General features: G+C 39.2%; 1 protein-coding gene and 1 long non-coding RNA gene across 2 annotated transcripts; one reads left to right on the forward strand and one right to left on the reverse strand.

Annotated features, from left to right (window-relative positions):
* Window positions 1-16,347: 16,347 nt before the first annotated feature.
* Window positions 16,348-46,819, forward strand: LOC149122746 (uncharacterized). Its single transcript, XR_016219163.1, has 3 exons — window positions 16,348-16,589; window positions 38,834-38,916; window positions 46,775-46,819. It is a non-coding gene; the product is annotated as an uncharacterized LOC149122746 (long non-coding RNA).
* Window positions 46,820-53,422: 6,603 nt separating this feature from the next.
* LOC149122747 (uncharacterized) lies at window positions 53,423-60,233 on the reverse strand. The gene is made up of 3 exons (XM_089311264.1): window positions 59,970-60,233; window positions 57,708-59,305; window positions 53,423-53,618 (listed from the first exon to the last, which is right to left on the reverse strand). Exons 1-3 carry the CDS (start codon window positions 60,015-60,017, stop codon window positions 53,423-53,425), a joined length of 1,842 nt encoding a protein of 613 aa, XP_089167390.1. The 5' UTR covers window positions 60,018-60,233.
* Between the last annotated feature and the right edge of the window lie 11,856 nt (window positions 60,234-72,089).

Raw genomic sequence — 72,089 nt, forward strand, 5'->3', positions numbered from 1 at the left:
TAGTAACAATGAAAACAGGCAAAGTGCTGGTCCACCAGGAAATGTGAAAGTGTTCTCTGAAGACTCATGAATACACAAAGAAATATAAATTAAAATAATAAAGTTATAAGATACTGTAAGAAAAATGTAATGAATGTGTCAGAATGTGTCTGATATAACTTAAAGCAATAATCATGGTAAAGTCACTGTTGTGGACACCTTTATCAATAAAAATAAAAGATTTGGGGGCCAGCGTTGTGGCATGGGGGGTTAAGCCAGGGCCCGAGATGCCAGCATACCATATGTGCACCTGTTCATGTTCCAGCTGCTCTACTTCTGACCCAGCTCTCTGCCAATGCACCTAGTAAAACAGTGGAGAATGGCCCAAGTGCTTTGGCCTCTGCTACCCACACAAGACCTGGATGAAGTTCCTGGCTCTTGGCTTTGGCCTGGCTCAGCCCTGGCTGTTGCAGCCATTTGGGGAGTGAACCAGAAGATGGAATATCCTCCCTCTCTCTCTGTATCATCAATTTTCAAGTAAAATAAATCAATATTATCTAAAAAAATAAAAAAAAATTGAAAAAGATTTCTTTATTTACTTGAAAGTCAGAGTTACACAGACAGAGCAGGAGAGGCAGAGAGAGGGAGAGGTCTTCTATCCACTGGTTCACTCCCCAGTTGGCCGCAATGGCCGGATCTGTGCCAATTCGAAGCCAGGAGCCAGGTGTTTTTTCTGGATCATCCACATGGGTGCAGGGACTCAAGGACTTGGGCCATCTTCTACTGCTTTCCCAGGCCATAGCAGAGCGCTGGATCTGAAGTGGAGCAGCCAGGACTGGAACCGGCACCCATTTGAGATGCCGGCATTGAAGGCGGTGGCTTTACCTGTTATGCCACAGTACTGGCCCCAAAAGATTTTAAATAAGTTAAATTCATACCTTAACAAAGAAAAAAAATCACAAAAGAAAGCACAAAAAGGAAAGAATTAATGGAAACCATTAATTAACTTCATCAAAAAAAAAAAAAAAACATACCAAATAAGCAACTGGGAGAAACAGAAAAAGATAAATTGCCAAGAGGCCATTTTGCAAATTTCAATGCAAGTAAGTTTGAAAAGTAATAAAGTGGAATAAAACAAACATGCACGATTAGACAGGAGTATACTAAAAACATTCATAGGATGCAAACTAGGAGATGTATTGAAAGAAATTTATAGCATTAAAAAACCTAGTTCTTTATTTTTTGTTTATTTGAAAAAGAGAGGCACAGATGGCAAGACATCTTCCACCCACTGGCTCACTCCCCAAATGCCCACAACAGCTGAGCTGGACCAGGTCAAAGCCTGGGAACTTAATCCATGTCTTGTACATGAGTGGCAGGGATCCAAATATTTGAACCATCATATGCTGTCTCCCAGGAAGCTGGAGTTGGAAATGGAGCCAGGAATCAAATTCATATACTCTAATACAGAACACAAGTGTTCCAACCTGTGTCTTAAGTGCTGTGCCAAATGCCTGCCCTAAAAACAGAACTTCTATGTCCCAGCCTTTACTCATCTCAGGTACAAATTTTCATGTGACCACAGAACCCAACCCCATGAACAATTTAGATTTACAGTTCTTCGAAGAATGACAATACTTATGTCTAGACTAATTTTTCCTGTTGCTGAAACAGAGTAATGAGGAAATAATTCTTCCATAAATAAATGGCTTTGGGGTAGGTGTTGGTCCTAGTGGTTAAAATGCCTGTATCCTGTAGCAGGGTGCCTGGGTTCAACTCCTGGCCCTGGTCCTGACTCCACCTTTCTGTGCATACAAATCTTGGGAGGCAGCAGTGATGGCTCAAGTAATTGGATTCCTACCACCCATCTGGGTGATCTGGATTTTAGACCACTAAAAAATGTTGCCATAGCTTTGTCCTGAGTCCACACCTAGGCAACAGGAAACACAGATATTTTATATCTTAAATGTCTAGAGGAGAGGATATTTCTGCCTCAAAGGTGTCATTGGATGCCAGTACGTTAGGAAGAAGAGTCAGAAGCTGGATGGTAATTTGTGTGAAAATAAAATTCTACCATAGGGAAAATCTGTGTACTAAAAGTCAAGGCATCTCTGGATGTGAAGGAAAGTGGGGGAAGAAGATCCTATGGTTCTGGACTAAGCCTGCTGGAGCCCCAACATATGATTGCTACATTGAGGATTGACCTGCATAACAAGGGGCCCCTGGAATCACAGAAAGCAAACCAGCAGGGCCAGGGGTGCTGAAGGAATGAAAAAGAATGCTTCATGACACAGAAGACGGTCAAGGGTGCAGGAGGCTGCCGGGAGATCAACTAAGACAACCCAGTGTTGGAACAAAAGTCCCTTGAAGTTTCATCCCTTATTTTACAAACCATAATCCCACTTGAGTACTCAGTTGTAACTAGAATACTTGCCTATTCCTTGGAACCAGCTCTGTAAGCACAATGTCACCTCTGCAAAGGACCAGGGGAGCTTCTTCGAGGCATAAAGACAGCTGCTCTTGCCAGGCTGTGCCTAGAGCTAAAGAGCACACACATAAGTGCCTACTCTTTGCAAACTGACATACAAACCAAGTATTTTCTGTATAAATTGCTGCATGAATGCCAGGTGTCAAAAACCATGCCCAGTTGCTCCAGTAAAGTTGTCACAATGAACACAGCAGCATTTATAATTGAAACTACTTATAGTTGAAACTATTTATAATTGAACTCTGTCGCAATTTCTCTACAATTCCTCTAGCAATGTCACAGACCACATTCAGCGGGGGTTGTGATCAGAATCACCCATCCTTCCTTTTCCAAGTCATCAGTAGAGGCATTCATCCTTCAGGAGTGAGGATTTGCTTTAGGTTTATTCAGGCAGTTTCCCCTGGGTTTGTCCAACCACAAAAGCTCTCACTCCCCATAGGGAGAGCCACAATGGTGTCAGTTACTGAGGTGTCTATTTCAATCATATGTTTAGGAGATATTAGGTGGGAGACCACAAGTGTATCTATAGACTCACTGAGTCAGTCTACAGAGACCTCAGATCTCCAGATGCCCCCATTTTAAGCAGCAGAATTGGAGGGTGGAGTTTTGCGTGTCCAGTAAACGCTAACTCAGAGTCCAGGGTCTTGAAGACATTACACTAAATACAACAAACAGACACCAAGGGACACCAAGGACAAAAAGGGACAAATGCCGTTTGATTCCAGTTCTGTGAGGCACCTAGAGTAGGCAAATTTATAGAGACAGAAAGAGTGGCAGTTGCCAGGGACTTAAAGAGGAAGAATGGAGAATAACTGTTTAAAAAGTGAAGAGTTTTGGTTTGGAAAATAGTTGTGGAACTGGATAGTGGTGATAACTAAATACTATTGTGAAAGTACATTTAAAAATTTATATTTGAAAGGCAGAGTTACAGTTAAGAAGAGAGAGAGAGAGAGAGAGAGAGAGAGAGAGAGAGAGACATAGAATCTTCCATCTGCTGGTTCATTCTGCAAATGGTTGCAACAGCTGGGGATGGTCCCAGCTGAAACCAGGAACATGGAATTCCATTCTGGTCTCCCTAGAAGGTGGCAGGGGCCCGAGTACTTGGTCCACCTTCCGCAGCTTTCTCAAGCATAATAGTTGAGAAGTGTATTGGAAGTGGAGCAGCCAGGACACAAATCGGCACTCATGGAGGGGTAGGTGGTAACTTAACCTACTACACCACGATGCTGGCCCCGGGAAAGTACTTGATGTGACATAACTCTACACTCCACACTTTGGTAGCACATATATTAAAAATGTTAAATAGATGAAGCATAGATGTCCATCTATCTCATTCTTATGGATCCTTTGACCAATTAGTCACCTCTAAATATTCTGGGATTCAATACACTCTGATTACTACTTAAGTCAATACTGCCAATGAAAGTCATTTGCTCACCTGGTGCGTTTCCCAGGGCTCCATAATCCTCTGTGAAATCTCTGCACATCTCAACAAAAGCAACCTCCACTCTTCCCAGGCCCCAGAGACAGTTGAGGATGTTGGTGTCTCTCTCACCGATGCACCTCTTGGTGTCTCAGTGAAGGGATATCCTCAATGCAGGTGCAGGACAACATGGAAAGCCCCTTCCATGCCTGTACTTGAGATTCCTTCCTCTGCACTATCCCAGAGACTTCCTAGCAACTTTGCCTTACTGATCCTTGACCACCAGTATTGTCCAACCAAGAAAGCAATTGAAAATTCTTTCTGAAAATCTGAACCACATGCATTTACCCCAGGTTCTTTGGTAGCCTCAGGCCAAGCCTTTACTTATGTCTCCTTTGCCAATCTCTGCAGAAAACAAGAATAAAGGGGAAACTGCTGAGGACTTTTGTGCCTTGTACAAGAAAACATTTCATTAACTTGCAATTTCAGAGGAAGCTCTGAATTCTGAAGGAATTGACACATCCTGTCACTATGCCTCATGGAAGACAAGAACATGGAGTACCCAGAAGGCGGAAGACTGTCATAAGGTTTATTTTTATTACATCTAACTACTCTGGTATGAGTAAGCCCAATGGCCTAGTAATATGACCTGCACCAGCTGAGATCATTACAACCATCTCATCAGATTTGCTGGGAATGTGGACACCAGGAATATGTAGAGCTTGGAATTCCAACTTAACTTAAGGAAGGACTTACTTCTTAAGGACTTACACTTAAGGACCTACACTTAACATATTTCTTAAGGCCTATTATTTCTTTCTTTTTATTTGTTTGCCAGGTAAGGTTATAGACAGTGTGAGAGAGAGAGAGACAAGAGAAAGGTCTTCCTTACATTGGTTCACCTCCCCCAAATGGTTGACATGGCCGGCTCTGTGTTGATCTGAAGCCAGGAGCCAGGTGCTTCTTCCTGGTCTCCCATGCGGGTGCAGGGGCCCAAGCACCTGGGCCATCCTCCACAGCCCTCCTGGATCACAGCAGAGAGCTGGACTGGAAGAGGAGCAACCGGAAATAGAACCTGGTGCCCATATGGGATGCTGCAGCCACAGGCAGAGGATTAACCAAGTGAGCCACACGCCGGCCCCACCTAGTTTTCAATAGGCAGAGCTTAACCAAGGGCTTTTTCAAATTGGGAAGTTCAATAAGATAATTACTCTCTTTGGCCATAATTAATAGCTATGGATTATTAATCTGTAACTTAATAAAGGAAAAATACTAAATGAAGACTTTTCAGTAAGAATAATCACTATGAAAACAGATTGAAGATAGTTTTTTTCCCTGGTTTTGGAAGTGTTTTTTTTTAAATTTCACATTTGTGTTGCTCACATCGGACCCCAGGCAGGTGGGGAGGCACAGCAGTGAGTCACAGTGTGAAGTGGACTCTGCCTATCTTCTGCCTTCGCTGAGGGTTTCCAGGCTGATAAAGCACCTGAAAACTTTGTCTTTGATCCTCAGATAGGATTCAGTTGAGTCAAAATGTGGTAAAGGAAGATATCCATATGGGATGCTGGCGCTGTAGGCTGGAGCCACGGCACCAGCCCCAGGCCTATTATTTCTTACCACTCCATCTTCATTACGTATAAACTTTATCCATGGTGTTAGCCATTACTTGTATCACACTTTGAAAATTACCAAAGGTAATATTGTAAAGCACATGGGCCAGATAATAATATACTATCAATGGGAGAAAGCCAAGAAGGAGAGAAACTGAGAGAGAGACTGAGAGAGAGAGACTGAAAGAGAGAGCAAAAGAAGACAGGCCAAATAAAAATGAGTTTAGATACAAACAAAAACTAGACCATAAATCATCTTTCTTTCAAGCAGAGGAAAAACCAATAGATATTTTATCTATTAACTACTACGGTTCCACTCTTCTGCTAGTGAATAAGAGATGTATTTGGAAATCTCGATTGGGTGTGAGTAAACTTCATTGACTTCCTGGATATGAATCAGCATTATAATAAATGTAGGTTTTTTTCTCATCCCACACTTAATAATTCTGTTATTTTTAGTTCATTTTTACTTAATTTCACAGATAAAATTAATATCAAAGATACATATATAGGAAAAATTACACCAATACTGAATGCATAGATCATTGTAGTTTCTCAAAATGAGCATAAGCATAACAGTACACCCAGATGAATAAACAGGTTTGCAGCATCTTGGAGGCCTCCCTTCAACCCTGTTCATGATCACTAACTATACCCTTAACTAAGGTATCCAGTTAGGAACTACAGAACAATCAAGAAGCTTTGCGTGCCTTTTAACTTTTTCCATACAATGTCATAGGGGATGCACTTATTTTGTACCTGGTTTTTCTGCTCAACATTTAATTTTTTTTCTTGATTTTTTTTAAACTTTTTTAAGGTGAACAAATTTCATGTATTTCATATGTATAGATTTAGGAGCCTAGTAATACTTCCCACCCTACCCTCCCTCCTACCCACACTCCCACTCTCATTCCTCCTTCCATTCCCATTCTTTCCTTTAATATTCACAATGCTCTATTCTCAGTTTATTTTATACTCATCAAATTAACACTACTCTAAGTAAGGAATTCAATAGAAAGAAGAAGCAGAAGAAAAAAACACTGTTCCTCAACAGTAGAGACAATTGCTGTAAACAATCATCAAATCCCAAAATGTCAATTTCACTCATATATATTACTTTTTTTTTTGGTACTATGTTAGGTACCACAAATCAGGGGAAACATATGGTATTTGTCTTTTGGGGACTGGCTTATTTCACTTACTATAATGGTTCCAGTTGCATCCATTTTGTTGCAAAAGACAGAATTTTATTCTTTTTATGTCAGTGTGTGATAGTGTGTGTATATGTGTGTGTATATGTGTGTGTGTGTGTGTGTGTGTAGATATCACAATTCCTTTATCCAGTCATCAGCTGATGGAAATCTGGGTTGATTACATATTTTAGCTATGTGAATTTGTATAAATAAGCTGCAATAAACATGGAGGTACAGATAATTTTTTCAAGTGCTTATTCCATTTCCTTTGGGTAAATTCCTAGGAGTGGGATTGCTGAGTCATATGGTACATCTATTTTCAGCTTTCTGAAAAGTATCTCTATAATGTCATCCACAATGGCTGTAGTAGTTTGCATTACAACAGTGCTTTAGAGTACCTTTCCCCCAACATCCTCATCAACATTTATTGTTTGTTCATTTATGTATGAGAGCCATTGTACCTTGAGTGAAGTGAATCCTCATTTTGGCTTTGATTTGCACTTTCCCAATAATTGGTGATCCTGGGCATTTTTTATATGTCTGCTGGCCATCTGAATTCCCTCTTTAGAAAAATACCTGGGGCCAGAGCTGTGGGATGGTAGGCTAAGCCTCTGTGTGCAGTGCCAGCATACTATGTGGGTGCCAGTTCGTGTCCTGCCTGCTCCTCTTCAGGTCCAGCTTTCTGCTTATGGCCTGGCTAAGCGGTGGAAGATGGTCCTGGTGCTTGGCCACTTGCATCCACTGGGAGATCTGGAGGAAGCTCCTGGCTCCTGGCTTAGGATAAGCTCAGCTCTGGCCATTGCAGCCATTTGGGAAGTGAACCAGTGGATGGGAGATCTTTCTGTCTCTCTCTCTCTTTGTCTGTAACTCTGCCTCACAAATAAATCTTTAATAAAAAATGCTTATTCAAGTCCTTTGCCCATTTCTTACTGGATTTATTTTTGTTGTGGTGGTGGTGGTGAAGTTTTTTCAGTTCTTTATAGATTCTGGATATTAACCCTTATCATATGAGTAATTCGCAAATATATTTCCCATTCTGTTGGCTGCCAATTCACTTTGCTGAGTGTTTCCTTTGCAGTTCAGAAGCTTCTTAGCTTGATGTAGTCCCATTTGCTTATTTTAGCTTTGATTGCCTGTGCTTCTGGGGTCTTTTCTAAGAAGGCTTTGCCTCTGCCAATGTCTTTTCTCTCTGATAAAATCTGGTTACATGTGTGCACAAGATCTGCTATAGCCTCTATTGGCGTCAAAATGGTGCCTTCTCCCTGCCAGTTGCCAAGTACCCTTGTGGAGGTGGGGAAGAAAAAATGTGCTTTTGTTTTGATGGATTAAGTGTATACCCTGCCCCCAGCCAGGGCTTCAGGCTCGACTCAAAGACAGTGTGTTCTTCAAAGTTTTCCCTCAGGCTTGCACTAGCTGTTGTGGACATTTGGAGAATGAAACAGTAGACAGATCTCTACCTGTGTGTCCGCTTTTCATATAAAAATTTTAAAAAATACTGTCTTTGACTACTACCTATATTCTTAAATTCCAAATGCCTACTCTTGCTTTTTATTTATTATAATTTATTACTCCTATTGTTTACATACTTATCTTAAAACTGAGGTAAAAATAACTATAGCACTTCACTTAGGTAAGAAAAAAAACAGACTGGGAAATAAAATGGTCTCTATCTGCATTTAAGTAAAAAAATTGGCTTAAGAAACTAATGCTAACTGTATTCACTCCAGCTGCTGAAAACCAGTGTGTGTGTGTGTGTGTGGGAGAGAAAGAGTCATTGAACACACAGCTACAATAAAATAATCTTACTCCCAGATGAAACAATGCTGATTAAATACTTTATGAATAGAAATTTCTCTCCTATGCAATTTGGTATGTGTGTAGAATTATGGGAAAAACACTGGACTGTACATTTTACAGGCTGTTCTGGCACTATCTGTATTGATGGTCTTGTCTAAAAGATAATTGGAGGACCATTGACAAGGTCTATATTGGCAAGTATTTGTACGTTCATAGTTTCGTCCTTCTAGTAATAAAATCCCACTGTTCTGATGCTTTAATTTCATTCATCACTTTCCATTGGGGAGAAGGATATTATCTAGGCAATAGTTAATATTAACTGAAAAATCATTTCTGTACAGCTTCACTGTTGTCAATTATTAACATGAAGCCATGATGGGACTTCTATATTTGAGCTGCTTATCAATGTCTTTTTCCTTGAATGTCTGTTAATATCTTCCTTTACCACACTTTGACTCAACTGAATCCTATCTAAGGATCAAAGACAAAGTTTTCAGGTGCTTTATCAGCCTGGAAACCCTCAGTGAAGGCAGAAGATAGGCAGAGTCCACTTCACACTGTGACTCACTGCTGTGCCTCCCCACCTGCCTGGGGTCCGATGTGAGCAACACAAATGTGAAATTTAAAAAAAAAAACACTTCCAAAACCAGGGAAAAAAACTATCTTCAATCTGTTTTCATAGTGATTATTCTTACTGAAAAGTCTTCATTTAGTATTTTTCCTTTATTAAGTTACAGATTAATAATCCATAGCTATTAATTATGGCCAAAGAGAGTAATTATCTTATTGAACTTCCCAATTTGAAAAAGCCCTTGGTTAAGCCCTGCCTATTGAAAACTAGGTGGGGCCGGCGCGTGGCTCACTTGGTTAATCCTCTGCCTGTGTTAATCCTCTGCCTGTGGCTGCAGCATCCCATATGGGCACCAGGTTCTATTTCCGGTTGCTCCTCTTCCAGTCCAGCTCTCTGCTGTGACCCAGGAGGGCAGTGGAGGATGGCCCAGGTGCTTGGGCTCCTGGCTTCAGATCAGCGCAGAGCCGTCCGTGTCAGCCATTTGGGGGGTGAACCAATGGAAGGAAGACTTTTCTCTCTGTCTCGCTCTCTCACTATCTATATCTACCTGTCAAATAAAGTTAAAAAAAATAAAAAGAAAACTAGGTGAGCTGCACACTAACAATTTTGAGGCATCTGCTGAATGTGGACAGTGGGTGGCCCTGCAGTCATATGTAAAGCTGTTTTTTTTTTTTTTTTGCAAATTCTAAAATATATATGTAATGATGTATTGGAGGAGATTGCCATTTTAAAGAGAAAGTTCAGCAATAAACCATTTTGTTATGTGAATACCCAGTTCCTAGTGGTTTTTGTGTTGAATTTTTGATTTAAAAAATAATTTATTTTTATTTTACTTCAAAAAGGGAGAGGGGAGAGGGGAGAGGGGTGAGGGGAGAGGGAGAGGGAGAGCAACAATGAATTTTCTGTTTGTTCAGTCCCTAAATGCCTGTAACAGCCAATGGAAGGTACAGGTTGAAGCCAGTATCCAGAAACTCAATCCAGGCCCCCCCCCCCCCATAGATGGCAGAGAGCAAATTACTTGACCCATCATGTGCCATCTCTCAGGATGTGTATTAACAGAAAGCTGGATCAGAAGTTGTACTGAGACCTGAACCAGGCACTCTGATATGGGATGGGCACATCCTAAGCAGCATCTTAATCTCTGAGTGAAACTCCTCCCTTTTAAGTTTTAATTTTTAAAGTATCAGATTTTGGCCAGCCCCGTGGCTCACTTGGCTAATCCTCTGCCTACAGTGCCGGTATTCCGGGTTCTAGTCCCGGTTGGGGTGCCGGATTCTGTCCCGGTTGCTCCTCTTCCAGGCCAGCTCTCTGCTGTGGCCTGGGAAGGCAGTGGAGGCCGGCTCAAGTGCTTGGGCCCTGCACCCATATGGGAGACCAGAAGGAAACACCTGGCTCCTGGATTCAGATTGGCGCAGTGCGCCAGCCGCAGTGGCCATTTGGGGGGTGAACCAACGGAAAAGGAAGACCTTTCTCTGTCTCTCTCTCTCACCATCTCTATCTGTCAAAAAAAAAAGTATCAGATTTCTTTCAATCAGGGCACATCTATAAATGTTATAAAAATCATTTTGAGAACAGCCAGAAAAGGAAAACAAAAGAAAATCAGAAGCAACATGTGGCCAGTGCTGCAGCTCACTAGGCTAATCTTCCACCTACGGCACCGGTACTCTGGGTTCTAGTCACGGTCGGGGCGTCGGTTCTGTTCCAGTTACTCCTCTTCCAATCCAGCTCTCTGCTGTGGCCTGGGAAGGCAGTGGAGGATGGTCCAAGTGCTTGGGCCCTGCATCTGCATGGGAGACCAGGAGGAAGCACCTGGTTCCTGGCTTCGGATTGGTGCAGCACACCGGCTGTAGTGACCATTTGGGGGGTGAACCAATGGAAAAGGAAGACCTTTCTCTCTGTCTCTCTCTCTCTCACTGTCTAACTGCCTGTCAAAAAAATAAAAATAAAAAAGAAGCAACATGTACAATACAATAAACCTAAGACCATCTCTGTGCAATTTCTGTACTCGGGTAGGCTCTTCAGTAGATACCGAAGAGGAACAAGTGGGTGATGGGTGTGAAGGCAGAGGTTTCTATGACATTTGACAGGGGTAGGGCACAGGTACAGCTGGGTCAGGGTGTGGTAGCAAATAAGAAAAGGATTTCATATAGTTCTTGAGCAGCTTTAATATGTTTAATCTTTAGGGATCTGGCGTTTAGGCTTAGTAATTAACATGCCATGTGACATATGGAGTGCATGCAGCCAATGTCTGTCTGGCTCCTGACTCAACCTCTACTAATATAAATGCCAGGAGGCCTTGGTGACGGCTCAAATGACTGGATTCCTCTCTCCTAGAATTGAACTCACTCTCTCTCCCTCTCTCTGTCTCTCTCTAACAAAAATAAATGTAAACTTGAATAATGACCATGAAAAGATTGTTTTTAAAGAATGTATACAAGTCTTTGAAACATGCACTGGATTTTTTTCTCTAGGTATCTGTGGGCTTTGATTCTCTTCATCTACCAGCTCCAAGTTTTCAGTGCTAACTTGTTACCAGTGTCTGAATATTAAAATATCTTGGACACCACCTTGTGGTTCGGTTGTCCTCCTGTGGATAAAAATGCTGAGGCAGTTCATTCGCTCACTAAATCTTGCGTAATTACAGCCTGAGTCATTTATGGTTACAAGCAACATGGCATGTTAAAGGTCTCATGTCATCACAGGAAAGTTTGTGACTGCATTTAGTTTGTACAAACTGGATACTTTTAGTCCAATCATTTGCAAGTACAATAAACTCAGGATAATATGATTAAATACTTCCTCCCTGGTTCTTTCAACCTTTCTATTGACTTTGCTAACATTTTGGCATGGTTGCCTTGGTGAGGAGACACAGCACAAACTAGACTGTACTGTTTGAGTCAAATTTTACCAGCCACTGTCCTTGGATACTGAGAATGAAAGATGAAAAGCCACAGCCTGCAAAACTTATGCCTACACAAAACCTGTACATGGATGCTTACAGCAGCTTTTTTTCACAACTATCTGTCCTTGGAAACATTAGGATATCATTACGTGAATGAATAAATAATGTGCAATATGTTTGGATAATAGGGTATTATTACAGCATTTACTGGACTCTATCTGCAGCCAGAGGTACTGACTGCCTTCGGATTTCACCTGTCACATCGTCTGGCTTCAGCCTATAGATTACATATGACATTGTATGTTTGTTTCTTTGATTTTGAAAAGTCTGGAGATGTTTTAGAGGTCTCTTAATGTCATGTTGGGAGGAAGTAGAACCAATTCCTAAGAACTGGAGGAGGAAGGCCAGAAAAGAAGCTCCAAAAGCCTGGGTGCCCTGTGGATGAGACAGGGGCAAGGGCTGGGAAAACCAGGCTCCACTGGAGAAGGAGGAGCAGTCAACAGTACTCTGCAGTAGTTGCAAGGCCGCGGGTTCTCACTGCTCTGCTCCCTAGATCCACTTCAAAATATCCCCTTGGCTGCTATGCGTCTTCTCTCACCTAGATGTGTCTTCATATTTGTTTCTCTTTCTTCTTGAAAACCAGAGGGGTAGGTGAAGTCTTTGCACACATACACCTGACTAAGCTGACAAAATTCAGCTAATGTTTGGAAGCAAGGAGAAAGACAATCAGAATTCTACCCACAAAGTGACCCACTTCATCTGTGTGACCAAGGAAGCAGAGAGAATGGGCTTTTTGAACAATCATCCCAAGGGCCCGTGAATCTCAGAGCACTGAGTGTTTTCTAGGCAGCTTTGGGTATCAGTGCACACAGCATTTCATCATGGGCTCTCACCAGGCTCAGTGGAGCTAGTTCATGGACAGGAGCCAGAGCGCCAGGCATAGGAAGATCTGTCGGGAAAGGTGGCATCCTCAATTGTGCTGTGTTCTGTTTTGGTGGAAAGAGGAATAAAGTGGTATCCAATGCTAGTTAAGCCAAACATAGGAGATTTTCATCCAAGATGGTCTGAAACATTGCGCTGTGGCATGGTTGAAGTCTCCAGGTCTCCACTCATAGGCTGGTCAGCTCACAAAGATTTGCTCTTCTTCACACATGGAAGAGGCAAATTCACTGCTAAAGAGGAAAATGAACTGCTCATTCTCCTCAGAGGGTGGGGAGCAGAATGCTGGTGAGGATGTTTTTCAGCTACAGTACCAGAAAACCCCGAATCATAGCAGTGCATGCCCACTGAGCACCTGCTGTTAACCAGGCACTGTTCTAGACATCTGGGGACCATGGATGAACAATAATGAATAAGCAGTTTATATTATGTGTGTGGGGGGGGGGATGCGGGTAAGACAATGAGTAAAAAACAGAACAGAAGAAAGGGAGAGAGGAGAGGAGAGGACAATAGAGGAGAGGGGAGGGGAGGGGAGCAGAGAGGAGGGGAAAGGAGGGGAGGGGAGGAGGGAGGAAAGAAGGGAGAAAGGGAAGGCAAGGAGGGAGGGCGTGGATTGATGAGCAGGTGAGGAGGGCTGGTGATGCTGAGCTGGCTGCAGTGTGCCAGTGTGTGCAGTCCACGCAGCCACCAGGTGGTGCTGTTTGCCCTTGTCGTGTGCTTCTCTGCCTCCTGAAGAGCGAACAGCAACTTGCTCAAATAATAGAAAATAAATCATATGCACTCTCTCTCTCTCTTAATAGCTAGAAAATACCACTTCTTGAAATTCATTAAATGTTCAGCCTTTTAATTTGTGATTATCAAGGCTTAAAAGGCTAGGAACTTGAGATTTTAAAAGCAGGACCTGGAGCCAAATGTCTGTCTGTCTGTCTGTCTTTCTTTCTTTCTGACAGGCAGAGTGGACAGTGAGAGAGAGAGACAGAGAGAAAGGTCTTCCTTTGCCGTTGGTTCACCCTCCAATGGCTGCCGCGGCCGGCGCGCTACAGACGGCGCACCACGCTGATCCGATGGCAGGAGCCAGGTGCTTTTCCTGGTCTCCCATGGGGTGCAGGGCCCAAGCACTTGGGCCATCCTCCACTGCACTCCCTGGCCACAGCAGAGAGCTGGCCTGGAAGAGGGGCAACCGGGACAGAATCTGGCGCCCCGACCGGGACTAGAACCCCGTGTGCCGGCGCCGCAAGGCGGAGGATTAGCCTAGTGAGCCGCAGCGCCGGCCCAAATGTCTTCTTTCTTGATGCAGCAGTGATTGCAATGACACAAAAAAACCACTAGAGGGCACGATTATCAAAAATTAGGGTTGATGAAGCACTTTACATTCCTGGCGAAGCCCTCCACATTGCCTGTCTGCTCGACAATTCCCCACTCTTAACTCTTCTTTCTCTTACCAGAAACCATGGTCTGAACATCATAGTAAGGAAGTTTGAAAAAAATCCTATTGACGGAGCTTCTACACGACTAGACTTTACTCTTTAAATAAGGCACACTCGTGTAGCTAAAGGAAAGACTGTCAAGCGGTTCCGAGTGTAGGATGCTAAGAAGTGTGACAAGTAAAATTAATCCATGGATTTGAGTGGGGACCTTTTGTCATAAAAGGCATTACAGTGAGGTAGCAAAACTAGAAATTAACCTGAGGATTAACAGACTGCATCGGGGGCTCCTTTCTCATTTTGCAGTTTGTGTCATAGGTATGTAGAATGTTGTCACTTGTAGGAAAGTCACCCTAAAGTCATATGTACTGATGGCCTAATGTCATCACCAGTTTATTCTCAAATGGCTCAGGGGGAGACATTCTTTGTACTAGAACTTGGGACTTTAACATTGTTTCCAAAATATTAGTAAAAAAAAAAAATCCAGAAAGCATAGGCAAGCACTATTTGTCTATGAGGAAAGATTTACTTATATCAATGTAAAATTATGTAATTTTGACATCACTGTAACAATGGTAATACATCCAAACACAGACAATGGCCACAGTACCAATAAACCACAATGATGTCTGTCAGAATAGTAGATGATGCTAAAAATTTGAAAATACAACCGCATGGGAACCTGGAAGAAGCTCCTGGCTCCTGGCTTTGAATTGGTGCAGCTCCGGCCATTGCAGCCATCTGGGGAGTGAACTAGTGGATGAAAGATCTTGCTCTCTCTGGCTCTCCTCTCTCTGTGTAACTGTGACTTTCAAATAAATAAATAAATATTTATGAAAAATACCAAACAACAATAAAAAGACCCATATACACCAATTTATTTAGTCTGAAAGTGAAAAATGTCTATGGACTCTTGTTTTTTCTAAAGACTTATTTTATTTATTTGAAAGCGTTACAGAGAGAGAGAATGAGAGAGAGAGAGAGAGAGAGAGGTCTTCCATCCACTGATTCACTCCCCAGATGGTTGCAACAGCCAGAGCTGCACTGATCTGAAGCCAGGAATCAGGAGTTTCTTCCGGGTCTCCCACATGGGTGCAGGAACCCAAGGACTTGGGCCGTCTTCTACTGCTTTCCCAGGCCACAGCAGAGAGCTGGAATTGAAGTGAAGCAGCCAGGACTCGAACCAGTGCCCATATGGGATGCCCACACTGCAGGCAGATGCTTTATCTGCTGTCCTACAGCACCAGCCCCTGTCTATGGCCTCTTAAAAAATTATGTGAAGCATAGTTTATGGACAGATGGATCAATTTCCTTGATGAAAAAGAGCCACATGCTGAAAGTGGAAATGCTTTATCAGTAGTTTACTGTAGGGATCAGCAACCCCAGGGCAGCTGTGGTGGTGGTGGGGAGACAGGGTGAAGGGGCTTGGGCCCTGGGCATGGTCCCTTGCCCTGGCTCTCTGCGGCATGATTATGTGCAGGGTGTAAGTTGGGGGAGTGTTTCAGTGCTGGTGGCCAGCCCAGCGGGTCCTTGAGCCGCGAAGGCAAGACAGAGAGGCCGGCTGAGTCGTAGTCACCCCTCAGTTCCATTTGGGCTGTAGGCAGCCTCTGACGGGGGGACCACCTGTGTCCTGTGCCCTCGGAAAAGTCGGTGTCAGCAAGCAGAAGTGCAGAAGCCACCGTGTGAAGCCACGATGAAATAAAATGAAAAGCGAGTTTAGAAACAAAAGTTGCCTTTTGAGAAACTTGAAATCAAGGTGCTCACGGGATCTAAATGCAGAAGGTAAAATGTGCACCGGCTAAGTGATCTTGGGTATCATAGTTTGTTTTCAGCGCCACATCAAAGGCGAGACCTCTGCCAAAGATTAATCAATTGCACTTTATGAATGTGAAAAATTATGCTTTGTGATCTCATCGAATTGGGGGTGCGAGCTGGGGTTGCCAGGTGTCAAGAGCCCAGCCAGGTGTCAAGATGAGAATGAGGTTAGGTGGGACGAAGGGGGTGGAGCTTCGGGCTGAGGGGCGAGGCCCCGGGGCGGGGGCCCGTGGCACCACCCTTTGTGACGTCAGGATGTCAGTGCTTGCCAGGGCATAAGGCGGGGCTGTGTTCCAGCGCAGGTGGTCGGTGTTGTGATCCCGGGGCTGTGAAGGTGGGAGCGCTGGGCCCATTTGTAGGTGACCTCTCGAGGAACCTCCTCAGCCCAGGGTGCGACCTCGCCTGCCCCTCGTCGTGGGACCACCTGTCTTTGGAGCCCACGGAAATGGTGAGTGTCAGCGAGGGGAGGTACAGACGCTGCGTGGTGGCCCCCCACACTGCGCCCACGGGCGCCCCTGGTTGAAGTGGGGCAGGCATAGGTTGATCTGGCATGGGCTCCCACTATGCCCTTTGAGCCATCGTGCATGGTTTTAAATCACTGTGAATGTGTAGGCAGGTGCGTATTACACTTGTCTGGTTTTCATTTTCGGGGTCCTGCACTTAGAGAACTCTCTTCGTTGTGTATCTTCACAAAACACCAGAGGAATTCAAAATCGTGTGTGGTTAAAATAAGAATTTATTCAACTACATAGGCTCGATGCTAGTTAGCCTTTGGTTTCTACAGGCTGGCAACACACAATTCGTTTCACCTGGTTTTTTGTTTTAGTTCCATGGTAGTATTTTATTAACTCGTTGCTCTCATAGTTTGGAGTGGGTTGGCACTTTTGATGTCTCGTTCTTAGGGATTTTAGTTCAGACTTCAAAAATGGGCGCCAGTTGAAGGCCTGGCTGCTCCATGTCCAATCCAGCTCCCTGCTAATGTGCTGGGAAAGCAGGTGGAGATGGCCCAGTGCTTAGACCTCTGCACCAATGTGGGTGACCCCATGAGGCTCCTGGCTCCTGGCTTCTGCCTGGCCCAGCCCTGGCTGTAGCTGCCATTTGGGGGGTGAATCCACAGATGGAGGCTCTCTCTTTTTCTCTCTCTTTCTCTCCCTCTCTCTCTCTCTCCCTCCCTACCACCCTCCCTCCCTATCTCTCTCTTTCCTTCTCACTCTCCCCTTCTGTGATTCTGACATTCAAAAAAATAAGCCTTTAAAAAATGACTTCTCTCTTGGGACTCTGTCGTGAAGTTCTTTGTGTGTTTTGAATCTCACCAAGGCTTAATGTAGAATATGTTTTGTGTTGCAAACATCCTTTCCTTGAAAAGGGAAAGTTATTTTTAGAGACTGTTATTGACCAGAGGGGAATCTTTAAACCTCTTGTCCTTGAAAAACTTGTTGAGAGAGCGGAAATACGAGGGCAGATTTGAAATGTAATGTCTTGTTATTGGAGGGTGTGTGATTACCTAGAGATGAAGCTTTCTTGCTATGGGTGTCTCTGTAGCCTCAGGCTGTTCTAGAAAATAGAACATGTTATGTAGATTTGATATAATCTACAGTAGGATCATCGTCATATAGTCTCAGTATTTTTTTATTAACAGATACAGGAATTTTATGAGTAGTTTTAAGAGAATTTAAAAAAAAATTTTAAAAGGAATATTCCCTTTTAGCACTCTTCATAAACCCATTTTAAACAAATATGAAGGACAAAGCCTAAAATACAAAGTACGTGATATTTGTTAGTCCTTAAAGCTCATAGACTTTAAAACATTTTGTTTCTCTCATCAAATGAAATTTTGTACACCATTTGTCATTTGTTAGTCCTTTCTACCAGAGATCACAAGACCCATTTCATCAGATAGCCACATTTAATAAAAACAATCCCACATTATATTGAGCCATGTGAAAATTTGGGCTGGATTCTTTTGACTTCTTTCTGTTTTTTCTTAATCATAAATATGCATATTTTAAAACATAGGACTGTACATCATAAAAAAGAATTTGGTGATTCCTTTAGGCACGTTATTTCTATTTTAAAACTTGCAGATTTACTGACATGCTTTTGAAGGAAAATTATTTTTCAAGTGGTGGTGAGGGAGGGAAAATAAAACAGAGTGGAGTTCCACAGTCGTCACCCATTAAAGTTACCTGCACATATATCACAGATTTCATTTATTTTACTATTGTTATTAGTGTGAATCTGGTCAGCTAAAGCAGCATGCTTTTCTGCTGTCTAAGAACCATTGGTAGAGCAGTCTAACTTCTGGGTTTGAATGAACTTGAATTTTCCAGAGTGGAATCTGAATATTGACATTGTACTGTTACATCACTGTTCAGGAACCATGTATTGAAGTGCCCACAACTTTCACCATAAGCTTAATTGAACCTTAATTCTTACACCCAATAGCATTTCTAATCTGTTTAGGCTTGACACCTCACACTTTCACTTTAATGTTCTATTTCTATCAAGGAACTTACTTTTTTTTAAAAAAAGGTTCACAGGGCATTATAGCAACAGCCATGTCTTTTCGGACTCTTACAATTTCATTTTTCTCTGCAGAGGACTGCCTTTGATTGCCAAAAAGCTAAATTTCAGTGAGAAACTGTTCTCTTAGGTTTGTAATGTTCATTAAATGGTATGGGAGTAATGAAACTTTATTCAGATTATAAAAATTATGTACTTCTCATGAGTAAAACTTTCAACATTTTTAGTTATACTTCATTGTTTGAAGAATAGGAGGCATCTTCCAAAAGCTCCTGGGAAAAGAGTCATTATGCAAAGACTGCATGGATTTCAAATTTTGTACTTTAAATAAACATCTTTTAATTTGTCCACAGACATTTTGAAGTACATTTAAAAAAAAGATTGATACATTCATTTTAAAGTAAGAATTATGGGGGGTGGGGGGACAGAGATCTTCCATCTGCTGATTTACTGCCCAGGTGGTCCCAATGGCCAGGGCTGGGGCAGTCTGAAGCCAGAAGCCAGGAGCTTCATCCATGTCTCTCCATGAGGGTTGCAGGAGCCCAAGCACTTGGGCCATCTTCCACTGCTTTTCCTAGGTCATTAGCAGAGAGCTAAAATATGAACTCTGGCCCATATGTGATTCTAGCACTTTACCCACTATCCACAACACTGACCCCTAGAGGTACATCTTGTGTTATTTATATGTGACTTAGTATTATATAATATCATGAAATCAGTGAGTTTTTGGCAGTCAGCCTGGTAGTTTTCAACAATTAAGAATTATTTGGAATAACTCATGATTTTCTCTCTTGTATTTATTCTTTTCATTTTCATACTGTGAAGATGAGCAAAAAATGCCAACAAACTTTCAGAGTACTGCTTCATAGAGTTCTTCCTAGTGTAATTTATTTTTGACATAACTTTTAAGTTTACATTACAATAAAAGTTTTCTTGGCTCCACTAAATCAAGAATTCAACAAACTGGAAGTAAAAAGATCATAGTTGTTCAGGAAAATAACCAAAAGTTATAAGCAAACAAAAATGTTCAAATTGGCTCAGATAAATTTGAGATCACAAAATTGTTAAAACTATAGGAGTATATAATTCCTACCAATTTGTTTGAGAATGATTTCGAACAAAGTTTAACAAAATACTATTTGCAACAAAACACAACAGAACACACAGGCATTTATTTATTTTTTTAAATTTAGCCCCCACATCTAAGTGAGGTACATGCAGTACTTGCTTTTGTGTGTTAGTTTATTTCACCTAACATGTCCCCCAGTTCCAGCCATTTTGCTGCAAATAGTAGAATTTCATTTTTTAAAAAGATTTATTTATTTATTTGAAAGTTGGAGTTACACAGAGAGAGGAGAGGCAGAGAGAGAGAGAGAGAGAGAGAGAGAGAGAGAGGCAGAGAGAGAGAGAGAGAGGGAGAGGGAGAGAGAGAGAGAGGACGTCCAATGGTTTACTCCCCAGATGGCCACAATGGCCGAAGCTGTGCTGATCTGAAGCCAGGAGCCAGGAGCTTCTTCCAGGTCTCCAACACGGGTGTAGTTGCCCAAGGACCTGAGCCATCTTCTACTGCTTTCCCAGGCCATAACAGAGAGCTGGATTGGAAGTGCAGCAGGCGCTACTACAACCGGTACCCATATGGGATGCCGATGCTTTAGGCCAGGGCATTAACCTGCTTTGCCACAGCACCATCCCCAGAATTTCATTTTTTAATAGCTGAATTAAATTCTGTTGTATGTAATGCATTCTCTTTATCCATTGATATTATAATGGGCAACTGTTGATTCTACACTGTGGTTATTGTGAATAGTGTTGCTATAAACATGGTGGAGCAGTTTTTTCTTTAACACAATGTGTTCATGTCTTTTGGGTATAAATCCAGCAGGGGGATTCCTGGATTATATGGCAAAGTCTATTTCTATACTTTTAAATAGTCTCCATGCTGTTTTTGACAGTGGCTGCATTAATTTACCTCCCCACCAACAGTCTATCAGAGTTCCCCTTTCTCTACACCTTTATTACTATTGGTTGCTGCCTTTTGGATGAAAGCCGTTCTGACTGGGGTGAGGAGATACATCATTGTGGATTAATTTACATTACCCTTATGGCTAGTAATAGCATTTTTCCATATATTTGTTGGCCATTTGTACTTCTTCTTTTGAGAATGGTATTCATGTAGTTTCCTGTTTCTTAACTGGATTGTTTTGCTGTTGAGTTTCTTGAGTTGCTTATATATTCTGGATATTAATCCTTATAAGTTGCACAGTTTGCAAATATTTTCTCCCTTCTGTTGATTGCCCCTTTGTTAACTGTTTCCTTTGTTGTGTAGAAGCTTCTTAGCTTGATGTAATCCCATTTGTCTTTCTTTTTGTTTGTTTGTTTTGTTGCCTGTGCTTCTGGGGTCTTATTCCAGAAGTCTGCCGAGGTCAGTGTCTAGCAATATTTTCCCCATGCGTTCCTGTAGCAATTTGATGGTTCTCTCTCTCTCTCCCCCTCTCCCTTTATCTCTCTCTCTCTCTCACACACACTCACACAATTGGTTAACAATTAGGTTAATATACCCAACTAAAGAGATGAACTTATATGACCCAATATTTACTGCCAGAACTGGTTAAAGTAGCTGTAACATTGGAAAAATCACTTAATTTTCCAAAGCTGTTTGTTTAAAATGATTTTCTGTTTCAGTAAAATGATAATAAAGCCTGGTTTTCCTTATGCAGATTTTAAAGTAAATGAAAAGCCCATGAATGGAAATAAAACTTAAGAATATGTTCCTAAATAGCTTATATAAAGAAGTTAGAAAAATTTATTGCTCTATTTTTCCCTACTTCTTCCTGTGAATTTAATTTGCTCTTCTTTTTTTCTTATTATAGAACTTTAGATTATGTATTTTACGTATTCTTTCTAGTTTATGCATTCATTGCCACAAGTTTTCTTTGGGTAATGCTTTTACTGCAACCCACAAATTCTGATAAGTTGTATTCTGATTTTTGTTTTGTATAAAATATTTGGAATTTTCTCTTGAGATTTATTCTTTGACTCATGGTTATGCAGAAGTGTGTTGTTTAAACTCCAAATACTTTGGAATCTTTCAGATAATCTTTTTATTATTCATTTCAATAATATCTCCATTATGATACGAGAGCATACGTTGTAGGATTTTTGTTCTTTGAATTTGTTGAAGTATGTTTTATGCCTGAGAGTGTGGAATACTTTGGTGGATAGTCCATTTTAACTTGTCCACCTGAACTTGAGAAAAATATGTATTCTTCTGTTGTCAGTAAAGAAATCAATAGGTGTTTAATGTGTCCAGTTGATGGTGTTGCTGAATTTGACTGTGTATTTATTGTTTGGAACTCTTTGTTTCTGATGGAAGTATGTTGAAGTCACCAATGAGAAAGATGGATTCATGAATTCCTCCTTTCCATTCTTGTAACTTTACCCACTATTTTTATGTTCTCTTTAAGAACTACTAAGCATTCTTAGAGAATTGATCTTACTGTTAATTTAATGCCCTTTTTTTTTATCACTGAGAACTTTCCCTTCTCTGTGGTCTGCATGGTCTGAAATTAATATATCTACTTCCACTTTCTTCTGATTACTGTTAGCATGGCTTATTCTCTATCTGCTTAATTTTTACACATATGTCTTTATATCTAAATGAGTTCCCTAAGGACAGTATAAGGCTATAGGTGGGTTTTGCTTCATGATCCACTCTGACAATGAAGTGATTTCTGTGAATTTATCATTAAGGTTAATAGTTCCATTTTTTGTAAAATCATAAAATTTGTCATATTCATGCGCATACCTTTATGGTACATATCTTTAATCGCATATAACTTTTTAAATCATAATCCGTCACCTGGAATTAACATATAGAACACACAGAATAAAAATTTAATCACATTTCTCTCCTTTAGCTGCATATTTCAACAATGCAAAGTGATACTCATTGCTTTCTTACATCAAATTCTCAAGGAAGAAGGAAAGCAAAAATAATAGGGAGAGGGAAGGAGAGGGAGATTGGGAGGGAAGAAGGGAACATCAATATATACTTAGAAATGTATATATGAGCATACTGAATCTCTTTGTATTAATATTACATTAAAATAAAAACCTGAAGTGTCTGAAAAAAGCACATTTTCAAGCAAAATCTAATTTACTTTGTTTTGAAAACAGACACATTCAGATGCCATTCAATACTAAAAAAATTTCAGGGATATAGATTACTGTTAGCAATTTAACATCCCTTTTAGTAATTCTTTCTTTGTTTGCTCACTGCCCATCAGATATGACATAGTGTATTAGATTAGGAACTGGAAAGAATGCTGTTGATAAGACAGAGTTCCATGCCCATAGAGTTTCCTGCATAATTTACATATATCTATATTTTAGTGACTACAGAAAACACAATGTGTTAAAAATGAATACTTATTAGAGTATTTAATAGAGAATAGGAATTATTCAGCTTGCCACTCCCTTTGTCTCTGCATTTTGTTTTTACTTCATTCTTCATTTTCCCTAATACTAATAAAAACCATAACAATCATAACATATGTACCATTTTGAATACATTAAATTTTGCATTATACTAATTTCTTCCTTTATCCAAATTATTACACTTATTAATATTACAAATTAAAAGTCCCACAGGTGTATATTCTTTGCTACCTTCAAATATAATATTTTTGTCAGATTCTAAAATCTTGCAGCAAGAAGAAGAATAAAGATCTCTTCTTTAGTGCAAATTCCCTCCTGTTATTGTTTTTTAGCATACATCCCCAGTCCTTGATTTTAAATGTGCCTTTAAGACTTCATTAGCTGGATTGAGATGACCATATTTTAGAAAACCACAATGAAACATTTCTATTAAAATATTTGGCCAGCTTTTTTCAATACAAATGCCATGATTGGTTCTTTAAGAAAAATGCAGTAAAAAGAAAGGGAGAAATTTCAAACTCTTAAAGGAATTAAGTTGAAAGGATTTACTGAAGAATTCCATATGGAGGCGATAAAAATTTCTATTTAGGAGCAGAGATTAACCACATTGGTGATCAGCACAGTGCATGGTGAATAGTGACTAATATCCTTTTATATATTCATCCTCAGAAAATAAATTGAGGCAACATTTTTACCAAGGTCATAAGTACTTACAAATCAGCAGTAATATATTGAACATTTCTGTTCAGACCATCTAGGACCTTCATGTCACCTGGAGGCAACGTGAATTCAAATATCTATTAGAGAAATAGAAAAAGTTTATTATTTTCATTTGTCAATTCTGGAAAATCACAGTAAGTTATATCAAATAGTGCAAAGAGAATACTTAAAATATCTGAAAAGTTTCCAAACATTTTGAGATATCAAACAGAAGATTCAAGTCATCTGTAAATACTGGAGGAAAGGCCAGCGCCATGGCTCACTTGGCTAATTCTCCACCTGCGGTGCTGGCACCCTGGGTTCTAGTCCCAGTTGGGGCGCCGGTCTTGTTCCGGTTGCTCCTCTTCCACTCCAGCTCTCTGCTGTGGCTCGGGAGTGCATTGGAGGATGTCCCAGGTCCTTGGGCCCTGCACCAGCATGGGAGACCAGAGGAAGCACCTGGCTCCTGGCTTTGGAGTGCGCCAGCCTCAGCGTGCCGGCCATAGTGGCTATTTGGGGGTGAACCAATGGAAGGAAGACCTTTCTGTCTCTCTCTCTCACTGTCTAACTCTGCCTGTCAAAAAAAAATACTGGATGAAAAATAAATACACATATACAGCCAACTCTTTTGACATGAGTGACAAAAACATACATTGGAAAAAAGATAGCCTTTTCAATAATGGTACCAGCAAAACTGGACATATACATGTGGAGGAATAGAATTAGATACCTACCTCTCATATATCCCCAAAACCAACTCAAGATGGATCAAATACTTAAATGTAAGACCTAAAGCTATCTAATTGCATCAAAGAGATACCTGCTCCACCATATTTATAGCTGCACTATGCACAATAGCCAGTAGCCAAGACATGGAATTAACCAAGGTGCTCATCATCAGATAAACGGATAAACAAAATGTGGTAAATATATTCAATGGAATACTACTCAGCATTAAAAAAGGATGAAATTTTGTCATTTGGAGAAAAATGGATAGAACTAAAGGACATCATGTTGAATGAAATATGTCAGACACAGAAAAATGAATGCCACATGTTCTCCTATATGTGTGGGAGCTAAATTTTCTTTAAAAATTCTGAACACAGAGTGTTAATTGCTAGAAACCAGAAGAAGTAGGAGGGATGAAAGGAGCTTGGATTAAAGAATAGGGAAAGCTAGATGTGATTCATTAATTGTGATAAATGTACCAGAATGAGATGTCAATAGGGGAAATGGGTGAGAGGCATATGAGAACTCATTGTATTACTACCTAACGATTTTTACTTGGGAGATATTTTAAAAATGCATTACTAGATGTAATTTATTCAAATTATGCAACACTGCAGATAAAAGGAAATCTCAAAACCATCTAGAGAACAAAAAAGGCTGACATTATTTAAAAATGATAGGGCCATGTACTTACAAGACAGAAGAATCTAAAGGTAAACTTTGAAATATATTAAATAATTTAGTAAAGTTAGTTGATACAGTTGAATTTTGTTATCCCATCAATGAAGAATTAGAATAAGAAAAAGTCCTTTCAACTGAACTTCAGACAAGAATTTCCCATATATAATGTTACTGTATTAAAAGGGCACAGGAACTTGTTTAAAGTGGATCTCACTGTCTGTATTAGAGGCACCCTAAACATCAAAGTGATGATTAAAATTTGCTAATGTAAGGGCTCCTTATATGAATAAATAGTAATACCCCAAAATAATGATACAGAGAAAGAATTTAGAAGTCTCCAATGCAATAATTGATGAACTCAGATAATAAGTTTTCATTGTATAATTCTTTGAACTTTCCTGTACATTTGAAAATTCTCAAAACAGAAGGGAAACTATCAAAGGACTATCAAAATTATATTCTTTCTGGTTAAACCTGACAAAATACAGGCAAATGCCTTAATGGAAAAAATTATCTAATTTATTTAAATATACTAAAAAGACCACCTAAATTACTGGAACTTTGCATACAGTAAACCTCAGCATTGTGAAGAAGTCAGTCCTCAGGATACCCATTGTGCACAGCAGTGAGAAGGCCCTTAGGACACCCACACCTCCTATCAGAAACTTGCAGTTCTTGTTTCAGCGGTAATTCAAATTCCAACTTCCTGCTAATTCACAACCTGGAAGGTAGTAAGTGATAGCCCAGTTATTTGTGTCTCTGTCAGTCACATGGAGATCAGGACTGAGTTCTAGGCTGCTGGCTTGGGCTGTCCCAGCTCAGGCCATCATGGGCATTTGTGAAGGTAATCAGTGGTTAGAAGATATTCTCTCTCTCTCTCTCTCTCTCTCTCTCATTCTCTCCCTCCCTCCCTTCTTCCCTTCCTCCCCTCTCCCCTCTTCCCTCTCTCTGCTTTTCAAGTATAAAATAAAGTTGACAATTCAACAAAAAAAATTTTAAAAACCACTTATCTCGGGATACACAGCAGACTCTTAGAACAGCAGATGTGGTAAACAGCACTCTGGCCTCAGAATCAGCCCTTAAGGCATTCGGATCTGGCTGAAGAGCCCATGAGAGTATTTTAGGCATGGAAAGCCAAGACACTCTGGAAAAAAAAAAAAACCTAAATGAAAGATCTCTGTGAGTGAGATCCCAGTGGAAAGAACAGGTCATCAAAGGAGGAGGTACCTTTCTCTGAAGGGAGGAGAGAACTTCCACTTTGACTATGACCCTGTCTGAATAAGATTGAAGTCGGCAAACTCAAAAGGCTTCCATAGCCTTGGCAACTCATGACAAGAGCCTAGGGAGATTACTGACGCCATAAACAAGAGTGTCAAATTGTTGTCAGCAACAGGAGTCACTGTGTACTTACTCCTCATGTGGGATCTGTACTTAATGTGTTGTCCAATGTGAAGTAATGCTATAACTAGTACTCAAGCAGTATTTTACACTTTGTGTTTCTGTGTGGGTGCAAACTGATGAAATCTTTACTTAATATATACTAAATCAATCTTCTGTATATAAAGATAATTGACAATGATACTTAATGTGAATGGAATGGGAGAGGGAGCGGGAGATGGGAGGGAAGTTATTGGGGGGGAAGCCATTGTAATTCATAAACTGTACTTTGGAAAATTATATTTACTAAATAAAAGTTAAAAAATTAATTAATTAATTAATACTTAAGTGTACACACTCACAAATATCTTGTACAATTAGTTTCAAACCGAACTAATTGTACTTAGAAGCTTGACAGGAAGTGTTCTATAAATAAGTAAGTTTGTAAAATACAGCATATACATTATCTCCCTGACAGATTATCTTAAAACACAATAGCACTGAAATTATGTCAATTATGATTTAAAGGAACATAGTTGGGTTTTTACTTAAGTGATTGTACAAATTATTTGAGTTTGCTTATTGCTTATTTTTACATAAGTCATACATTCTTGAAAATATTATAAGAAATAGAAAATCTAACATGTTATAGGTGAGATTGAAACTACCTAATATATTTTAAATATTCCAGCAAAATGTATTCTATAATGCTAATATTAAAATGCAAATAATATGAATAAAAACTCATTTATTCAATATAGCAGGAATTACCATACACAAATCACCATAAACATATTAATAGTAATTTTTAAATCTCATTTATGTAAATGACAGAGCACCAGAATGAGGTGGAGAGAGAGGGAGAGGGTAAGAGAGAGATCTTCCATATGCTGCTTCACTCCCTAAATGGCTATAATTGCTGGAGTTGAACTAGGCCAAAGCCAGGATCCAGGAACTGCAAGAGTCTTCCACATGGATGGCAGGGGCCTAAGCACCTGCTGCCTTCTCATGCACGATAGTAGGAAACTGAATCAGAACCAGAGCAGGTGGGATGTGAGCTATCACTTACTTCTTGTAATACCAAGTTAAGAAATTAATTCTCAGAATTCCTATCACTTCTACTAGGATCAGCAGAATATGTTCTTTTTCAAAAAATAAATTTTCTTGTGTGTACTTGATGCTTACAAATAATATTAAGGGTTACTTATTGACAGTAAAATGGTTGCTATGGTGAAGCAGTTTAGGATACCTATCATCTTACATAATTACTTTTTTTGTGATAAAAGCAGGTAAAATTTACCTATTAAACAATAATCCCAATATAATACAATTTTATTTATTATAGTCCTTATGTTGTATGCACATTTGATCTCTAAACTTGTTCACACTACTGTCTACTGTTGTGCATCCTTCGATGCAAATCTTCATTTCCTCTCCTCTTACCCCCACCCATGGTGATGACTGATACCTTCTCCATCACTGCGTATTTGTGTGTGTGTGTATATGTATACAGATATATATATATATATGCATTTGTGTATGTATATACACACATGTAAGTTATCATGTAATATTTGTCTTTCCACGTCTAACTTACTTCACTTGGCATAATATCCTTCAGGTCCATGTGATCACACACACATGCACACACACACCCAACCGACAATGTTATTCAGCTCTAAAAATGATGAAATGCATTTTTCTTGACATCCAGTATAGACTTCTAGTACACAAATTACAGTCTTTATATTAGGAAACTCTATCATAACAACTTTTTCACATTGTTTCTCAAAACCATATCTTGTTCTTTATACCTTCTTTGTGTGTCACCTATATAAATTTATATGTGTATATAGTTTGCAGATATCTTCTTCTATTATGTAAAATGTCTTGCCACTCCATTGATTGTCCCTTTGTTGAACAGAGTATTTTTATTAGGAATTAGGCTGTCTTGTCTATTTTTGTTTTTGTTACCTGTATTTTGGGTGTCATGTAAAAAAATTGCCAATGACAATATGGCTTCTCCTTATTTTCTTCTAAGAGTTTTGCAGTTTGAGTTGTTTTGTTTAAGATTTGATTCTATTGTAAATTTTATTTTTGTGTACAATTCTAGTTTTTTTCAACATAATAATATACGGTATTCCCAGTCTGCTTTGTTGAAGGGATTAGGACTATCTCATCCACATTGTACATTCATGTTACACTTGTCAAACATTGGTTAGTTGTGTATACATGGATTCATTTTGGGGCTATCACATTCTATTATTTTGTTCACTTTTCATTACGACTATTGTACTAATTTAATTGCTATTGCTTTGAAATATGTTTTGAAATCAGAATGTGTGATGAATCTAGCTTTGTATTTCCTACTCAAGACTGTTCTGGTTGGTTTTTGTCTTTTTTAGTTCCATATAAGTTTTAAAATTGTTTTTTCTGTCTCAAAAAAAAAAAAAACCACAATAGCAACAAATATCAGTATTCCAAGTAAAATACGGCAAACAACTTACAAAGACATTATTCTAGAAATGTCATAAAAATAGCTGACAGTTGTGTTTGTGTGTGTATACATATATATATATGTGTGTGTGTGTGTATGTGTATATATATGCATATATATTATATATATATAAAGGTGCTCAGTATCACTAGTTAAGAAAATTCAAATCAAAAATACAATAAGATCACAATGGCCAAGATATGGAATCAACCAAGGAATCCATTGAAAAGGAATGGATAAAGAAAATCTGATATATACATACAATAGAATATTATTCAGCCACAAACAAGAATGGGACCCTGCCATTTGCAACAAAATAGGCAGAACTAGAGGATGTCATTCTAACTGAAGTAAATTAGACAGAGAAAGACAAATAGTGAATGTTCTCTCTTATATATGGAATCTGAAAAAGTCAGTCTGAACACAGAATAATAATTACCAGAGGCTGATAAAAGTGGGCAGAGCAAGTAGAGGCAGGCTGGATAATAAATATCACATCACAATTAGAAAGAATCAATTCCTATAGCTACATGCAGTAGAGTGACTAAAATTCACACAAACACACACAGGAAAAAACTATTATGGATTTTCTGAGAAATTAGAAGGGAGGCTCCAGTTACAAAACAATGTGAAGGAGAGGGTAACATTTACTATTGCAATTTAATCAGAACACAACTTATACTTTTAATGAAATATCATAGTGTACCCCACAAATTATGCAAACATTGGCTTTTTAAAAAAGATTTATTTATTTTTTTGAAAGTCAGAGTTACTCAGAGAGAGGGAGGTCTTCCATCCGCTGGTTCACCCCCCAGAAAGCCACAACGGCTGGAGCTGCACTGATCCGAAGCCAAGAGCCAGGAGCCAGAAGCCTCCTCCGGTCTTCCACATGGGTGCAGGGGCCCAAGGACTTGGGCCATCTTCTACTGCTTTCTTAGGTCATAGTAGAGAGCTGGGTAGGAAAAGCAGCAGCCGGGACTAGAACCAGCACCCATATGTGATGCCAGCGCTTTAGGCCAGGGCGTTAACCCACTGCACCACAGTGCCGGCCCCGCAAACATTGTTGATAAAAAATGTTATGATTTTAAAAAGTAAATGCTAACTAAACTGATTTGTTCTTTACATATTAAACACATTAATTTACTACACTGCACCCTATAGATACATACAATTTAAATAGCAATTAAAAAATAAAAAGTATTTAAAAAGATCATGTAATGTACCACATGATAATAATCAGAAAAAAAATCACACTCCTATTTAGATTAGAAATAAATGTACTATACCACAATTGATATAGTTAGCTTAAATTTGAAAACACTCTATAAACACTGTTTAAATAAGAAAAAATACATGCACCTTACACTATTCAGATGGATATTATGTAAGTAGTCAAAAGAAAACAAGCATTGACAGGGATATGGAGAAATCTTGACACTTGAAAATGGTTGGCATGGAAAACTGTATCCCAAGTGCTCCAAAAACATTAAAAATAGAAGGACCATATGATCTACCAATCCCATTTTGGATATATATCCAAAAGAATTGAAATTATTATATCAAAGAAATACAGGTATTCCTATATTTATTACAACACTACTCACAATATCCCACATATGAATCCACCAAGTAAGGAGAGACACAATGAAATCCTGGCAAGTGTTGGATATGTCTAATGCCTTTATGGTGGTGATGGTATCATTCTACTTGCAGTTAACCAGATACATTGAATTGTAAACATTAAATACTTGAAGTTCTCTGTGCATCAATTGGACCTCATTAAAATACTTTCTATTTTTTATTTTTATTAATATAAAGGAAACAGATTTTTGTATTCATAGATACAATTCTAAAGAAAAACTTACTTTCTCAAAATTTCTCACAAAAGCATTGTTCTGAAGATTAAATAAAGAAATCTAAATATCTCTATATTGACTGATGCCAAGTAGGTGAAACCAGAAGGGAAAATAGTGTGAAGACATTAAAATCTATTCATTTGATTGAGAAAAGTGAGCAGTAGTCTGGCTTTGGAAGATGAGGTACATGTTGGAGGAAGAGGAATTGGTTTGGAAAGAAAACTTGGGGAAAGCTTGTCAAGATGTTTAGAGGGTACTATAGAGTAAACATTACAGGATAATGGATGTCATCCATTTGATATATTAATGAGGTTGGTGATGCAAAAGTAAACATTTTTATGCTGTAGTTTGTTTCAAGTTCTCAATGTTATTTTGCTAATACTTCAGTGTTTTTGGTTACATATCTTGTCATCAGAGCTTGAGATCTGTCCCCTCAAACCTAGCTACTCAAACAGAATTCTCTGTTTTTTGTTTGCAGTTTCCATAAAATGAAAGGAGTTCTATTCTGTTAATTAGCTTTACAGTGATACATGAACAAGTGTTTCCACTCAAGATTACAGTGGAAGGCAGTATCTTACTTAGCAAGGAAAAGAATCAGTAGAAACAGTTCCAGGATTATTTTTTAATATTAATTTAACATTTCCAAATATGGTTTATTTTCAAACATTCTTTGAGTTTCAAAGAAGTCTTAAGAAATGTAATCTGTGGGGCCAGCGCCTGTGGTTTAGTGGACTAAGCCTCTGCTAGGGTGCCGGCATTGCACATGGATGCCAACTCATGTCCCAGGTGCTCCTTTTCCTATCCAGCTCTTTGCCTGGGAAAACAGCATAAGATGGTCCATGTCCTTGGGCCCCTGCACCCATGTGGGAGACTCAAAAAAGCTCCTAGCTCCTGGCTTTGGATCAGCTCAGCTCCGGCTATTGTAGCCATTTGGAGAGTGAACCAGTGGATGGAAGATCTTTCTCTCTGTCTCTCCCTCTGTCTGTAACTTTACCTCTCAAGTAAATACATAAATCTTAAAAAAAAAAAAAAAAAAAAAAGAAATGTAATCTGTACAAACTCTGACTGAAATAATTCATTTCTTCAAAATAATCTTGCATACTCCTTTTTATTCAATTTTCCTGCTTATAAAGCTTTTGTTTAATACAATGAATGAAGTTCATTTTTCTCCTAACGTATTAAGTCAGGATTATAAGTTCTTGAAGATAGATTTTTCACTTGAACTTCTCCAAATGTTCAGAGACAAAACCAGAAAGTTGGCATATTCAAATCAACCTATTAACTAATAACTGATCATTTTCAATGAATAAATGTAGAAGAAAATATTACTAAGATAGAACTAGATAGAAGTAAGAAGTTCTGGGGTCCTATTTTATAGTAGTGTCTAAAGAAAATACTAGTGTACTGTATATTTCTTTATACAAAGAAAAAGCCCTAAAAGACTGGATTTTGTTTGTTTTCATGCCAAAGAAACGTTTAATGTTTGAGATAGATATACTTACCCTGATTAAACATTATACAATGTATACGTGTATCAAAACAGCACATAGTACTCCATAAATATGTACAATATTTATATGTCTGTAAGCTAGTTTTTAAAAATGAAATAGAGGCCTGCGTTGCGGCTCACTAGGCTAATCCTCCGCCTTGCGGCGCCGGCACATCGGGTTTTAGTCCCGGTCAGGGCAGCAGATTCTGTCCCGGTTGCCCCTCTTCCAGGCCAGCTCTCTGCTGTGGCCAGGGAGTGCAGTGGAGGATGGCCCAAGTCCTTGGGCCCTGCACCCCATGGGAGACCAGGATAAATTTCTGGCTCCTGCCATTGGATCAGCCCGGTGCGTCGTCTGCAGCGCGCCGGCCGTGGTGGCCATTGGAGGGTGAACCAACGGCAAAGGAAGACCTTTCTCTCTGTCTCTCTCTCTCTCACTGTCCACTCTGCCTGTCAAAAAAAAAAAAAATGGAAAAAATTATATGAAGATACTTCAGATTAATACAGATTAAATGAGTGATAGCTCATATTAAGGACAAAACTAATAAATTATTATGTCTAGCCCTGATTGCTTAAAACATTTTCTAGAAATGTATGATTTTACTATTCTATGAAGACTCATCTATGCTTACAGGAAGCAAAAGTATGGAAATTATCCATATTAATATGAGTTAACACCACATATTACATAATTTAAATTTATGACCAAAATAAGCAAATTCATGGAGACTAAAGGTAATTCACTGGTTGATTCAGGTTGGGAATAAAAGGAGTAGAAAATGACTCTTAATGGGTATAAGAGTTTTTTTAGAGGATGATAAAAATATTCAAAAATTAAATCATTATGATGATTTCACAATTCAGTGAATATATTAAAACACTAATTGTACACAATAAAAAGGAAATTTCTATAATGCCACATAGGAAGGGACAAATTGCATGAGTGATTGCAATTGAATTTCAAGTTTCCTGTTTCTGCCTTCATGCCCTTTTTATTTACAAAGGAAAAGAAGAGATAACCTCTTAATAAATTTAGGAAGTAGTTCTTAACTTTGTAAGGAACTGTGCCTACAACAAAACCTCTTTTTTATCCTTTGCACACCCATAGTATTTTACCTTCTTAACTTGGCAGTTTCAGGGGCAAACACTGTGGTGCAGTCACTGCTTGCAACCTGGCATGCCATGGCAGGGTGCTGGTTTGAGTCCACAAAGAGGGATCCAAAAGGCTGACAAATGTGCTTTAAAAACATTCAACTTTACTAAGCAGCTGAAAATGCAATACAAATAAAGATGACACCACACATCATGAAACACAAGACAGGCCATACTGTTGCACCCAGAACACTCTCATATTTCTGGTAAATGTATAAATGTGTGTAAATATCTAATGCTAAACATCTGAATACACAAAACTCATGCATTCCATTTTTCAATGTAGACCTAAAGCATAGATGGGTTTACAAACTGCACACAGTTTTAAAAGTTTTAAAGCATCACTGTTTGTAATAACCCCAAATCACAAACTCCACTAGTAAGTATGTCCATCAAGACTGGACTGGATAAATAAATTATGATGTATTTCCACAATGGTAGCAAAGAAAATAACAGTAAGAACTCTTATGTGACCATATATGGATGAAGCTAGCAAGCATAATATCAATTGAAAGAGATTAATTACAAAAGACTACTTATTTATCCTCCATGTATATATAGTATAAGCACACAAAGCTATCTTGTGGCAAAGAAATTCTGGTATTTTGTTGCACAGTAGAGTAATAGTAGATAACAATATTGTACTATACAGTCTCTGTCTTTCTAAATTTTTTAATATTTTTAAAAATCGTGCTTATTTATGGGACACCAATTAATATTAAACAAGATGCAATGTCCAATCATGATAAATATACCTATGTCCTCACTCATTTAACATTTTTATGGTAAAACATTCAAAATCCCATCTTCTATAGTAATTTAATATTTAATTAATTAACTAATTAATTAATTTCAAAGCACAGTGACAGAGGGAGAGGAAGAGACAGAAAGAGAAAGAGAATTTCTATCCATTGGTTCATTTCCCACATTCCCACAACACCTAGGGATGGATCTGGCAGAAGCCAGGTGCCAGCAACTCCATCTGGGTCTCCTTCCTAGATGACAGGAACACAAGTAGTTGGGCATTATTAGCTGTCTCCCTGGCACATTAACAGGAAGTTGAATCTAAAGTACAGGGAGGACTTGATCACAAGCACGCTGATATGGGGTGCCACAATAGCAGCCCTCAGATATTTTTAATATAGAGAAATATGCCACATATTAACTTTGTTGTACCACTGAGCAGAAGAACTAGAGAACTTTTTACACCAATATAGCTATAACTTAGTACCCATTAGTCAACATTTTCCTCAATCCCCTCTCCCCTCCAACACAGCCTCTGGTAACAAACATAATACTATCTATTTCTACAAGATCACTTTTTTGTTGTTTTAGAATCCACAGGTGAGTGAAATCATGTGATATTCATATTTCAGTACTTGGCTTATTTCAGTTAACATAATGATTTCCACATCCATTCCTATTTTTACAAATGACAAGATTTCATTCTTCGACCTTATGTCAGAGTGGCATTCAATTGAGTGTTTCTGCCATATTTTCTGTGTTCATTCATCAGAGGTTGGACACATGCAATGTTTTCATTTTCTATTTGACCAGGGGTTCAAAATAAAACTCGAAGAGTTTTGAATGTGTCCACAATTCACTTACCGTGACTGGAACACTACAAAATGTATACATGTGTCAAAATATCACATGCTTCTCTCTGAGTATGTACAATGTTAGGCATCAGTTATTATTTTATTTATTTTGGTGTTTGTAAACCATGTAACTGGTAAGGATCGAATCCCCAGAACACAGGACTCTCCAACACAGTCACAGAGAGCAACCCAATCAGGACCCGAGCAGACGCTTCTCCCAGGATACACGTAGACAACGGTTAGGGTTTCCTACAGAGAGAAACAGTCGACGTGTGACCCAGAAATTCTCTCCACGCACAAACCCAAGGGAGCGCTCCGACCACCCAAATGGCCAGCAGCCACGGACCGACACTGACCAAGCAGGACCAGCCGATGGATAGAGGAGGGAAACAGTGCCACAAACACTAGCCCCGCCCCCAGGCCCACTGAGGGGTCCCTGGAACCGGCCGGGCCAGAGGCTGGGAGAGGGTCCACAGGGAAGAGGCCGTGGGAGCGCCGGCCGATGGGTGCGGGGTTCCCGGGGGCAGCAGGCATGGCTGCCCGAGACGGCGCGGCCACTAAGCTCTGAAGGGGCCGAAATGCTAGTTCTAGCTCAAAACGGCTACGCAGACACCGATGCAAGACTACCACCACCCTGGCCTGCTCCTGGGGAGGGGATGCCACAGGGCACCCGACCCAGGCAGCTCTCCCGCTGGCATGGGATGGGCACCGAGGGAATTCAGGGGAGCTCGGAGGTGACCCTGACCTTCTCATGGGAGCCAGCACGGCCTTGCAGCGTGAGGGCTGTCAGCAAGCCACCAGCCTCCTTTGTCAAGGTGTCACTGGGGCCAGCGCCCTGCCGAGCCCCTCCCACGCCTCCGCCCATGGGAGGGAGCTCTGAGCCCCGCAAAGAGGCCAGTGGGCAAGAGGCAGCAGACCCCAGCCAGCCCTGTGCAGGGCCAGCCGTGCACTTCCCACGCCCCCCACCCTGGTCCTGATGGAGCTCTGGGTAGGAAAGCTCTGGAAGGAGTCAGGCGGGCAGATGGTGGCGCCCGCCGTGAGCCTTCCAGCTCTGGCTTGCTGGAGCGCCAGGGCGTGTGGAGAGGCAAAGCGTGCCTGGTACCGGCAGCAGCAGGGCCCAGGGGCGGGGCCTCTGACTCAGCAGCCAGGCTGGGGTGGGACAGCAGCACGGGGGCCAGACCAGTGCGACCACCCCAGCCTGGACCCCTCCCAGCGGCAGAGGTGGCTCAGTGCGGCTGGCAGGGGGTCTGGCTTACACATGAACCCCACAGAGAACAAGGAAGAGTGAACCCGCCCAGAGGCACAGTCTGACGTGCAGGTGGAGCAGAGGCCGAGGCTGTCCCAGGCAGCCCGGGCCCACCGGCGCACCAGACCTCGGCTCCCCTGCACAGCTCGGGGCCGTGCCGCTCCTGCTTTCTGGTCTGGCCCAGCCCGAGGCGCCGAGTTATTTTTAAAAAGCTCATATAATAATATTCATACAATCATAGCCTATGTAACCAAAGACTGTCTTGTCAGTTAACCTTGTTATATAACCCAGTGCTACTGATGAACGCAAGGAGAGTTTATTTGCTGCAATAAGTCCTAATTCTGTAAATGCTATTTTAGTAGTATGCAATTTATCAATGCTTATGAAATATTTGATAATTAAGCTCCATGTAATTTTAACAAAACTTCCTGCTAACAATTTCAGTAGTCAACCCAATTTTGAGACCAATAAACATAAAATGATGCTCATGATAAGTATTCTTTTCACAATCAAAATCAAAATCAAACCTTAAATTAATTTCAAGTAAAACAGAAAGAAAGTGAAGGAAGTCGGAGCCCGGACCGTCCCAGGGCGGGAAGGTCTGCTCAGGGGTGGTAGTGGCAGAGGCCGTCGCCCTGTGGCGTGTTTGTTTATCCCAGGCAAGTTTAGGGGCGACGGGGAAAGAAGGGCGGACAGGGGAGGAGGGATGCGGTTCGGCAGAAGTGGCCACCACAGCGACTCACCGCATCACCCTTGTCGCCTCAGCCTCCACAGCCTCGGCTCCTGGGACTGCCTCGGCCGCCACTCAGCGGGAGAGGAGCAGTCGCTTGGACTGCCCGCCACCGCCCCTCAAATTTTCTCAGGTCTCTGAGGAGACATTTCATATAAATAGGGTCCTACAGTCTATAGTTCTTTATGACTGGCTTCTTGCACTTAGGCATTTTCTGAGTCCACCATGTTGTAGCTGGTGTTAGTACTTTTTTTCTTGTCAAATCATCTTGTATTGTATAGTGCAATACTATTCTCTTGTATGAATTAACCAATTCATCAGTGGAGCAACATTTGGTGGTTTCCACTTTTTGACTATTATTGACACTGCTTTGAGCATTGATTTGCAAGTTTTTTTGTGAGACTTAGTGTTTTCCTCCTTGCCATTGGGTTTTCCTGTTCCTGTTTCATCTCTCCACTTTGTGCTGTCCATTCTTTCTTTTAGTTTCTGTTCATCTAACCTTGTTCATGCAGACCTAAGCCCAAATTTCCCTTTTTTCAATAAGCTTTTCATTCTGTGACATTTTTATCTCTTACAGGCATAACTGTTTTCAGTACTTGTCAGCTACTTTGTGCATAGCAATGTAACCCTTAGTTTTACATAACATTTTGTTTTTTCATAGGAGATAATCTTGTCTAAATAGTAATGTAACTCAGGGGAAAATATCTGATATGCATGTCACTTTTCCTTGTATATATTGAAGATAGTGTAGTTTAGAAGATGTCAGGATAAATTAAACACTTTATGCTGTATTATAATGTATTTGTGAGACTTTGACATATATGTTTTGCATATAAGTTTTAGAAAATGCGTTCTATATGTATTTTAAGTAATTATAAAATTAAACTCACTGGATTCTAATAGTAAGTATATCTTTCAACTACTAATGATTTATTCACTAAAGACAAATTCTATGTTTAATTTCTTGTAATCATGTATCGAGAAGGGGGACTTACAGTTTCATAGCTCATTACCAACTGAAAAACTCTTGAGAAAAGCTTCCCTGATAAACCAAGCCATCTAACCTTTCTTACCCTCAGAGAACTTGCACAAGCAACCAAAAATTAGTTCATATGAGAAATTTAATGTAGACATAGTGTCCAATATTCTCAAGTCTCTGGCATTAGCCTGTCTCTAATGATCTTGTATGGTATGCGTGTACAATCTAGACATTCTGTCTGTGTTACATGTCATGATTAGTTTGCGTTATTCTGCATAATCTATACATTATGTGAAAATAATGCTGTTGGCTAATGGATGGAATTTGATGCAGTACTGGGGACACATTTTAGTCATTATGTTTCCCATTTGATGACATTCTCAATGGTGTGACCAGTGCAATGTGAATGGGAACTAACTTTCTTTGGAATGCCTCCTGGCTGAATCATCAAATTTTGCACAAACATGAAATCAATAATAATTGCAGGCCAGATCAAATTATTTTAGAGTTTGGGCCACGTGATCTATATAGCAACAACTCAACTCTGCTGTCATAGCACAAATATAATCCTGAACAATATGCAAATTAGGAGATGTTGCTGTGTGCCAATACGATTTTAATTGCTAATTTGGGTATTGGGCACATTTGCACCAGGTACTGGTAAAATTTGTGCTTTTTCTACTTTTTTTTTTTTTTTTTTAGCTACAAGAAGAAAAAGATGAACATTAAGAACCTGTACAGAATGCTGAGAAGTCACAAGATCATCAGGAAAACTACAATTCAAAGTATGAAAAGTAACTTGAGTCCTTATGAAGCACTGGCTGTAAGAAATAGGAGAGTTATGATCCTAAGCACATCTATGTGAAACCAGGAAAAAATTCATCTTCAAGCTATTTTGGAATGCATACTTTTTGTACATTTTCCCTAAATGTTGCACATTATCTATCCTCAAAGACACATGGAAACATGATACTGTTGCCAAATATTTACTTTCAAATTTTTAGGAACTTACATAATTATATACTCTGGTGTTTTGTGTTATTTATATTTTTAGAATTATGGGTGAGAATAATTATTTTTGAATCTCCATTATAGGTTAGAATGTTTAAATTCTCAGCTGAAAGAGGCTTTCCAAAACCAAGCCATCTTATTTGAACAACTCAAGGAAAAACATGATTTCAACACTAAATTCATTAAGTCAAAAATCTTAATTTCTGCTGTATCTAAAAAGGAATTTTATTTCTTTATTAATAGATTGTAAGACTATTTTAGGTAATATGAAAAGTCTCATTGACAAGTATATTTACTCTCTTCATATGGATATTATGAAGAGTAGTGCAAGTCTGTTTAGTTTTATAAAACAAATTGACTTCATAAAATTATTTAGGGCCAGGGAGTTGCACAGTCATCTATGTGACCCCACAATTATCTGTGTATCAGGCCATGCATTCACATAGGACAGTACAGAAAAAAACACACAAGAATCAAACATGGGAAATGTTTGTATTTTATAGAAAAGGTGAACTTTGTTTAAAGTTAAGTCCTGAATGTCAAAGGAAAAAAATGAAACTTATAAACACTGTTAAGACATGAGATTATTTATCTCATCCTGAAATCAGGTGAAGATGAAATATATAATAGGAAGCAAATGTGAATTTTTCCAAAAACCCTATTAGTAGCATATGATTGAATTAAACCTAGTTATCTTGAATATTCAAGTTTTTGGACAAAAGTTTCTAGGGAATCTTTATAATGTAAAATAAAACCACTCTTTTAAAAATAGCTGTTTAGGGGCCAGCTGCATGGCAGAGTAATTAATCCTCTGCCTGCAGCATGGCATTCCATATGGGTGCCAGTTCTAGTCCTGGCTGCCCCTCTTCCAATCCAGCTCTCTGCTATGGCCTGGGAAAACTGTAGAAGATGGCCCCTGCACCCACATGGGAGACCAGGAAGAAGCACCTGGCTCCTGGCTTTGGATTAGCACAGCTCTCTGGCTGTTGAGGCCATCTGGGGAGTGAACCAATGGAAGGAAGGCCTTTCTTTCTGTATTTCCCTCTCGCTGTCTGTAACTCTACCTCTCAAATAAATAAATAAATAATTTTTTTTGACAGGCAGAGTGGACAGTGAGAGAGAGAGAGACAGAGAGAAAGGTCTTCCTTTGCCGTTGGTTCACCCTCCAATGGCCACCGCGGCCAGCGCGCTGCGGCTGGCACACCGCGCTGAACCAATGGCAGGAGCCAGGTACTTATCCTGGTCTCCCATGCGGGTGCAGGGCCCAAATACTTGGGCCATCCTCCACTGCACTCCCTGGCCACAGCAGAGCTGGCCTGAAAGAGGGGCAACCAGGACAGAATCCGGTGCCCCGACCAGGACTAGAACCTGGTGTGCTGGTGCCGCAAGGTGGAGGATTAGCCTAGTGAGCCACGGCGCCGGCAGTAAATAACCTTTAAAACATTTTAAAAATTAAAAAATTGCTGTTAAAAACTCATTAGCAGTATTTTTTTAAATCTGTATTTGTTTTTCATTTTTACTGGAAAGAAAGAGAGGTAAAAGGTGAAGATGAGAGAAGGAATGAGAAAGAGATCTTTCATCTGTGGGTCCACTACTGAAATGCCTGTAACAGCTGAGAGCTGGGAGCCCAAAATTCAATCCAGTTCTACCGTGTAGGTGCAGGATCCAAGCACTTGAGACACCATTTGCTGTTTCACTGAGTGTTCATTAGAAGGAATCTAGATTAGAACCCAAGTAGGCTAGACTCCATTCAAACACTCTGATATGGGTTGCATAAATCTCTAGCAGCAACATAACCACTGCACCTCTATCTTTCACAAATTAATTTTGAAAATTGAAAATCTACAAAAGATAGTATTAAATTTAAGTCTTTTATCCATCTTGAGTTTATTTTTGAATATGGTGATAGGTATGGATCTAATTTCATTCTTGTACACATATAAATCCAGTTTTGCCTGCACCATTTGTTCAAGAGACTGTCCTTACTTCCACTGTTTGGTCTGAGCACTTTTGTCAAAAATCAGTTGGCTTGTATGTATGTGGATTAATTTCTGGGCTCTCTGTTCAGTTCCATCATTCTATGTATTGGTTTTTATGCCAGTACTATGCTGCTTTAATTACTATAGCTTTGTAGTATGCTTTGAAGTCAGGTAGATGCCTCCAGCTTGACTTTTCTCATTCAGGATTGCTTTGGCTATTCTGGGTCTTTTGTGATTCCATACAAATTTTAGGATTGCTTTTTCTAGTTTTGTAAAGAATGTCATTAGTAGTTTGATAGGGATTGCATTGAATCTATAGATTGTTCATGTAGAATAGGCATTTTAATGATTTTGAATCTTTCAACCCATGAGCAAGTGGTGTCTTTCCATTTTTTTTTTTGGGGGGGTCCTTAATGACCTCTTCTTCAATGTTTGATACTTTTCATTGTATAAACCTTTCACTTCTTTGGTTCAATTTATTCCTAAACAGTTGATTTTTTGGTACCTATTGTGAATGAAATTTCTTTCCTGATTTCTTTTTCTTTGAGTTCATGATTAACCTAGAAAAAAGCACTTGATTTTGTATATTCACTTTACTGAATTGGTTTATCAATTCTAACAGCTTTTTGGTGGAGTGTTAAGGTTTGTCCACATAAATCATGTCATATAAAATCATATAAAATAAAATCATATAAAATCAAGATCACACATGATCTTGCTGAAATTGGTTTACAAAAGTGTTCTCTATAATGTTATGGTTTCATCAACATGAAGGTAAGAAATTTTTCAAGAGGGATTTCATTTTTTCTATGTAAAACATATACTATCAAATATTTTTGAGTATAATATAAGATAACAATATCTGTTATACATAGGAAATAGATACAAAGGAGAACTATTGAGGAAAATAATATTACATTGGTAGTTCTTTCATTCAAATTATGTAAGAATGTGACTTATACTTTATGTAATTTTTATTTATAATAATGTAAGATTCTACCAGTAACTGTTCCTTCCTACATATTGTCATAAGTTCTTTTTCCCCCCATGTTCTACTTGGTGATGCTATTGACACATTTTTCAATTTCTAAAGTTTGCCCTTCAGTATCTTGACACCCCAACTTTATGGAAAAAATATTTTCAGGTTATTGAAGAATATAGGAGTCAACAAAATTTGCCTTCATGCCAGAATAAAAGTATATATATACTTTATCATGATCTCCATGAACTACTTACTATGTCATGTGTAGGAGTATTTAAAGCCTGTTGGGATATTTTATTAGAGAATAACTTTTATATAAAATATTTAAGAAAGAATATTCTAGAGACAGCTGCAATATATTTTGAACTATTTCTTCACATTTCATAAGTAAATGGATAATTAAAATTAATAACTTAGAACTGTATTTGTGAATTGTATGAAATGAGTTTATTTTAAATAACTTTTTAAAAATTATGATCAAATTTAAAAAACAAATAGTTCAAAATTTGACTACATTTTTACAACATGCATTTTAAAGGCAGAGATAGAGAGAGGGAAGGGGAGACAGAGAGGTCTTAATTTGCTTCTTCACTCCCCAAATGGACACAATGGACAGGGCTGGGCCTCACCAAAGCCAGAGCCTGGAACTTCACCCAGGTCTCTCACATGGGTGTCAGGAGCCCAAACACTCGGGCCATCTTTTGCTGCTTTCTCAAGTGCATTATCAGAGAGCTGGAATGAAAGTGGAGCATCGATGCCTTAATATAGGATGCTGGCATCAGACAAGCTGCTTACCTTGCTGATCTACAATGCATGCCCCCGATGCTAACTAAAAGAAATGAAAATTAAAGAGTTATACATTGATTTCATTATTTCTCATTCTAGAAAGTCATGCATCTAACAATGGAATTTGAAAGGTAGTTCTCTTTTGAAAAATGTCTATTGAGGTCCTTGGCCTATCTCTTAAGTGGGTTGTTTGTTTTGATGTTGTGGAGTTTCTTGATCTCTTTATAGATTCTTGTTATAATCCTTTATCTGTTGCATAGTTTGCAAATATTTTTTCCCATTCTGTCAGTTGCCTCTTCACTTTCCTTACTGTCTCTTTTGCAGAACAGAAACTTCTCAATTTGATATAATCCCAATTGTTAATTTTGGCTTTGATTACCTGTGCTTCCAGGGTCCTTTCCAAGAAGTCCTTTCCGGTACCTATATCTTGCAGGGTTTCACCAATGTTCTCTAATAATTTGATGGTGTCAGGTCATAGATTTAGGTCTTTAATCCATGTTGAGTGGATTTTTGTGTAAGGTGAAAGGTAGGGGTCTTGCTTCACGCTTCTGCACGTGGAAAGCCAGCTTTCCCAGCACCATTTATTGAATAGACTGTCCTTACTCCACGGATCCTTGATCAAAGATATGTTGGCTGTAGATGTTTGGATTAATTTCTGGTGTTTCTATTCTGTTCCATTGGTCTTGCCATCTGTTTCTGTACCAGTATCACACTGTTTTGATTATAACTGCCCTGTAGTATTGTGATGCCTCCAGCTTTGTTTTTGTTGTACAAGATTGCTTGAGTTATTCAAGGTTTCCTGTGTCTGCATATGAATTTCAGCATCATATTTTCCAACTCTGAGAAGAGTGTCTTTGGTATTTTGATTGGTATCACATTGAATCTATAAATTGCTTTTGGGAGAATGGGCATTTTGATGATATTGATTCTTCCAATCAATAAGCATGGAAGATTTTCCATTTTTTGGTATCCCCTTCTATTTCTTTCTTTAAGATTTTGTAATTCTCATCATAGAGAACTTTAATGTCCTTGGTTAAGTTTATTCCAAGGTATTTGATTATTTTTGTAGCTATTGTGAATGGAATTGATCATAGAAGTTCTTTCTCAGCTGTGGCATTGCCTGTGTATACAAAGGCTGTTGATTTTTGTGCATTGATTTTATATCCTGCTACTTTGCCAAATTCTTCTATGAGTTCCAATCATCTCTTAGTAGAGTTCTTTGGAGCCCATAAATAGAGAATCATATCATCTGCAAAGAGGGATAGTTTGAGTTCTTCCTTCTCAATTTGTATCCCTTTAATTTATTTTTCTTGCCTAATAGCTCTGGCTAATATTTCCAGAACTATATTGAATAGCAGTGGTGAGAGTGGGTGTCCCTGTCTGGTACCAGATCTCAGTGGAAATGCTTCCAAATTTACCCCATTCAATAGGATGCTGACAGTGGGTGTTTCATAAATTGCTTTGATTGTATTGAGGAATGTTCCTTCCATACGCAGTTTGCTTAGGGTTTTCATCATGAAAGGGTGTTGTATTTAATCAAATGCTTTCTCTGCATCTATTGAGATAATCATATGATTTTTCTTCGGGAGTTTGTTAATGTGGTGTATCACATTGATTGATTTGCAAACATTGAACCATCCCTGCATACTAGGGATAAATCCCACTTGGTCTGGGTGGATGATCTTTCTGATGTGTTGTTGAATCCTATTGTCCAGAATTTTATTGAGGATTTTTGCATCTATATTCATCATGGATATAGACATTTTTCAAAAGAGGAAACCAAATGGCCAACAGACACATGAAAAATGTTCAGGATCACTAACAATCAGGGAAATGCAAATCAAAACCATAATGAGGTTTCACCTCACCCCAACAGTAGACTGGATAAATAAATTATGGGACATGTACTCTATAGAATACTATACAGCAGGAAAAAACAATGAAATCCAGTCATTTGCAACAAAATGGAGAAATCTGGAACACATGATCCTGAGTGAAATAAGCCAGTCTCAAAGGGACAAATATCACATGTTCTCCCTGATCGGTGATAACTAACTGAGCACCAAAAAGGAAACCTGTTGAAGTGAAATGGACACTATGAGAAACGGTGACTTGATCAGCCCTTGTCCTGACTGTTGATGTACAATGTAATACTTTATCCATTTTAGTATTTTTTTGTTCTAGTTAATACAATTGGTTGAACTCTGTAATCAACACACAATTATTCTTAGGTGTTTAAATTTAACTGAAACGTGAGCTCTGTTAAATAAAAGAGTGGGAATAAGAGAGGGAGGAGATGTACAATTTGGGACATGCTAAATCTGATTTGCCCCAAATCGTAGAGTTAGAAATGTGCCAGGGGATTCCAATCCAATCCCATCAAAGTGCATGTACCAATATCATCTCACTAGTCCAAGTGATCAATTTCAGTTCACAATTGATCATAATGATAGGTCTAAGAGTCAAAGGGATCACATAAACTAGACTAGTGTCTGCTAATACTAACTGATAGAATAAAAAAGGGAGAGAAAGATCCAACATGGGAAGCGAGATACACAGCAGACCCATAGAATGGCAGATGTCGTAAACAGCACTCTGGCCTCAGAATCAGCCCTTAGGGCATTTGGATCTGGCTGAAGAGCCCATGAGAGTATTTTAGGCATGGAAAGCCAAGACACTCTGGCAAACACACACACACACACACACACACACACACACACTAAATGAAAGATTTCTGCGAGTGAGATCCCAGTAGAAAGACAGGCCATCAAAAAAGGAGGTACCTTTCTCTGAAGGGAGGAGAGAACTTCCATTTTGACTATGACCCTGTCTAAATAAGATTGGAGTCAGCCAACCCAAAAGGCTTCCATAGCCTTGGCAACTCATGACAAGAGCCTTGGGTGATTACTGACACCATAAAAAAGAGTGTTAATTGTTAAGTCAACAGCAGGAGTCACTGTGCACTTACTCCTCATGTAGGATCTCTGTCCTTAATGTGTTGCTCAATGTGAATTAATGCTTTAACTAGTACTCAAACAGTATTTTACACTTTATTTTCTGTGTGGGTGCAAACTGAAGAAATCTTTACTTAATATATACTAAATTGATCTTCTGTATCTAAAGATAATTGAAAATGAATCTTGATGTGAATGGAATGGGAGGGGGAGTGGTAGATGGGAGGGTTGTGGGTGGGAGGGAAGTTATGGGGGGGAAAAGCCATTGTAATCCATAAACTGCACTTTGGAAATTTATATTTACTAAATAAAAGTTAAAAAAAAAGAAAGGTACTTCTGAAATTTTCTGAATACTCATGTGCATATGAATACAGAACTGTTGTGTTATAATATACACAGGATGGCTTTTTTATCTATTGCCTGTAGAATTTTTACATGATATTATGACAATACCACTTTCTTTACTTATTTGCTTAATATTCCATGATGAAAATACCATGGAATACTTTAAAATTAGTTTTCCTAGAAGTGGGCAATGGAAAATTCAGTTTATGGGACACATAAAAGTGAAAAATATTGTCTTTTATAAAGTACAGGGTTGTTCTAGTAAGTAAAAGCCATTCATTTATTTTAAAATCTGACTGGACTTGTTTTAAGCTTTGTACTATTAAATGTCACCCTTCTAAAATAATGTGTATGAAACAGATTAATGCTAAATGTAGTTTTTAATCATATCATATTTTCCTATTAGGTTAACATAAAATCACTAGGAATTTTGTAATATATGTGACTGTTCTTCTATTTAAGCGATCTTCAAGTTTGGTCTAATCTCTAAAAGAATTAATGACCACATTTTTAACTGATACTTCATTCCCATGATAATGTAACTAGTTTAACTTAAATAGTATACATAAAATTTGTCTTGTTTCAGATGTGGAAAGCACAACACAATTTAAGTAGCAAATGAGATGGAGGTATGTTGTCAAATTTTGTGAATGCATTGATTTATGACGTAAACTGTAAGTAGCAAGTGGCATTCCTTTTTATTTAGCTTCACTACTTTACATAAAGCTAATGAACTATGTCAATAAACTGCTGACATTATGCCATCAGCTCTGATTACTTTGGAATATAGTTCCTATAAGTAAGGTAATACTAACTGGAACAAAACACTCAATCAAAACATTAACACTGTTTTGTGAATCTGCAGATTCTTTTCAAATTTTGTTACATATCTTGTAGTGTCCCTGATAACAAGAGACTACCATTCAGATCCATCATTTTTTCCAAATCTGAGAAGAATGTCTGTGGTGTTTTGACTGGTATTGCATTGAGTCTATAAAGTGCTTTTGGAAGAATGGGCATTTTGATGATATTGATGATACTGATGTGTCCATGAACATAGAAGATATTTTCCATTTTTTGCTATTCTCCTTTATTTCTTTAAGATTTTGTGATTTTCATCATAGAGACCTTTGACATCTCTGGTTAAGTTATTCCAAGGTATTTGATTGTTTTTGTGGCTATTGTGAATGGGATTGATCATAGAAGTTCTTTCTCAGCCATGGCATTGTCTGTGTATAGAAAGGATATTGATTTTTGTGCACTGATTTTATATCCTGCTACTTTTCCAAACTCTTCTATGAGTTCCAACAGTCTTTTAGGAGAATTCTTTGGATCTCCTAAATAAAGAATCATATCATCTGTAAAGAGGGATAGTTTGAGTTCTTCCTTCCCAGTTTGTATCCCTTTAATTTCTTTTTCTTGTCAAATGGCTCTGGCTAAAACTTCTACTATATTGGATTGCAATGTTGAAAGTGGGCATCTCTATCTGGTACTGGTTCTCAGTGGAAATGCTTCTAACTTTTCTCCATTCAATATGATGTTGGCCATGAGTTTTGCATAATTTACCTTGATTGTGTTGAAGAATGTGCCATTTATACCCAATTTGCTTAGAGTTTTCATCATGAAAGGGTGTTGTATTTTATCGAATGCTTTCTCTACATCTATTGAGATAATCAAACGGTTTTCCTTCGGGAGTTTGTTAATGTGGTGTATCACATTGATTGATTTGCAAATGTTGAACCATCCCTGCATACCAGGGATAAATCCCACTTGGTCTGGATGGATGATCTTTCTGATGTGTTGTTGAATCCTATTGGCCAGAATTTTATTGAGGATTTTTGCATCTTTTTTTTTAACTTTTATTTAATGAATATAAATTTCCAAAGTACGATTTATGGATTACAATGGCTTCCCCCACATACCGTCCCTCCCACCCACAACCCTCCCCTTTCCCACTCCCTCTCCCCTTCCATTCACATCAAGATTCATTTTCGATTATCTTAATATACAGAAGATCAGCTTAGTATACATTAAGTAAGGATTTCAACAGTTTGCTCTCACACAGAAACATAAAGTGAAAAATAATAGATGATTTTTTTTAAATGATGATGAAATCAGATCAGACCTATTGTCATGTTTAATCCCAGTAAGAGTCAAGTTGGGAGTTGATAATTTCTTTCTTTTTTACAGAGGATCAGTTTAGTATACATTAAGTAAAGATTTCAACAGTTTGCACCCCCATGAAAACACAAAGTGAAATATATTGTTTGAGTACTTGTTATAGCATTAAATCTCAATGCACAGCACATTAAGGACAGAGATCCTACATGAGGAGTAAGTGCACAGTGACTCCTGTTGTTGACTTTACCAATTGACACTCCTGTCTATGGCATCAGTAGTCTCCCTATGCTCCGGTCATGAGTTTCCAAGGCTATGGAAGCCCTCCGAGTTCTCCGATTCTTATCTTGTTTAGACAAGGTCATAGTCAAAGTGGAGGTTCTCTCCTCCCTTCAGAGAAAGGTACCTCCTTCTTTGAAGACCTGTTCTTTCCACTGGGATCTCACTCACAGAGATCTTTTGCCAGAGTGTCTTGGCTTTCCATGCCTGAAATACTCTCATGGGCTTTTCAGCCAGATCCGAATGCCTTTAGGGCTGATTCTGAGGCCAGAGTGCTATTTAGGACATCTGCCATTCTATGAGTCTGCTGAGTATCTCACTTCCCATGTTGGATCACTCTCCCCTTTATTTATTCCATCAGTTAGTGTTAGCAGGTACTAGACTTGTTTATGTGCTCCCTTTGACTCTTAGTCCTTTCATTATGATCAATTGTGAACTGAAATTGATCACTTGGAATAGTGAGATGGCATTGGTACATGCCACCTTGATGGGATTGAATTGGAATCATCAGGGATATTGGTCTGTAATTTTCTTTCAATGCTGCATCATTTTCAGGCTTAGGGATTAAGGTGATGCTGGCTTCAAAGAAAGAATTTGGGAGGATTCCCTATATTTCAATTGTTTTGGATAGTTTGAGAAAAGTTGGAGTTAGTTCTTCTTTAAATATCTGGTAGAATTCAGCAGTGAATCCATCATGTCCTGGGCTTTTCTTTTTTGGGAGGGCCTTTATTACCGATTTGATTTCTGACTCATTTATGGGTCTGTTTAGATTGTCTATGTCTTCATGTTTCAATTTAGATAGATTATGTGTGTTCAGGAATCTATCCATTTCTGATAGATTTCCCAGTTTGCTGGCATGCAACTCTTTGTAGAGTTGTAGAGTTATTATTCTGATGATTCTTTTTATTTCTGTGGTGTCTGTTGTTACATTTCCTTTTTCATCTCTGATTTTATTGATTTGGGTCTTCTCTCTCCTTTTTTAGTTATTTGGGCCAATGGTGTGTCTTTGTTCAAAAGCAAACAAAACCAATTTTCATTTTCCTTGAGAATTTTGTACAATATAGCACTGGGTATTATTTTGCGTTATTTAAAGATGAAGCTAAGGGAGAACAATATGTTTGAATTTTCTTATTCTAAGTGTTCTATATGTTAATTGCATAATGGTAATGATTTGAAAAATTTGCATATAATTAAAATATATTTACCATAAAGTCATGCACATGAATGTAAGTCAGATTTTAAAACTAGAAAAAAAAAAAACAAAAATTGCTTTTACACTAATGATGGTTCAGGTAAATCACTTTTTACTTTTCTAGAAATGTATTCATTGAGTTTAGACTTTTTGTTTTTCTAGTTTAGTATTGTTGGATATTGAAATTACCCATTTTCTGATGAGTATTAACATGGAGGACTTTACCAAGAGTTCTACCAAGAGCCCCTGCTTATGAATCATGATGCAGGAGTTGTCTCAGATGCTGGTGACTGGGCACCTCTTTACTGGTTAATCTGTGCTGCTTAGCAACTCACACTTTTGGAGCTGTATCTTGGGGCACAAATTTATGGCAGTGAATTTTTGTCACTTCCTGAAAAATAAAATAATACTGTTTTCCTTAAAGATTCTTACTTATCACTGACCATAACTTGTATGCTTTGTTTCATTTTTGACTCCTTAGTCCCTCAAACTGGTTTGCTTAGAAGTTTGGAGACCTGTGGAAGGAGATGATAACAACTAGTCCACGCATGAGGTTTGGATATGGGTGGGAAGTGTTGTCAATCTGAAGGAAGTTAGCAAAGACTTTTCTTAGTCATTGTTTCTCCAATGCTTTGAGGAACAGTAAAACTCACAGCATAAAACCTGGAAGGTGAGGCAGTAGTGCAAGGATTACCAGTAGTCTTGTGGCTTCCTTCTGTTAGCTTATGGATCAGAGCTTCAGGTGCTTGGTATTAGGTATACTTGAGGGAGGGTTAGTCAGGTAGGGGAGAAAGGAACCAGTCTGGAAGGATGATCAGGAGTCAGATATAAGGGAAACTGAGGAAGAGGGAGTTGAACACAACTCTGCTTGAGAATATTGGCAGATAACTCTTTTGATAATTATATCTGCAGATAAAAGGTGATTTTCATATATTTTATCAAAGAACCAGAGCTGAGGCTCAGGTCTGGTCTGTTTATGTGTTCCCAAAAAGAAGCATTGAACTTCCTGGTAATGCAGTGGGATAGAAAAATCAAAGAAACAATTGATAAGATAACCCTGAATATTAATTCCATATTTATCAAATACTTTTCTAATTTAAAATAAATTGAACTTTTTATATTATGCCTTTAAAAACCTAAATATAAAATAGTCAGATCAAAAAATATGAAACCAAAAATCTCCCAAAGCCATTAAGTCATGTAAATATTTAAGAAGCGATATTATATATAGAATCATCCAACTTATCCAAATTATCAAATGATTTTAAAAGAATATATGTAATACCACACAATGTTTCATAATTTGTTAAGTTTGGGGAACATCTTTTAAAAAGATGCAAAACAGTTTTGAGTAATTTTTAGTGGGACAAAAATAATCAACTATCTGTGGAGGAAACATGAATTTCAAGTAGTATCTCCGAAAACTGGGTCAATGTCATGGCTGCTGGACAAGAAACTCAGAGAGAATGAAAATTGTTAAATACCTGGGTGTGCCTGGAAACATTTAATCCTTCAGCTGTTTTTATCCTCATGATGACCTTTTTTCTGTCAAATAGGGTTTTCCAATCCATGTCCATTAGTTGAAACATATCCCACCAAAATGTGTAGCCCACAGTCCTTCTCTGAATAATAATTTCTAGAATTAAAATAAACTGTGAACTTGGAGAGCCCTGGCACATTTTTTTTTTTTTTTGACAGGCAGAGTGGACAGTGAGAGAGAGAGAGAGAGAAAGGTCTTCCTTTTGCCGTTGGTTCACCCTCCAATCGCCACCGCGGCCAGCGCGCTGCGGCCGGCGCACCGTGCTGATCCGATGGCAGGAGCCAGGAGCCAGGTGCTTTTCCTGGTCTCCCATGGGGTGCAGGGCCCAAGCACCTGGGCCATCCTCCACTGCACTCCCTGGCCACAGCAGAGGGCTGGCCTGGAAGAGGGGCAACCGGGACAGAATCTGGCGCCCCGACCGGGACTAGAACCCGGTGTGCCGGCGCCGCTAGGCGGAGGATTAGCCTAGTGAGCTGCAGCGCCGGCCCCTGGCACATTTTTGGATACATTTTTTTTAACTTTCACTCATTCACTTGATGGTCATAGATATTCTAACTAGAGGAAAACATACAAAAACATTACAAGACACAGGGACAGGCAAGGATTATTTGGATAAGACCTCAAAAGCACAGACAACAAAAGCAAAAATAAATGAAATTATATTGAACTAAAAATATTTACTTTAGTATTACATTAAACTAAGATTATATCAAATATTACAAATATAACATTTACATATGTAACAATTATAGTAAAATGCTAAAATTGTTAAATCTACATATGATTATTGAACTCTGTACTTTTTTGTATTATTTGAAATATGTTAAAAGACAAAATGAAGTTGGAAATTAACCTTACACTATATTTCAGGTTAACTCAAAATGTATCAAATGGGGCTAGCGTGGCAGAGTTGATTAAGTCACTGCCTGGGACCCTGGCATTCTATATTGTAACATTGGAATAGAGCCCCACATGATCTGTTTTTGATTCAGTTTTCTGCTAATGTGCTTGGAAAGGCAGAAGAGTACTATGCAACTTCTTGGGCCTCTGCCATCCACATGAGAGGCCTGGATGGAGTTCTATGCTTTCTGGCATCAGCCTGAACCAACTGTAGCCTTTGCAGCCATTTGGAGAGTGAACAGCCAAAGGAAAATCTCTCTTTCTCTGCTTCTCTCTGTCACAATGCCTGTCAGATAAATAAATCTTTTTTAAAAATGAATCAAAGTCCTGAGCATATTGACACCTATCAGCAAAAAACTCCTATATAAAAATCACAGGAAAAACGTCCCTAGACATTGTATTTAGCTATGATTTTGTGGATGTAACACCAACAGCACAGTTAACCAAATACTTTGTAAAAATTAAGAGTGGGAATGTGAGAGAGAGGAGAAAGGCTTAGAGGATGGGCAGGAGGGAGGGTAGGGTAGGAGGTATCACTATGTTCCTAAATCTGTGTTTATGAAATACATGAAACTTGTATAATTTAAATAAAAAATTTTAAATTCTAATAAATAAAATTATTCATAAATAAATCAATTTAACTTTAAAGCATATGCACTGGACTTGTTCCAAATGAAAAACTTTTTGTGTCAAGAGAAACTACAAAGAGAAAGAAAACAAACCATGCAATAGGTAAACAAAAGTTTGCAAGTCACATTCCTGAGAAAGCGGAATGCAGTGAAATTCTGGCTGATGAAATAACAAATGACCTTTGCTCAACTGCAGGAAATTACTTGCTTTTTTTCATTTTTTTTGCTTGTTTGCTTGTCTGCTTATTTCATCCAAATTAAACCTGTCTTGCTAGATCTATTGATTCAAAATTTGGATAACATTTTTGGATTCTACCTTAGCTAGATCAGCCAGTTTTCTTTTATCACGAATTCTGAACATCAAAGATATTTTAGATCTCCTATCACATGACTAGAAGTCAATATTTGCTCCTGGAATTGAAATTTGACCCATGAGATGCCTTTAGATAAAGGTAGAAAACTGAAGGTCCAGCAATCTTATTTAGTCCTAGTATTTATCCTGTTTCTACAAAAAGCATAGGTAACAGGTAAAAATTTCTACTGGGGCCAATCTGAGAAATCTATGCCTTAATTTACTTATGTTTTCTGAGATCCTGCAGTAACTGTGTGGGCAGGGTCAGCTCCAGTGCCATGTGAAGGTACCGAAGTGACCTTGTCATCACCCCGCCACCCAGACACTACACTCTTGTCCTCCATGCCATTATGCTCTGGAGAAGATTTGGAACAGAACAAGCTTTTTAGTTTATACCTCATTTGAGAGTTGGGTATGAAACTTGACAGTTAAGTTACATTAGAGAATGAATAAAAGTATAAGTTGGAAAGAGGAATAAAATGTTAAGTAAGATATAAACATATTAATCATGAAGAGAGTATTTACAAATATATAAGAAATTTTACTGATTCTTTTAAGAAGACAAATTAAAAATTTCAAAAGAGCTCCTTATTGACAAACATGCATTGCTGCTCCTCCGCACGCGGAGGAGCCGCACCGGACCGGGCGCTTGTTGTTCCCTTTTTTTACAAGTCCTTTCTATAGTAAAGTAAGAATAAGTAAACAGCAAACTCCCAAAGCAAGAATGAGTAGAGAGAAATGAGAAAGAACGAAGTAACGAACTTCCCCGCGAACTCTCCAACGCACTCTCCAACCAACCCACCCCACCATGCCGTCTCTCTCCTCCTATATAGTCCTCTCCACCAATCCCAACTCGGCTGCCCACACGCCGAGCACGCCGCTCTCCTCCAATCAGGAGCAGCTCCTGCAGCTTGTCAAGTTGGTGAGAGGCAGCTGGGTAGAAGCTGTTTACTTCTCTCCCAGCGCCATATTGTGGGAGAGCAGATGCATAGAATAAATCTTAATTCCAGTAACAGTATAGTCCGAATTGCTCCCCACAGATCCCCCTTTCTTTTTATTTTTTGGCGTTGATACGCGCCTGTGTAAAGTTCAGTGTGATCTTTATGCTATTGACTCTTGTTTGTCGTGCTACTTCAGAGTTTGTTGAAAAATGTCCCGTATTCCAAAGATCTCAGGGATTGGTTATTCATTGTTTTCTTCCTCAAATGGAGTTTTCTTCTTCTAGATCTTCTGCTGGCAGGTTTATCAACCGAATTCTTCTCTCAGGGGTCCATATTGGTTGTGCCGCACCCTGTGGAAAAAAACAAACGGCGCCTCGTACTCTTCTGAGTAAGGGGAACGGGCCTTTCCATTGGTTGTCCTGTAAATCCTTCCACATTACCCACTGTATTGATTCCTTATCAGCTGATTGAGTATGCATTTCTGCAGGTGTTTTACCGTTCTTTTTCTTGTTCAAAAAATTAATTGTATAAAGAGCTAGGGCCAAGACGTCCTTGTTGGATGTGGCCATTTCCCCTATTCCCCCTTTTTGTTTAATTATTAAATTTTTTAAATATAAGTGAGCGCGTTCTACCACAGCTTGCCCCTGTGGATTGTATGGAATACCGGTAATATGGGAGATTCCGAATTCTTTCAAAAATGCAGCAAAACGCTTTGATGTATACGCTGGGCCGTTATCCGTTTTGATCACATGAGGAACTCCCCAGGCTGCAAAAGCCTGCAAGCAGTGTTGGATTACTTGTTGTACTCCTTCTTTATTCATGGCTGTGGCCATAATTACACCTGAGTATGTATCTACAGTGACGTGAACACAGCTTTGTCGCCCAAAAGAGGGGATATGTGTAACGTCCATCTGCCAGATATGTCCTGGTTTAAGGCCACGGGGATTGGCTCCCGCAGGAATCTTTGGAACTATGGTAACAACGCACTTTTCACAGGATCTAATGATATCTTCTGCTTGCTTGCGGGGAATATTAAATTTAAAACTTAAAGTGTGGGTGTTAACATGCCATTTAGAGTGATATTCTTTAGCTTGTTCCAAAGCGGTGCATGCAAGCAAGAATCTTGAATAGTGATCTGCCATCATGTTTCCTCGAGTAAGTGGGCCAGGTAAATTAGAATGAGCTCTTATGCGGCCTATGTAAATAGCATGCTCTCTTTGATTTAATAACCCCTGAATTTCACTTAGATAAGAATAGACTGAGGAGGATTTAAGAATAAGGCACTGTGTAGCGAGCATCTGAACTGCATTCACCACATATGCACTATCAGACAAAATATTCATGGGTGCGCTCTCTCTGCGTAATACTGTTGCGATAATAGCTAATTCTGCATGTTGTGGAGAAGGGGATGCTGTTAAAACAAAATATCGTTGATTGTTAAATATAGCTGCTCCTGTTCCGCCTTTAGCTCCATCCGTAAATACGGTAACTGCCCCTTGAATTGGATCCCTTCGCACCTTCTGCACCCGTTTTATTGAAACCTGTGTGCAGAAGTTAACAAATGGATGGCGAGGGTAGTGATTGTCAATCTCTATTTGTAGAATGAGAACTATGTATGCCCATTGCCAGCATTCCCTTGTAAAGGCTTCTACTGCCTCTTGAGCAAAGGGAACTACACATCGCTTTGGAGTCTTCCCCGCCATTTCTGTCGCCTTTTTTATTGCTGTTAATATTAAATCAGCCACCGCAATGCCTTGGGTGTATAGTACACGTGGTGCATGTGAATGTGGGTATACAAACAACAAGGGTCCTCCTTGCCAAATGACTGCGAAGGGATACAGCTGTTCTATAAAAATTAATATTTCTAGGGCTTGTTGTGGATCACATCTTTCCATCTGCATTGCTTTAATTTGTTTTTCAATTTTCTGTAACGCCAAGCGGGCTTCTATTGTCAATCTACGAGGGGAATCAAGCTGGGCATCTCCTTCTAAAATATTGAATAATGGCATCATATCTTCGGTAGTTAATTTACAATAGGGCCTCAACCAATTTAAATTGCCACATAATTTTTGGAAGTCATTAAGGGTCTGTAACCCATCTATTGCAATTTCAAATTCTAATGGGGTTACCTTTTCAGAAGTTACTTTAAGTCCTAAGTACTGTACTACTTCCCCTTTTTGTATTTTCTCTGGCGCTACTTGTAACCCAACTTTTTCCAAATATAATAGCAGCAGCTTATATGCTTCCATTAGGTGACTTTCACTTTCAGCTGTTATTAACAAGTCATCCATGTAGTGTAAAATTTGTACCTTTGGGCACTGTTGTCGAACTGGCTCTACTGCCTGGTCAACATATAGCTGGCATATGGCAGGACTGTTGGTCATTCCTTGGGGAAGCACCTTCCATTCATATCTTTTGTCGGGACCTTGATGATTAATGGAAGGTACGGTGAAAGCAAACCTCTGAGTGTCTTGTTCATGTAGAGGTATGCTAAAAAAGCAGTCCTTCAGATCGAGTACTATTAGTGGCCAATGCTTTGGAATCATAGTAGGAACCGGGAGTCCGGGTTGCAATGCCCCCATGGGTTGCATCTGCTGATTAACAGCCCGTAAATCATGCAACAACCGGTATTTCCCTGATTTTTTCTTTATCACGAATATTGGCGTATTCCATGGGGAGGTTGATGGTTGCAAGTGGCCTGCCTCTAATTGTTGTGATACTATATCATTTACCGCAGCCAGCTTTTCCTGGGTAAGGGGCCACTGTGGTATCCACTTTGGCTTGTTGTCCAGCCATGACAATGGCAGCGGCTGCATCTCAGTGGCCCCCACGAAAAACCCGTGTCCTGTCTTTTAAAATCGCCTTTGGACTGGGCTAGGTCCCTTCTGCCTTCTCTGGAGCCTAATCCTCTCTCCTGATATCCCTTTTTATACATAATACGCCGTTCTGTAGAACTCTCCAATTGATCCTCATTTGTTAACGTCAGTCCCAATTGTTCTAAAATGTCTCTTCCCCATAATGTGATGGGGAGTGCACTAACATAAGGTTGCACATTTCCCTTGTTCCCTTCTTGATCCTGCCAATGAAGCACCTGAGCACTCCTTGATGGTGTCATGGCCGCACCTAGGCCTACTAAAGTATTATCTCCTGGCTGAAGGGCCCATGACTTCGGCCAATCATTTTCCGAAATTATACTTACATCTGCACCTGTGTCTAGCAGGCCCTGAATTGACTTTCCTCTAATGGTTAAGGTCCACAGAGGTCGATCTGCTAGAGATAGGGACAAGGCTGCAAATTTCTCCCCTTGGGGTCCATTAACATCCTGCGCTCCAATCATGATTAGTATTTGAGCCACAGGTTCTTCTGGTTTGATTTGAATAATACCCTTTGTAGATTGTATTAGCACTTTTAACTTATCAAAAGGTAATTGAATGACTCCGGTGATGACCATTAGGCCTCTCAAAGCATTTGTTTCTTTTCCTACGATTATTCCAAGTCCGTTATGCTCCGCTGAAATTGTTTCTGCCCTCACCTCTATGGCTTGTGGCCCCATTTGAGGTGTTAGTACCGAATATTCGGTGGCTCGTAACTCTGCGCGGTAAATATTTGGTTTTGGGACCGTGGCACCCACTGATTGTTTTGGCCCCGGGGTGCAGGGGCCCACATTCCGTTTTTTTGCTGTTGACCATATACACCTGATCTTCTTATGGGGCCCGGCTCATTTGGCATCCTCTGGGGATTGCCTGCGCTGTTTATTTTAAAGTAACATTCACTGACCCAATGATTTCCTCTTCTACAGCGTGGGCAAAGGCCTGGTCTTCTCGAGTTCTCTATGCCCTGCCGATCTCGGGCTGGAAATCTGGCCCTACATTCCCTCATTAGATGCCCTTCTCGACCACATCTAAAGCATATACGTCCCCTCATGTTCTGTCTAAACTGTCGGGTTACTGCTACTGCAGCATGTGATCCAGAAACTACATCATCCATGACATCCCTACAGATTTTCAAAAAGGTAGGGATGTCCTTATGCTGCCATGGTCTAAGAGCTTCCCGACATGTTTTATTGGCCTGTTCATACGCCAATCTTTTGACTAAGGGCATTGCTTCTTCCACGGTTTCGAAAATGTTTCCTGCTGCTTCCATTAATCGGTTCACGAAATCAGCGTAAGGTTCAGTAGGGCCCTGTACTATCTTAGTTAGGCTGTGTCTTACTTCTCCTTTTCTGGGTATCACCTTCCAGGCTCTTCTTGCTATCTCTCTCACCTGTAAGAGGACAGCTGTTGGTAATCGGGCCTGCTCATCGGGACTGGCAAATCGCCCTTCTCCATTTAACATTTCCTCATCCCATGCTTGATTCCCTGTTTGATAGTTCTGCTTTGAATATTCTCGCGCAAATTCTTTATAGGCAGCTAACCACAAGAGGAAGTCACCCCCGCCTAACACCGCCTTTACTAAGTTTCTCCAATCCTCAGGTATTAGGCCTTGCTGCCCGATGTTATCAAGGATTGCCTGAGTGTAACTTGCATGGGGCCCATACAATTGTACTGATTGCTGCAACTCTTTAAGTAATTTATGGTCAAGAGGCGTCCATCCCCTGTTTCCCTGTGGATCCTGAATTACAGGAAACACCTGGCCTGGTTCCTGGTACTGCTCCCAAGCAGGTTTTCTATAAACAGCTCCCCTTTGCTTGTTTTCGGTTCTTGGCCTTTCTAGCTCCTCCTGCATACCTACTCCCTCCATCACTCCTTCTTCCTCCCACTCTTCTTCAATCTCATGTGGAAAAAAGGGGCTTTTCTTTACAGGAGGAAACTTTGGTAGTACCAATGGGCGATACCGGGGTGGTGATTCATCCTTTATGGTTGAATTTGCCAGCCTTGTATGGCCAGGCATCTCTCTCGGGGGCGAGGTTCCCTCCTCAGCTTCCTTCTCCCCCCCATAAGCTTCCTGGCTCTCTAAATCCTTCTTTGATTTTCTTCTCACTTGTTCGTTACAATAGTTGCTCGCCTGGCTGCCCTGCCATAATTCTTCCTGCATTTCACTCCCCTCATTAAGCAACAACTCGATCCCTTCCGTGGGGTTCTGAAGCACCTGATCAACGAGTTGCCACAGCTTCAGCACTTCTATCGGTTCCCCAGCCTCGCGCATTTTCCGTCCCACCTGCCTCCACTGCTGTGGAAACCAGGGGGACGTCTCTACGATTGCTCTTACGAATGCATGAATTTTCCTCCCCCCTCGTTTCCCTTGCTTAGAGGAAAAGCTGCGACGAGGTGGGGAGTAGGAAGAGAGAGAGAGAGAAACCATATTTAGCCCATAGATGATCTTTAGGGAGAAACAGAGGATGGTGCCCAGGAGGAGGAAGAGGTAGCCAGTGGGCAAAGAGTAGCCAAAGAACTCCATTGTCTGTACCGTCTGTGACATGTTGGAGCAGTGAGCGTAATGGAAGACTGAGTCTCCCAGACGTTCCCAGTTAATACCTCCTTCCTAGCTTCTAATTTTCTTCCCCCGCGGCTTTTTTCCTAGGTTCTGACTAGCTTTTCACCGGCACTCTTTCCGTCCGGCCTTCCCCTAGGCTCTTTGCTAGTCTCTCTCTCCAGTAATTTCCCACTTCTTCCCGGTCTTTCCCTCCTAGGTTTCTTATCCGACCTAGGTTTCCTATCCGAGTCACGGCACCACTTGCTGCTCCTCCGCACGCGGAGGAGCCGCACCGGACCGGGCGCTTGTTGTTCCCTTTTTTTACAAGTCCTTTCTATAGTAAAGTAAGAATAAGTAAACAGCAAACTCCCAAAGCAAGAATGAGTAGAGAGAAATGAGAAAGAACGAAGTAACGAACTTCCCCGCGAACTCTCCAACGCACTCTCCAACCAACCCACCCCACCATGCCGTCTCTCTCCTCCTATATAGTCCTCTCCACCAATCCCAACTCGGCTGCCCACACGCCGAGCACGCCGCTCTCCTCCAATCAGGAGCAGCTCCTGCAGCTTGTCAAGTTGGTGAGAGGCAGCTGGGTAGAAGCTGTTTACTTCTCTCCCAGCGCCATATTGTGGGAGAGCAGATGCATAGAATAAATCTTAATTCCAGTAACAGTATAGTCCGAATTGCTCCCCACAATGCATTGCATTTATCTGCTTAAAATTCAGCCAGACTGTATTTAATGAGAGCAATTTCACCATTCCATGGGGAAGATAACTATTTTTTCTTGATCTGATAGCTGAAAAAAATATATCCTATACAGTGCACACAATTTCCATTCAGAAATGTGAATAAGAAGGAAGAAATGGTATCTTCTGTAACTGATCTATTTGTTCACTATAAACCTCAATCCTTTGTGAGCATTTGCAGAGGAGTCTACTCTCTCACAGATATTGATGAAATACCTTTTATTGGTCCCATTAGTTATTATTGGCTGTTTTCACTGAGATATTCACTATTCCCATGTATTTGGCAATATAATTCTACTGGAAGAAATGACTCTGCAATCTAAAAAATAATTTTTGTATTTCCTGCTCTGTGAGGATGCTCACTACTAGACAAAAAATTCTGCTCTTTACAACAAAAACAGACCAAAGATTATTGCTCAAGAGTACTGAAAGTTAGTGCAATTTATTTGGTCACAAATCCTGGGTGATGCTTCAGGACAGGCCATGTGTTTTCTATCTAAAAGAAATTGGCTTTGTTTTCTCTCCCAGTGATGAACCCTATTCTCTCAGGTCTGTCTAAGTAGATCATAAGCCTCAGTCTATCTGAAAGTGGCAGCTTGAAGCTGACAAAACAGCAAACATTAGGTTTCATATCACATCTCTAGCACAACAACAAAAGACGAAATGCCATTTCAAGTAACTTAGAATTTCTTTTCCATAGAAACCTTGAATACCACTAAAAACTAGGGCAATGGAAACTTTGATTTTCCTTTGCACAAATAACTAAAGTAGCAACCGCCATTCCTTCTAAATCATGGAAATTTAACCATGACTTGGGTCTGTGAAAGAGTAAATAAAAATGGAAATATATTTAATATTTGTCTCTCTCAGAAAATGGCATCAATGATATTAGCCAACAGTTTGATTAATTACTGTTCACTAATCAGGACTCTCAGTCAATTTAAATACTCAAAATCTTCAGTAACTAATAAAAGCAACAATAATCCCCTACACTTAATACTATTGTACAGTTTTCCTAATTGCTGTGACTTGGGTCTTATCCAAAATAGCATTTTTTCCCACATTTCATTCAGAGTGCAGTACCCAGAACTCAAAATATAGCATGACCAGGGCAAATGTTGGAACAAAAAAGTGGCAAGTTTGCACTGAGAGATGGTAAATTCCTTGCAAAAAGACAAGTAGTTAATGCATTATAAGTAGCAAGTACTAAATAATGTTCAATATTTTCATTGTCAGAAAGAGATACATAATTCATCATATTAATTGCAGCACTGTTCTAAATATATAGAATCAACAAATATCTTCATCATGAACAGATAGAGAAAATGTGAGATACGCACACACACACACACACACCCATACCCATACAGCCAAGGAAACACTAGTCAGCCATAACCAAGAATAAAATCCTGCCATTTGTAGCAAAATGGATGGAACTGGAGGACATAACCTTAAGTGAAATCAGGCAGATTCAGAAAGACAAATAGCATTTGTTGTTCTTCATGTGTGAGAATTATATAAGTATCCTTTTCTGAACGTGGAATGTTGACTAGTAGGGTCTTTAGGGTTTGAGAGGATCGAATTTGGATGAAAAATAGGGGAAGCTGGGTGTGATTCAGTAATTTAAATAAATATATAAGGCTTAATATGAGATGCTAATTATAGGTGAATATAAAGTGGAGTATATGGAAGATCTTTGTTGTACTTCATAATTTGTATTTTATAAATTAAAAACTATTGAAAATGTGTATTTTAAAATAGAACAAATTAAATTGATTTCTTCATTAAGATGAGGTCTTAATAGTATAGACACTTCATAAACCTGTTACTAACACTAAAGGCTAATACCTACAGCAAAGTGAAGTAAAGCAAAATTGCTCAAGTGGAGAATATCAAACTTAAAATCTTCTATACATTCAATATGGAATCAATAAAATGAAAAGACAACCAATATAATGGTAGAAAATATTTGCACATCACAGGAAAAGAGGTCAATTTCAAGAATATAAAAATATTTTTATAACTCAAGAAAATACCAAAAACACACAAATGATCAAATGAAATGGAGACAAAGAGCTAAATACACATTTGCTGAAGATGACATTCAAATGATCAATAGCATATGAAGAAACACTCAACATCACTAATCATTTGAGAAATACTAATTAATAGCATATGAAGAAACACTCAACATCACTAATCATTTGAGAAATACTAAATAGCATATGAAGAAACATGCAATATCACTAATCATTTGAGAAATACTAATTAATAGCATATGAAGAAACATGCAATATCACTAATCATTTGAGAAATACTAACCCAAACAATGAGATATTACATCAAGCTCAGCAGATCCACTAAGATTTTGAGGTTACTACTCTCTCTAATTTGTTGAGTTTTTATGGAAAAATAATGTTGAGTTTGGTTAAATACGTTTTCCACATCTGTTGAGATGATCATGTCACTTTTGTCTCCTTCCTGTTAATGTGGCATATCACACTGTCTGCTGTGCTTTATGTTGAACTATACTTTTATTCCAGGGAAATATCCTACTTTATCACAATAAAGATTCTATTTAATTACTGGTAAATTTTGCTTGTCAGTCTAAGGAGTTGATTTTCAAAGAGATTGCTTCAGTCCCTAATTTTTCTGCATTCCTCATCTTTGAGCTGCTGGTGGGGAACACCTGGACTCCTAGTCATTTTACAAATATTCTTCATATTCCAGAATATATGCTGTGAATTTTCTTGTTCTCCAATATCTGAAGAGAAACAATGCTTAGTAAATATGTGCTGATACTTCCCTAAAGGCTGACAACCCTGAAATGTCAACAAAATGGCTCTAAATGTCTAGGCAAATCAGTTTTTGTCCTAATGAGTCAGAAGGAAACAACCCAAACACGAAATACAGTCAGTGCTAGGTAAGGATCTTTAGAAAACACAACAATCTCTTGTTTTGCAGAAAGTGACAGAAATTTTGTGTCTGTTTCCTGCCCTGTGGACACGGTTGTAACTGAGTGTGAATTGCTAAATAGCATGGATTACAAGAGAGGTGTCCAATCACTGGCATCTGGGATACCTCCTGCATCATGAACCTCACATAGGGACTTTCAGTAGATGTCATGACAAAGGCCTCCATGTTAAAATTCATCAGAAAATGCATGCATTGTTTACCTAGGAACACTAAAATTCAAAAGGTGCACCATCTGAGCTCAATGACTTCATGTCTAGGGTGCTAAAGAGGTGATTTCTATGAAGCTGCAATTAGGTGAAAGTTAATTTACTTACTGGTTATAGAATCTGCCTTTTTTCATGAATACACTTTTATAATAATTTTTTATTAATTATAATTGCTGAATTATGCAAATGGTATTCACTTGCCTAGAACTTAGACAAAACACAAAATTTCAACAATGAAACATCTCCCTCTCCCTTAGTTACATCTATCAGCTTAGGTAAGAAATATTCCATCCTCTTTTAGTTCAAATTCTCTAAGAAAATGGAAACTGATCCTTCCAAGTTTAGAACATAAACCCATGTAGCTTTTTGTCAACAATAAAAGCTTAAAGGTGTAAAAATTTTTGGTAGCAAGTTCACATCACTTTCACTAATTCATTAATTCTGTGTTCACTGTGCAGCATATACAACACTGTACTAATTTCACAAATAGAAGGAATGACATTTGCAAGACAGCATCCCATTGAGAGATCTTTATACTTTCATAAAAGCATAAGAAATAAACAGATAAAAATGATAATTTATTACAATACTTACCAGATAAGAATTATTAATTATCACTCCTTCTGTCCCTTTTAATATGTTTATACTTTGATCTTTATTTTACTCTACACTATTAAAATATTAGCAATGACAACAATATATCTACATTTTTGAGTACTTACAATTTCACACTGTACTAATCTGTTACACATTACCATATTAATTTCTTATCAATTAAAATCCTAACTGGCTTTAACATGCACATATATATAACATATATATATATACACATATATGTATACACACACACACACACACACACACACATATGGTTACTCTCATTTATAACACATGTACTTTCTTGGATTCTGTAACCTGAAAGCATTAAAGAAGAATAAAGCTTTAACTTGTTGTAAGGTCTCTCCAACAAAGGGATTTGGTATCTATACTCTCCTTTGTTTTTAAAGACATTTTCACCCTCTGAATTGAGATTTCAATATTTTATAAAAAAAAAGGCAGAGAAATTTTCAAGTATTCTTGACCAAGATTCTTGAATTTCATAAAGGCCATGCTTTTTCCCATGAGAAAGGATGAAACAGAAATCAAGCAAACCCATTGAAATGAGAAACAAAAGTATGATCTATTATTTTAAGAGACTTGTTTTTTGCTTTCATTTTTTAATGTTTATTTATTTGAAAGGCAGAGTTACAGAGAGAGAGAGGGAGAGACAATGTGAGAGAGATCATCTATTCTCTGGGTCTCTCCCTAGAAGACCACAGCAATAGGGCCTGGGCCATGCTAAAACCAGGAGCCAAGAAGTCCATCCAAGTCTCCCACTGGGGTGGCAAGGATCCAAGTATTTGCACCATATTCTAGTGCTTTTCCAGGTGCATTACATTAGTAGGAATCTAGATTGGAAACAGAGCAGTCAGGATTCAAATTGGTGGTCATATGGGATTCTGGCATCTCAGGTGGCAGCTTAATCTTCTGCACTACAACCCCTGCTTCTTATTTATTTATTTTAAAGGCAGTATTACAGAGAGAGAGAGAGAGAGAGAGAGAGAGAGAGACCATCCATCCGCTGACTCACTCCCCAAATGGTTTCAGTGGCCAGGGCTGGGCCAGGTCAAAGCCAAGAACCTGGAACACCATCTTGATTCTGTTGCAGATAGTGAGTGTCCAAGCATTCACGCCATCTTCTGCTGCTTTCCCAGGTTTGTTAACAGCTGGTGGCTTAGCCTGCTGTGCCACAGCATCAGCCTCATATACAGTATTCCTGAAGAAATTATTATTTAAAAATTTTCCAATGTATAATTCCTCCATCCTCCTAAGAAAAATCTTAATTGAATGGCCTGTGAAAAGGAGTGTCATGCTGACCTCAGCAGTGAAATAGTTTTGATCACACATTTTTGAACTTCAGAGGCATTAGCAAATGAGTAAATTTACTGGCAATACCAATTGAAGTCTTTTGAAGGACATATCCAAGAATTGTCTGAACAACTGTAGTTGATGGAAAGTAGAACAGAGCTGTAGACTTTAGAGAATTTAACTGAAGACTAACATCTGAGCCAATTTTGTTGTTTTTTTCTCACCTAATAGACAGATACTTTTTTCTAAAGTTTGGAAACTGGTGGCCCCAGGTGAAAAATACCACCCTCCTTCTGAGTTTCTTTGGACTTGAGCTATCCATAAAGTATAGTCTCCTCTTATGTGTGGTATATACATTATCCCAAGACTTCAAGTAGATGTTTGATTCCATGGATATTATTCAATCCTGTATATGTTTTTTTCTTCCTTATACGTACTGTGTTAGTCAGATCTTCATTACTTTAAATAAAATACCTGATAAGTTACTTTGAAGGAAGAAGGTTTATTTTGTCATAGAGTTTCAGGTTCATATTGAGTAAGTGGGCCTATTTGTCAGCATCTGATGGTAGAACGCATGTGGAGAGAGGATCACATGGCACACCAGGAAGCAGAGTGACAAGAACTATGGTCTTCCCCATCTGCACGTGTCTCTATCTATAAATCATTATTCAATTATGGAGCCACATTCTAGCAATCTAATCCAATTCAATCTCTTCCCAAAGAATCCACCTGAAGATCCCATGATTGAATTAAGCCTCCACTTTAATGTAACTGATATTAGATTAGCATTAATTTAGCAGTCATTGAGATAAGATTTCAGGGTTTTAAATTTGGAGTGAGTCTGGGTATCCAAAACCATAACATACATATTCATGGTATAGTTCAGTTCATAATTTAGTGAAAAACAGCATGAAGATTTCTTTAAACATGAGAAATAGAACTTCCTTATAATCCAGCAATCCCTCTACTATGACTCATTGTCTAACTCTGCCTGTCAAAAAATACAGCAAAAGCAGTGTTAAGAGAAAAGTTTATAGCAATAGGTGCCTACATTAAGAAATTGGAAAGGCACCAAATAAATGAGCTTTCAATGCATCTTAAGGATCTAGAAAAAACTGCAGCAAACCAGACCCAAAACTAGCAGGAGAAGGTAAATAATTAAAATCAGAGAAGAAATCAACAGAATTGAATCCAAAAAAACATTACAAAAAATCAGCCAAGCGAGGAGCTGGTTTTTTGAAAAAATAAACAAAACTGACACCCCAAGGCCCAACTAACCAAAAAAAGAAGAGAAAAGACCCAAATCAATAAAATCAGAGAAGAAGAAGTGAATGTAACAACAGACACCACAGAAATAAAAAGAATCATCAGAAAATACTACAAAGAGTTGTATGCCAGCAAATAGGGAAATCTTTCAGAAATGGAAGATTCCTAGACACATGCAACCTACCTAAATTGAACCATGAAGACATAGAAAACCTAAGCAGACACATAACTGAGACAGAAATTCAAACAGTAATAAAGTCCCTCCCAACAAGGAAAAGCCCAGGGCCAGATGGATTCACTGCTGAATTCTACCAGACATTTAAAGAACTAACTCCAATTCTTCTCAAACTGTTCAGAACAATCGAAAAAGAGGGAATCCTCCCCAATTCTTTCTATGAAGCCAGCATCACCTTAATCCCTAAGCCTGAAAAAGATGCAGCATTGAAAGAAAATTACAGACCAATATCCCTGATGAACATAGACACAAAAATCCTTGATAAAATTCTGGACAATAGGATGCAACAACACATCAGAAAGATCATCCATCCAGACCAAGTGGGATTTATCCCTGGTATGCAGGGATGGTTCAGTGTGCACAAATCAATAATGTGATACACCACATTAACAAACTCCTGAAGAAAAACCATATGATTATCTCAATAGATGCAGAGAAAACACTCGATAAAATACAACACCCTTTCATGATGAAAACTCTAAGAAAACTGGGTTATAGAAGGAACATTCATCAATACAATCAAAGCAATTTATGAAAAACCCACTATTCCTATTGAATGGGGAAAAGTTGGAAGCATTTCCACTGAGATCTGGTACCAGACAGGGATGCCCACTCTCACCACTGCTATTCAATATAGTTCTGGAAGTTTTATCCAGAGCTATTAGGCAAGAGAAATAAATTAAAGGGATACAAATTTGGAAGGAAGAAGACAAACTATCCCTCTTGGCAGATGATATGATTCTTTATTTAAGGGATCCAAAGAACTCTACTAAGAGACTATTGGAACTCGGCTGGCGCCGCGGCTCACTAGGCTCATCCTCTGCCTAGCGGCGCCGGCACACCGGGTTCTAGTCCCGGTCGGGGCGCTGGATTCTGTCCTGGTTGCCCCTCTTCCAGGCCAGCCCTCTGCTGTGGCCAGGGAGTGCAGTGGAGGATGGCCCAAGTGCTTGGGCCCTGCACCCCATGGGAGACCAGGAAAAGCACCTGGCTCCTGGCTCCTGCCATCGGATCAGCGCGGTGTGCCGGCCGCAGCGCGCTGGCCGCGGTGGCGATTGGAGGGTGAACCAACGGCAAAGGAAGACCTTTCTCTCTGTCTCTCTCTCTCACTGTCCACTCTGCCTGTCAAAAAAAAAAATAAAATAAATAAAAAAAGAGACTATTGGAACTCATAGAGGAGTTTGGAAAAGTAGCAGGATATAAAATCAATGCACAGAAATCAACAGCCTTTGTATACACAGTCAATGCCACGGCTGAGAAAGAACTTCTATGATCAATCCCATTCACAATAGCCACAAAAACAATCAAATATCTTGGAATAACTTAACCAAGGATGTAAAAGATCTCTACGATGAAAATTGCAAAATCTTAAAGAAAGAAATAGAAGAGAATACCAAAGAATGGAAAATCTTCCATGTTCATGGATTGGAAGAATCAATATCATCAAAATGCCCATTCTCCCAAAAGCAATTTATAGATTCAATGCGATACCAATCAAAATACCAAAGTCATTCTTCTCAGATCTGCAAAATATGATGCTGAAATTCATATGGAGAACAGGAAACCTTGGAATAGCTCAAGCAATCTTGTACAACAAAAACAAAGCTGGAGGCATCACAATACCAGATTTCAGGACATACTACAGGGCAGTTATAATCAAAACAGTGTGATACTGGTACAGAAACAGATGGCAAGACCAATGGAACAGAATAGAAACACCAGAAATTAATCCAAACATCTACAACCAACTTATATTTGATCAAGGATCTAAAACCAATTCCTGGAGTAAGGTCAGTCTATTCAACAAATGGTGCTGGGAAAACTGGATTTCCACATGCATAAGCATGAAGGAAGACCCCTACTTTTCACCTTACACAATGTCGCTCCCCCTCTTCGTGGAGGAACCACACAGGACCCTGCGCTGTTCTTTTGTCTGCTCGGCCCTCCCCGGGTTTGCTGCTGGTTCTTCCCGGGTTGGCTACTGACCCTTCCACCTCCGTGGAAGGGCGGTTCCCCCTGGCCACTTTCCCCACTTCCGCAGGGGAGCAGCACACCGCCGGCTGGCTCTCTCGGGGGCTGCACAGGTGTTCCTTCAGATAGATGTTCCTGGTGCATGTTGTCTCTCTCCTCCTTTATAGTCCTCTTCCACCAATCCCAACTCTGCTACCCACACGCCGAGTACGCTGCTCTCCTCCAATCAGGAGCAGGTCCCACAGTTTATTGGTTGAACTGGAGTCAGCTGTGTAGAAGCTGTTTCCCTTCTCAGCGCCATATTGTGGGAAAGCAGATGCATAGAATAAGTCTTAATTCCAGTAACTTAGTCTAGTCCGAGTTGCTCCCAGTTGCTCCCCACACACAAAAATTCACTCAACATGGATTAAAGACCTAAATCTATGGCCTGACACCATCAAATTATTAGAGAACATTGGTGAAACCCTACAAGATACAGGTACCGTCAAAGACTTCTTGGAAAGGACCCTGGAAGCATAGGCAATCAAAGCCAAAATTAGCAATTGGGATCGCATCAAATTGAGAACTTAAAAAATATTAAATATATCATGTAAGTCAGAAAACAAGTTATTGGCTTGTGCTATTGATTCAGTGTGTTCTCTAAAAAGCATGGTGCATCACTTAAGTCTCTGCTCAGTACACTCACATCCCAAATGCAGTGCCTATATTCAAAATCTGGCTCTGCTTCTGATTCCAAGTTGTTGCAGATGCAGATCCTGGAAGGCAACTACTTATGGATCAAATACTTGGGTCCCTCTCATGTGAGTGATCTTCATTGAGTTCCTGCCCCTTTGCTCCAGCTGAATTCTATCTGCAGCTACTGGGGACATTTGGAGAATGAACTAGTAGATGGCAACTCAGCCTTTCTTTCTGTTCTTCTCTTCCTGCCTTTTGAATAAATAAATAAATAAGTAAAAGCTGGTGATCATATTAGATGGGCTACACTAACTCTTAACATTAACTTGGCACATTATCAACTTTCCTTGATCAGTTTGAGTTATGATAGCCAATTCTTATTTTATTCAGGGTCGGGTATTGTGGCATGCAGGTTAAGCTGCCAGTTTGGAAGCCAGGATCATATTTTGCAGTGTCAGTTCAAGTCCAGACTACCTGCTTCCACTCCAAATTCCCAATAATGTATCTAGGCAGCAATAAATAATGGCCCAAGTATTAGTTTCTGCTGCTCACGTGGGAGACATTGATGGAGTTCCTGTGTCATGGCTTCAGCTTTGCTCAAACCTAGCTGTTATGATCATTTTAGGAGTGAACCCGAGGAGGGAAGATCCCTTCTTGTTCTTTCTCCCTTTCAAATAAATAATCTTTAAAATATATTTATGAATCTACCAAAGGAAGTGAAATCAGCATATGAAAGGGTTATCCATACCCCTATATTTATTGCAGCTTAATTTACAATAGCTAAAATATGGAATCAACCCAGATGTCTGCCAACTGAAGACTGGATAAGGCAATTATGGAATATGTATATACCTTGGAATACTACCTAACAGTAAAAAAAAAAAAAAGAAAAAGAAAAAGAAAAAGAAATCCTGTCATTCACATCAAAATGGATTCAACTGGGAAACATTATACTTAGTGAAATAAGCCAGTACCAAAAAGAAAAATACCATATATTCTCCCTGATCTGTGGTAACTAATACAATACCTAAAATGTAATCTATAGAAGTGAAATTGACACTTTGATGATTTTGAACAGCACTGTTTCAACTGTTGAGAAACAGTTTTTTTCCCATACTCTTTTTGAGCACTTTACTTAGTGTAGAGTTAAATTTGTGAGTGTACAGTTAATTGAAAATACATCTTTATAAAAATAAGACTGGAAATAGGAGAGATAGGAGGAAGAAGCATAAGAGTGTGGGCAGGAGGGAGTGAAAGGTGGGAAGAATCACTATGTTCCTAAATTTGTATATATGAAATGCATGAAGTGTATATACCTTACATAAAAGATTCCTAAGTAAAAATAAAATAAAATAAATTTGTGTTCTGACATCCAGCCACTGTCTTAGAGAAAGTCTGCCTAGTTAGGAAAATGAGAAATCTTCTGGTGGTAGAAACTATTCTCACAATGTGTAAATTACCAATATCATAGTTTCAGGTGACTGTGATAAGTCTTTTTCATTATTATGCTCTTGCATAGTCCAATTTAGAAGATAATATCTCACATCTGGTGACCCCTGTCTTCTAGCTTGTTCTGAATTCCCAGAGCTGTGTAGGCAATCATGGGCATGAATATCAGGTGGACCTGAATAGACCAAGCTGTGCTAACAATGGATGTTTCAATGGAATCCAAAACTGGTGACCAGATGGAACACTGAAGGGCTTGATTCTAATCTTTGGGATCATAGGTTCTTCTACTTATGCTTTCAAAGAATGATAAAAGTTGAATTAAGCCCAGTGCAATTGATTTCAGGAAAATCAAAAGCCATGCTGACATCCTACTGACCTGAATTTGTAGAAAGGAATTCAGAAACACAATATAGAGATGATACTGTAAAATTGGTCCTAGTAAATCAGTACTTGATTAATACCAGTGTTTTCTATGCAGAAAACTCTTAGACTTCATCTTTTGAGAATCTGAGAATTTTTATTATAAAACTCTTTATGTAATAAATATCTTTACCTATTGCAGTGACATTTATTTCCTGTTGTAATCTGATGCTTAGCTACTCTGCGGTTATAATTGACCTTCAAATAACATTACAACTGTGAAAATGGAAGACTCATCCAGCTGCAAGTCTTTATTTCTTTGTAAACATGTAGCACAGGGAGGAGGGAGGAGATACCAGAAGTTGCAAATGAAGAAAGTGACCCAAACACCTTGACTGATTTCACAGAGTCAAGAATCATATTGTTTTTTAGAGAATCACTTCAAATTGTCTTTTTTTTGTATATTTCTTTTATTGTGCCTATAGAATATTTGAGTCAAATGAATAATGGAAGACAAGCAGAAATTCATTATTGAAGGTTGCAGAAATAATATACCGAATTTTGCAGCACAGTGGGAGTGCAACAAAGGTGTTCTCATCTATGTAAAAGCCATTCAATAAGAGAGGGAGGAGATATATAGGACGGCACATACTCACTCAGACCTACCTCCAATGGTGGAACTAGAAATGTGCCAGGGGATTTCAACTCAACCTTACCAAGTAGGCAGGTACCAATGCCAGCACACTTGG

This window comes from Oryctolagus cuniculus, chromosome 13 (assembly GCF_051225735.1).
Source record: "Oryctolagus cuniculus isolate XC-2025 breed Fujian yellow rabbit chromosome 13, ASM5122573v1, whole genome shotgun sequence".
NCBI classification, from domain to species: Eukaryota; Metazoa; Chordata; class Mammalia; order Lagomorpha; family Leporidae; genus Oryctolagus; species Oryctolagus cuniculus.

What these genes read in the sequence shown, in the direction of transcription:
- LOC149122747 (XM_089311264.1), bottom strand. Translation starts at nt 60,017, where the DNA reads ATGGTGGGGTGGGTTGGTTGGAGAGTGCGTTGGAGAGTTCGCGGGGAA. An exon ending in GTTGGAGAGTTCGCGGGGAA is followed by an intron (nt 59,306 to 59,969) that starts GTTCGTTACTTC and finishes TTTCCACAGCAG; the next exon opens with TGGAGGCAGGTGGGACGGAA. An exon ending in TACGAGCCACCGAATATTCG is followed by an intron (nt 53,619 to 57,707) that starts GTACTAACACCT and finishes TTAACTGTCAAG; the next exon opens with TTTCATACCCAACTCTCAAA.